We start from the raw sequence: 72089 nt of genomic DNA, 5'->3' as shown, positions 1-72089 counted from the left end.
TACTGTTCACCGATTGGAATGTGTGTGCCAAAAATTACCTCAAAGACATTTCAGCTTTGATGATATCTACTGAATAAAGTTATAAATATTGAATGAGTAGAATTCAACACCAACTATTTTCAGTTAATAAAGCTCCCATAATCCATAAGATGATGTTTTATGTTAATTCAACAATAGAATTTCTCAAAAATGTTATTGTTGGAATTGTGTTTTTGTTCATTCATTTATAATGAATGTAAGTTGCCTGTAGAATGTACATTTCCATTAAGATTTAATGAAATCTTTTGGAAATGGGGCTATTTATACTTTAAAGCTTTACATTACTAAATGTTTGTGGAATAAAGTACAATAGTAACAGAGATCTTACCTCAATAATAGGGTCAACTTCACCTTGCTAAATGGAAAGCACTAATTACTCTACAATGCAACCACTGCAGAGCAGTGAGGCATTGAAAATTGTCCTATCTTGATTCTGTGTGGTGTGCTTTCATAGCACAGACTGTATGGATGTTTCTGGGTTTATTTTGATCATTGCCTATAAGTTTGCAGCCACCCCAGGTTTTGTCAGTGCAGAAGTTCAATATATTGTTCTCTTTGCTACGTGTGTGCTTAAATCAAGACAGTTCATCAGTTGGGGTCATCTAAGATGCCAATTCTCTGCTTTTTATTATGTAAGATTGGATTAACTAAACAGAACTTAATCATAGATAAACATCTTCATCAGGTAACCTAATCACTGTTATTCTCACTCTGCTCAAGGACGAGGCCCTATTGTTTAAATTATGTGCAAACATTAGTGTAGTACTATTGGACTGCTACTTCCTCGGAAGTCAATGCCTCCTTCTGGGTGAGGTGTGGGCACACTTTCTGCTTGTTGATGGACACAAACAATCTTCTGGCACTATTCAAAGAAAACAAGGAACAAGATTTCCCAAAATCTTAGCCAACTCCTTAACCAAAACCACCAAAATGAAGTAAATCGCGGTTGGGATAACAAGGTGTTGAGCTGACTGAACACAGCAGGCCATGCAGCATCAGAGAAACAGGAAAGTTGACGTTTCGGGCCTAGATCCTTCTTCAGAAATGGGGGAGGGGAAGAGGATTCTGAAATAAATAGGGAGGGAGGGGAAGACGGATAGAAGATGGATAAAGGAGAAGATAGGCGGAGAGGAGACAGACAGGTCAAAGAGGCAAGGATGGAGCCAGTAAAGGTGAGTGTAGGTGGGAAGGTAGGGAGGTGATGGGTCAGTCCAGGGAGGATGGACATGCCAAGGGGGCAGGATGAGGCTAATAGGTAGGAGATGGAGGTGGGGCTTGAGGTGGGAGGAGGTGATAAGTGGGAGGAAGGACATGTTAGGGAGACGGGGACGAGCTGGGCTGGTTTTGGGATGCGGTAGGGGTAGGGGAGATTTTGAAGCTTGTGAAGTTCACATTGATACCATTGGGCTACAGGTTTCCCAAGGGAAATATGAGTTGCTGTTCCTGCAACTTTCAGGTGGCATTATTGTGGCACTGCGGGAGGCCCGGGATGGACATGTCGTCTAAGGAATGGGAGGGGGAGTTGAAATGGTTCGCGACTGGGAGGTGCAGCTGTTTGTTGCGAACCGAGTGTAGGTGTTCCCAAGCCTCCCTGCAGCCCAATGGTATCAATGTGGACTTCACAAGCTTCAAAATCTCCCCTCCCCCAACTGCATCCCAAAACCACACCCAGCTTGTCCCTGCCTCCCTAACCTGTCCTTCCTCCCAACTATCCCCTCCTCCCACCTCAAGCCCCGCTCCCATCTCATGCCTACTAGCTTCATCCTGCCCCCTTGACATTTCCCTGGACTGACCTATCCCCTCCCTAACTCCCCACCTTTACTGGCGCCACCTTCGCTTTCTTTGACCAGTCTGTCTCCTCTCCACATATCTTCTCCGTTATCCATCTTCTATCCGTCTTCCCCTCTCTCCCTGTTTATTTCCGAATCCCCTTCCCCGCCCCCGTTTCTGAAGAAGGGTCTAGGCCTGAAGCGTCAGCTTTCCTTCTCCTCTGATGCTGCTTGGCCTGCTGTGTTCATCCAGCTCTACACCTTGTTATCACAGATTCTCCAGCATCTGTAGTTTCTACTATCTCAGAATCAATCACCATTGGTTTCATGAGATGTTTGGTGGGATCTTGCTGCATTTACTTCCATCACTACAATGATTGTGCTTCAAGTACTGGCTGTGGATAGCCTGGGATCTCCTGGAGAAAGAATCAGACATTGTAAGTACCAATCATTTCTTCCTGTTAAATGAATACAAGTTATAACTGATCCCAGCAATACTGTGCTAACAATGACTCATGGGTTTCTGCTTCCTGCTGTTGAACTCTTTGTTTTTATAGAGTGTGATTTCTCCAATAGAGGGGAGCTGAATAGGACTATGCTTTAAACTCTTGAACAGACAGTACCCCTCTAAAGAGAAGCTCGTAAAATGTGGTTCTTTCTTTTATGGTTAAAACAATGTTTAAATAAAGTCTCCTATAAAAGTTTTAAAAAGACTCTCCAACAGCTCAATGGATGTAATTAATATTGAGGTTTACTAAAAAGTACTTTTGTCCTTTGCTTTTCTTGCATCTTAGTCACTTTGTTTTTACTTTAACTTGCGTACCTGATGGCCTGCTTCCAGTGCCTGGTTCTTATTCTGCCACTTTGGGAATATGGTCAGTTCACAGCAGATAACCCACAACCCTTCACTGACTGTTGTCACTACTGCTGCAACCCTGGTGTCCCTAGAGCTCATGCCAGATGCAGAACCTTGTGCAGATTGAGGAAGATTCCAAGGTTAAATTCTGACCAGTGCTGAGTTGGCTGCTAACACCAGGTAGTGGTTCAGGTGCCTGCATACGGAGCACAGTGCCACTATGCTAGAAATCACAAAAAATCATCTGACATCCCTCTCCCGGTGCTTATCCAGTGAACACAGCACGAGGGTGCTTGTGTGTGAAAATCTGATATGCGTAGGGGCATGCTTCCATAATCATATCAGCCTGGCTTTTGACAAATGCATGAAAGGATTGCTGGTGCCAGGGGAGCAAAGGCAGTTGTGTCACTGCATTTGGGCCAGAATGGAATTAAACTGGGTAAAAATTCAAAAAAAGGAATATATTCACAAAGTTTAAAAAAAATGAAAAAGGACCAAGCAAAAGTGAGAAAGTGCTTCATCATCATAAAGTGGCTTTCTTATACTTGAGAGCCTCTGTAAACTTGCACAAGGTTCTGCCTCCAGCCTCTTTATGATGCACCAGGGCACCACGATAGCATCATTAATGACAATAGCCAGTGAAGGGTTATAGGTTGTGATGTGATAATGGGAACTGCAGATGCTGGAGAATCCAAGATAATAAAATGTGAGGCTGGATGAACACAGCAGGCCCAGCAGCATCTCAGGAGCACAAAAGCTGACGTTTCGGGCCTAGACCCTTCATCAGAGAGGGGGAGGGGGTGAGGGTTCTGGAATAAATAGGGAGAGAGGGGGAGGCGGACCGAAGATGGAGAGAAAAGAAGATAGGTGGAGAGGAGAGTATAGGTGGGGAGGTAGGGAGGGGATAGGTCAGTCCAGGGAAGACGGACAGGTCAAGGAGGTGGGATGAGGTTAGTAGGTAGGAGATGGAGGTGCAGCTTGGGGTGGGAGGAAGGGATGGGTGAGCGGAAGAACAGGTTAGGGAGGAAGAGACAGGTTGGACTGGTTTTGGGATGCAGTGGGTAGAGGGGAAGAGCTGGGCTGGTTGTGTGGTGCAGTGGGGGGAGGGGATGAACTGGGCTGGTTTTGGGATGCGGTGGGGGAAGGGGAGATTTTGAAGCTGGTGAAGTCCACATTGATACCATTGGGCTGCAGGGTTCCCAAGCGGAATATGAGCTGCTGTTCTTGCAACCTTCGGGTGGCATCATTGTGGCACTGCAGGAGGTCCATGATGGACATGTCGTCTAAAGAATGGGAGGGGGAGTGGAAATGGTTTGCAACTGGGAGGTGCAGTTGTTTATTGTGAACTGCGCGGAGGTGTTCTGCAAAGCGGTCCCCAAGCCTCCGCTTGGTTTCCCCAATGTAGAGGAAGCCACACCGGGTACAGTGGATGCAGTGTACCACATTGGCAGATGTGCAGGTGAAACTCTGCTTAATATGGAAAGTCATCTTGGGGCCTGGGATAGGGGTGAGGGAGGAGGTGTGAGGGCAAGTGTAGCATTTCCTGCGGTTGCAGGGAAGGTGCCGCGTGTGGTGGGGTTGAAGGGCAGTGTGGAGCGAACAAGGGAGTCACGGAGAGAGTGATCTCTCCGGAAAGCAGACAAGGGTGGGGATGGAAAAATGTCTTGGCTGGTGGGGTCGGATTGTACATGGCGGAAGTGTCGGAGGATGATGCGTTGTATCCGGAGGTTGGTGGGGTGGTGTGTGAGAATGAGGGGGATCCTCTTTGGGCGGTTGTGGCGGGGGCGGGGTGTGAGGGATGTGTTGCGGGAGACGCGGTCAAGGGCGTTCTCGACCACTGTGGGGGGAAAGTTGCAGTCCTTGAAGAACTTGGACATCTGGGATGTGCGGGAGTGGAATGCCTCATCGTGGGAGCAGATGCGGCGGAGGCGGAGGAATCGGGAGTAGGGGATGGAATTTTTGCAGGAGGGTGGGTGGGAGGAGGTGTATTCTAGGTAGCTGTGGGAGTCAATGGGCTTGAAATGGACATCAGTTACAAGCTGGTTGCCTGAGTTGGAGACTGAGAGGTCCAGGAAGGTGAGGGATGTGCTGGAGATGGCCCAGGTGAACTGAAGGTTGGGGTGGAAGGTGTTGGTGAAGTGGATGAACTGTTCGAGCTCCTCTGGGGAGCAAGAGGCGGCGCTGATACAGTCATCAATGTACCGGAGGAAGAGGTGGGGTTTGGGGCCTGTGTAGGTGCGGAAGAGGGACTGTTCCACGTAACCTACAAAGAGGCAGGCATAGCTGGGGCCCATGCGGGTGCCCATGGCCACCCCCTTAGTCTGTAGGAAGTGGGAGGAATCGAAAGAGAAGTTGTTGAGGGTGAGGACGAGTTTGGCTAGGCTAGGGTTATAGGTTACCTGCTGTGAACTGACCATATTCCCAACATGGCAGAAGAAGCACCAGCCACCAGAAGCTGGGCATCAGGAACACAAGTTAAGGTTAAAAGAGTGACTAAGATGCAAAAGAAGAAAAGGACAAAACTACTTTGCTTAACAAATGAGTAATGGTCACTCCTCAGCACCAGTCCCAAAATAATGAGAGCAATTGGAGCACTGTTCAAGATGGCCCACTTGCATATGGGGCAGTGGCTCCATTTCAATGGAACTTATCAGCCCTTTGGGCAGTAGAGTGGCTCAGTGGTTAGCACTGGTGCTTCACAGAATCAGGGACCAAGGTGTGATTCCAGCCTCAGGTGACTGTCTGTGTGGAATTTGCACATTCTCTGGGTGCTCTGGTTTCCTCCCACAGTCCAAAGATGTGCAGGTTAGTTGGATTGGCCATGGGAAATGCAGGGTTACAAGAATAGAGTAGGGAGTTGGGCCTGTTTGGGATACTCTTCAGAAGGTTGGTGTGGACCTGATGGCCTGAATGGCATGCTTCCACATTGTAGGGATTCTATAAAGTCCAGCAATCCAGTTGTTTTATGCTAATTGCCCGCACAGGGTACAACTCAACACTGCAGCTTGAGCTTCCACTATCACTTTTTAATGAACTGCTTCAGTCACTGCATTATCAATGTGGAGAAATATAACGGGGAAAAGAGGAAGGGTAAAGACAAATATGAAAGATTTAAAATGGATATGATGCGGCTTCTCAAATTAAATAAGGAACAAAACTCGGATTTTGGTCTATGTTGAAAATACATTATGAAATGCTGATTGTGTAGTTCCACATTTTGCTCTAATTCACTTTCATAGCTCTCAACAATGAACTCCAAACAATCATAACAGACATTTGTAAAGACTGCTCATCATCATTGTGCTCCAGCAATATCCAGCTTTCTCTGGCCACCAGGGGGCACAGTAAAGAACAATGTCACCAACATTGTGAACTAAAGCAAGCAAACATTTATTTTTACAAACAGTTTGACAAAGTATCACTCTCAATGAAGTCTGTTTAGCCCTAGACGACTTCTAAGTGGCAATTGGCTGGAATTAGGTCGAACATCAAAGATCTAATTGCAGACATCCTTAACAGATATCCTAATGTTGATTTTCTAAATGTTTCCTCAGAATACGGCCAATAGTAGAATGGCCAGCTGTTTCTTGACAACCCTGAGAAGTTGATGGTGAGCCTCGTCTTTCAGTGTCTGCAATACTATTGCTGATGGTTCTCTCTGCAGTTGTAGGTTAGGGAATACCAAGTTAGTGACCCAGTGACAGTATAGAAATGGCAGTATATGCCCAAGTCAGGATGGTGCGCTACTTAGGTAGCTCCAGGGTGATGCAGTGAGTCAATGACAGATGTGCTGAATAAGTGAATTGCTTTTTCCTGGACAGTGTCCAGATTCCCAGTATTGTTGCAAAGAATGACCAAGCCACAAAGGTGTTACAATGTAGAAGGAGGCACTACAATGTAGTGAGTGCTCAGTATTCCAAACACTCCATTCCATTCCCTCAGGTAAACAGACAGGAGGCTGTGAAGAATTTGAAGGTGAGTCACTCTTTCCAGCGTATTCAGCCTTTGCTTTGCTGTTGTAGTCAATGTGTGCTGCGCTACTTTAGATAAACTTCTAGTTAGCAATTTCTACAAGTTGTCAGTGATGGGAAACTTAGCGATGGTGGTGTTGTTGACATTCAAAGGCTTGGTTCGGAATTAAGATGGATGCTGGTGAGAAGTGGCTGGGCTTGCACTTCCTTGATATAATCATTACTTGTCACAACATCATCTTCAACTTTATAAGCACAAGCTTAAGTGCTTTCCAGTTTTGTTCTGAGCATAACATTGTACAATCATCACCAAGCAGCACCACAACTATGTTTTTACAGGATGGAAGGTCATTGATGAATAAGGAGTGAGAAAGTTTTTTTAACGAACGTCTGTGAAGATATCCTTGACTGCAATAGCTGGGCTCTGACAGCATCCTTCCTATGTGTCAATTGCTGAAGGATTATTTTCCTGGGTTCTTTGATTCCACACTTAATCAGATTGTGCCTTGATGTTGACAGCAACAACACTAGACTCAACTCCTCAGGGTTTTAGCTTTTACATCCAGAATTTTATAATTCATTCTTCTGAGTACTGAGGGGGAGTAAGGGATAAAAACCCATGTGACTAATGAAGTTGAAAGCTGTTTTTCACGAATCAGGCTAACGCACCAGCAAAACATCAACAACATGGATTAGAAATCAGAGCCATTGAGGTTTATCCTAATTTCTCAAGGTTAATTAGGGATGAACTGAATCCCTAATCCTGGCTGTGCCAGTGACACTCATATCGCGAGGACAAATTTTTAAATTTTAATTTTAAACTTGGCTATTAGCTTTGCTCCAACAATCCGTGAGCACAAAGCAACATCATCTAACTAAAGTGTTCTATCAGAATTTGAAGTCATCTTAATGCACTGAAAGTTTTAAATAAGTCCAGGATAAGTTAGTTACCACTGATTTGCAATTTAATTTTGACCCTTATGAAATGTAATTAAAATCGGGAAAGGGAGCCTTTGTGTGTAACGCTTGAGTATGTGCCAGCACAGGGACAAGCCAGCTACACATTCTCAACTTCCATTATTCATTTCTTCCACTATCCAGTAGATAGCCCCAAGCACACCCCACTTAACCCACCTCCTTGACCTGTCTGTCTTCTCTTCAACCTATCCGCTCCTCCCACCTCACTGACCAATCCCCACCACTACCTACCTGCTATCACAATCCCAACTACCTTCCCCAGCCCAACCCCCACCTCTCTATTTATTTCAAAGCCCCCTTCCCCTCCCCCATTTCTGAAGAAGGGTCCCGACCCGAAACGTCAGAGTTCGTGCTCCTCTGATGCTGCTTGGCCTGCTGTGTTCCTCCAAATCCACACTGTGTTATCTCAGACTTCAGCATCGGCAGTTCTTGCTATCTCTGAGTGTCACACAATGCCTGTTGACTTACCTATCCTCCAATAATCCTTTAGTAGTTTACATCTGGATGAAAACTGAGAGTTTTGCGTAAAGGGTTGATATTGTTTTGCTTAGTTTTTGGGCACTGACAGCCCATTTCAATCTCTGGGCTACAGTGATGCATTAGCAATCATGACAATAACTTGCACTTAGGGTCTTTAGTGTGACAATCTCTCCAAATTACTTCACCAAGGCAGGAGAAAGATGGACAATGAGCCATTTAGGCATGGGTTAGTGTGAGTGACTAAAGGCCTGGACAATAGTTTGGCTTTAAAATGTCTTTTAGCCTGGAGGAGTGATGTTCCAGTAGTCTAGAACAATAGTTTTCAACCAGTGTGCTGTGGCAGTAGCAAGGGTTTCACTTCAGATGTTTCCACTGAACTTATCGTCTTATGGGATGAGATAAGGCGTTTGATTTTCAGAGTGAGCATTGCTTCTTAGATGTTTAAAAAATTGTTTCTTTTAAGAACTTTAAAACATTTATCTGTGGGCATTGCTGACACCTATTGCCTGTTCCTAACTGCCCTTAAGGCGAAGCAATAAGCATGTGGAATCCTGGAGTAGATTGGATTAGATTCCCTACAGTGTGGAAACAGGCCCTTCACCCCAACAAGTCCAACAAGTCCACACCGCCCCTTGGAGCATCCCACCCAGACCCATCCCCCTCTCACCCACACTCCCCTGAACACTACAGGCAATTTACCCTGGCCAAACCACCTAGTCTGCACATCTTTGGACTGTGGGAGGAAACCAGAGCACCCGGAGGAAACCTACACAGACACGGGGAGAATGTGCAAACTCCGCACAGACAGATACCTGAGGCTGGAATCAAACCCAGGTCCCTGGTGCTGTGAGGCTGCAGTTCTAACCATTAAGCCACCGTGCCGATTTCCAATCCATGTAGATATCAGCAATTGCAATAGCCAGACATATCAGATGGATGCATGGACCTTTCAGTCCCGCTTTCAGTTTATTGGTCTCATGGGGTTCTAACTATTGCTTCCTCCTATCATTCAAAAGAATGGTCTTTCTGTTATGATCCCAGCAGATGCTATTGCAGGACAAATGAGATACCAGATTAAAACCTGCTACCTAACTTTTTTTGAAACCGTGAAGGTCAGTTACTGAACACATTCATAAGAAGTTGCAGTGTACTTTTGCAAGAAGATTTTAAAACATTAATTTTTTTATGAAGAAGGAAAGTGATGAACCATATTACACTAAGAATAGGTTGTAAAGAGTTCATTATACTATTTCTTTCATCTCATCAATAACCTTACAATATCCAACCACTGCGAAGATTTGGCATTGTCTCCACATTTGAGTTTCTTGCTTAGGTTAGTATGACTGTAACTGGTTTCCTTCTGACAACTATCTAGGCATTCATTCACTAAATATTTTTTCTTCAGCTCATACACCTCCCCGAGACAGCTAGAACAAACCACAAACTAAACTTCAGAGCAAGTGCAAGTTCATTAAAATCGCAGTAGTCTTACAGATTTCCTGCTAGAGAGTTGAGCACTCCAGCCTGCACTCTGTGACACACATAAACTTTCTAATTTCCTTTGGATTTTTCTGGGTCTGTCTGTGTGCTTTGGACCCTTGCACCTGGGCAACATTGCAGACTGTTTTCCTACCTCGTTTTTTTTTAGTGCACTAAACTACTCACCCCTATCTCTTAACTTCAAAGGTTGCAAAGCCTCATTAAAAATGCAGATAAACAGACAGGCCCCCAGACATCTTGGTACCACTCTCAGAACATAACATACAGTCATAGAGCATAGAAATAGGTCCTTCAATCCTCCATGTCAATGCTAACCACAAACACCAAACCATATTAATCCATTTACCTGCACTAGGTTTATAGCTCTACAACGCCCTGGCATTTTAAAAGCTCATCCAGTTGCTTCTTAAATGTTGCGAGACTACCCGTCTCTGCCACCCTCTCTGGCGTACCATATATCTACCACCTTTGCGGTGAAAAAATATTTCCTCAGACCCCCTGTAAATCACTTCTCACCTTAAACTTATGACCTCTTGTCTTAGGAATGGCTAAGAAAACATCTTCTCAAATTACTCCACCTATGTCTCTCTTAATTTTGTATACCAAAATCACATTCCAACACCCCTTCAGTTGCTCTCTTAATGATAAATAAGATAAATTAATGTTACATGTTGTTCCTAACATATACTATTGAATGAATGAATCAGTGTAACTTTGAATTTTGTTTCCTACATTAAATTCATGAATTTAGTTAAATTTTCCACAAACTCCAGCTGGGTTGAATCACATTGATGTTTTATTTGCTCTGTCGATCCATTTGAATTGCATGTGGATACATCAAATTTTATATCAAAGGCTACTCTCACTATTATGTGCTAACATATCGATGCCACAATAGTAAGGGAGCTGAGAGGTTCATAGCTGATGTGAGATGGACTAAGAACAGACGGAGTATTACAACTGATCACAAATTTGTGTAATTTGTAACATGCAGCAGAGCACTAAAATTGGATAATGAGATGTAGAGCTGGATGAACACAGCAGGCCAAGCAGCATCAGAGGAGCAGGAAGGCTGACGTTTTAGACCTGGACACTTCTTCAGAAATGGGGGGGGTTCTGAAATAACAGGGAGAGAGGGGGAGGTGGATAGAAGATGGATAAAGGAGAAGATAGGTGCAGAGGAAACGACAGGTCAAGGAGGCGGGGATGGAACCAGTAAAGGTGAGTGTAGGTGGGGAGTTAGGGTGAGGGTTGGCCAGTCAATGGAAGACGGGCAGGTCAGGGAGGCAGGGACAAGCGGGGCTGGTTTTGGGATACGGTCAGGGAAGGGGAGATTTTGAAGCTTGTGAAGCCAGTGCCACAGCGACGCCACCCAAAAGCTGCAGGAACAGCACCTTATATTTCGCTTGGGAGCCCAATGGTATCAATGTGGGCTTCACAAGCTTGAAAATTTCCCCATCCCTGACTGCATCCCAAAACCAGCCCAGCTTGTCCCTGCTTCCCTGACCTGTCCATCTTTTTTCCCAACTATCTGCTCCTCCCACCTCAACCCCCACCCCCACCCCCTACCTACCAGCCTCATCCCCGCCTCCTTGACCTGTCCGTCTTCCCTTGACTGACCTACCCCCACCCTAACTCCCCACCTACACACACCTTTACTGGCTTCATCCCCACCTCCTTGACCTGCCCATCTCCTCTCCACCTACCTGCTCCTTTATCCATCTTCCAACCACCTCCCCCACTCTGTCTATTTATTTCAGAAACCCCTTCCCCACCCCCATTCCTGAAGAAGGGTCCAGGCCCAAAACATCAGCTTTCCTGCTCCTATGATGCTGCTTGGCCTGCTGTGTTCATCTACACCTTGTTATCTCAAATGTTTCTTTAATACTGGATTTTTTAAATGTTTTATACATTGCTTCATATGCAATTAGGAGATTAGAAAACCTAAACTGAACTTTGGAATTGATGATGTATGGAATTATTTGACAGATATAAATTTACTGGTTATTTTATCCAATGGTACTTGGGATATAAATAGACTGAATTAGAACGGAGTGTTTTCTGAAGCTTCATAATGCTCAAAAAGATTACATGAATTATGAAACTGCAGCAAAATCTCGATGAGTTGGATTCCAGGGGAACAGCCGCAAAATTTGTGTTAAAGAGAGCTTTGTATTAACTGAGGATGTGTTTCTTTGTAACCTGAGATCTCTACAAATATAGTCTATGAGGGATGAAAATACCGTAAAATTGTAAATGTGTGAAAAAGTTTTTATTTGATTTTCTCGCAGATTAAAATGACTTAACCTTGCAAAAGATCAGTGCTTTGCATCAAAAAAGACTGGGAGTTGGCGCAGAAGAATCTCTGCACTCTTTTTCAGACTTTTTTTCTGTTCTGCTTTTTGATGTGAGTGATATAGTCTGTTATGTCAGTGTTCCCAATGCTACAGGACAGGTATCTACCAACAATGTGGAAAATTGCTCAAGTATATTCGGTACACACAAAGTAGGACAAATCTAACACAGCCAATTATGAGATAACAAAGTGTGGAAGTGGATGAACACAGGAGGCCAAGCAGCATCTTAGGAGCACAAAAGCTGACGTTTCGGGCCTAAACCCTTCATCAGAAAAGTAAAGAAGTAAGCGTGGAGGCGGAGGCGGCGGAAATTACCACCCCATTAACTCCTCTAAATCATCAGCAATGTCATGGAAAGTGACATTAATGGTGATATCAGGAAGTACTTGCTCAGCAATAACCTGTTCACTGATGGTCAGTTTAGGTTTTACCAGGGCCACTCAGCTCCTGACCGCTCATTACAACCTTGGTTCAAACACAGATAAAAGAGCTGAATTCCAGAGGTGAGGTGAATATGATTCATCTTGATATCAAAGCGACATTCGTTCCCTCCATCATAGATACTGTGTACAAGATGCACTGCAGAAATTCACCAAGACTCCTTAGACAGCACTCCCAAAGAAGTCAATCTGGGCGTTCCCCAACTGGAAACTTTAGATGAACTGGGAAATCAACTCCCTCCTGAAGACCAAGCATGCAGCATTCAAGTTGGATGACCCAGACCTGTACAGAAACTCCAGATATGATCTTTGCAAAGCCGTCAAGATGCCAACAGGCAGTACCAGACCAAGTCAATGGCCCAAACCAATGATGTGGACTCCCACCACCTGTGGCAAAGCCTAAACAACACAATGGGATGCAAAATGAAGCACAGCAAGATTGCGGACAAAGACACAGCCCTCCCTGATGTGCTCAATGCTTTCTATGCTTGGTTGGAGCAGAATGCAAGCGGCAGAAGGACACCTGCACCAACACCCCTGGACACACCTGTTCCCTCCGTCACCGCTGCATATATCAGATCGTTCTTCCTGGGAGTCAACCCAAGGAAGGCAACAGATATAAATTTACTGGTTATTTTATCCAACGGTACTTGGGATATAAATAGACTGAATTAGAACGGAGTGTTTTCTGAAGCTTCATAATGCTCAAAAAGATTACATGAATTATGAAACTGCAGCAAAATCTCAATGAGTTGGATTCCAGGGGAACAGCCGCAAAATTTGTGGCCGTGCATATAGATCCTGTGTGGACCAGCTGGTGGAGACGTTGTTGACATCTTCAACCACTCCCTCTTACAAGCCAATGTCCCCATCTGCTTCAAGAAGACTACCATCAGCCCCATGCCAAAGGAAGCACATGCAATGTGCCTAGATGACTAACGCTCAGTCGCCCTGACCTCCGTAGTCATGAAGTACTTTGAGATGCTGGTCATGGCCCAGATCAACTCCAGTCTCCCAGCCTGCCTCAATCCCCTACAATTTGCCCAACGACATAGCAGGCCTACAGTGGATGCCTTTTCCCTAGCCTTGCACTTATCCCTGGAACATCCCAACAATTAGGACACCTTCATCAGACTCCTGCTTGTTGACTACAGCTCTGCCTTCAACACCATTATCCCCTCCAGACTGATCTCAAAACTCCAAGGCCTAGGTCTCGGCCCCATCCTCTGCAAATGGATCCTCAGCTTCTTGACTCAGAGATCACAATTAGTGAAGATAGACAACTGCAAGTTGCAAAGAAAGGCTGACTTTATAAAAAGAGGCATAGAATATAAAAGTGAGGAAGTATGCCAAACTCTGCAAATCATTGGTCAGACCACATCTGGTCTATTAAGTTCAGTTCTGGGCACCTTATTTAAGGAAGGATCATAGAATCTCTACAGTGTGGAAACATGCCCTCAGCCCAACAAGTGCACATCAACCCAGATCATTTTCACCAAAGCCCACCTCATCTACACATCCCTGAGCACTACAAGCCATCTAGTATGGCCATTCCACCTAGCCTGCACACCTTTGGACTGTGGGAGGAAACTGGAGCACTCAGAGGAAACCCACACAGACACAGAGAGAAGGTGCAAACTCCACACAGACAGTCACCCAAGTTTCGAATCAAACCTAGGACCCTGACACTGTGAGGCAGCAGTGCTAACCACTGAGCCACCATGCCACCCATGGTGACCTAAGGATGTTAAAGCCTTGGAGACAATGCAAAAAAAATTTACTAGAATGATACTAGGAACTAGAGATGTTAGTGACAAGGAAAGACCTGGGAAATTGGGCTTAGTGTCCTTGAAGCAGAGAAGGTTAAGATGTGACCCTTTTGAAGTATTCAAAATTATGAACAAATTTTACAGGGTAAATGGATATTCTGTTTCCATCCAGCATGACAGTAAGTAGGAGTCACAAATTCAAGATTGTCAGCAAGAGATCTAGAAATGAGATGAAAAGAAATTTCTTTCCTTAGAGAGTTGTTGGGATTTGGAATATGCTGCCTGGGAGAGTGTTTGAAGTGGATTTCATATGAGATTTAAAAAGAGAGCTGGATATGTATTTGATAGTGATGAATTTAGAGGGCTACAGAGATCGAGCTGGAAAATGGGATGAGCAGGGTAGTTCTTTTGGGGGTCAGTACAGACATTATGAGGAAATGGCCTCCTTCTGTACTATAAAATTCGATGATTCCATACTTGATCAGGTATTTAAAAGCTGTGCACTATATCATTGGTATGGAACCTGAAACCTATTTGAGATAAAGAACATATTGTTTACTTATCTGCGACAGATACAGTCAATGTAAACAACGCATCATTGGCTGAAGAAATGGAGAGAATAACATCATGGAATTCTTTAATTCTGGTGCCAATAGAAATATTATTTTGTGTTCTAGTGTGATTGCCCAACACTTGGCCTGATCACAATCTTCTTTTCTCTTCACTTGAAAATTTTCTTTCATCTGTTGCTGGGTGTGGTTCAGCAGTATAGGGAGCTCTCAAGCTTAAAGAGAGGTAATATCAGACTAGTTTTCTGCTGCTGATTACTAGCTATAAACTCCCATTGGAGAATAGACCTTGTTAATGTCAGGTAAGTTAAATCAGGTTGTGATCTACTTTCCAGTTGAATAGCCTGCCAGGGCCACTGTCTGGACTCATACTTGAAGAATACCAAAAGGAATAAGATACAAGAGGTCGGTAGCAATAGAAACTGCTTAATATGTTGTTCATGGGTGATTAAACTGTCCCCTTCTTTGAGAAGCTTAGCAATCTGCAATGAACCTTTTCTGTTTTCATTAGAAATGTTCAGAATTCCTGGCTTCTCCTAATCTTTATCTTCAGTGTATCACTTCTCAAGAAAGGAGAGAGGAGAAGGAATATCAACTGGAAAAAAAGTGGGTGGCAATACTTGACCAGAATTTGAAAGCTCTAAATACACAGCCAACCAAAAAAAATTCCTTCTTACTCCTTTTGCCGTTACATTCCTAAATACTCCACCTCTAAAATAATATGCATTTCCTTCCTTTTAGAATTTATATCAGATATAAACTCAAATTTTCTCACACAAACTAATTCACCCATCCCCCAAGCAAGTTAACCTTCTCTGAATTTTGGTTCACAGAACCCCTCGCTCTGGTTATGTGAATGTTTGCAGCCTGCATTTATTCTGCTGAAAAGCAGATCTGAGGCCACAACTTTTATTCTATATTGTTTTCACGTGTCTAATATTGAAGGCTTTCTAAAATGAGAATAACATATCTAGTGTTTCTCGGGCTGCAAAAATCGACAAGGGTTACCAGTCCTTTTTGATAATGGTGAGTGATTTCTTAATCTTGCAAAGGAACCTATTTTTAGGCAAAGCTGCAGAAGAGATACCCTGTGCATTCCACACTGACTGACATGCTTCTACTGAGGACACACTTTCATGTTCATATCCAAAAGCATTTGTGTTGCAATCCACCTCCTGGCAGCAACTTTAAATTTTGCAATCTTGACAGGATTTGTAGTCTATTTTTTCCCATCAGAAAAATCTAAATTTGAACCCTATCCCACTGAAGAAATGGAAGTACACAAGTCAATTAGATGTTAACTTAAGCAGAATTTTTAAAATGAAGGGAAGCTGATTAAGAGAACAAGTAAAGCTGGGCGAGTTGCAACCAGAAATCATTTTTGATGTCAAAATGTTCATCTGTGCCAAATAGTGAAAATTTCATGAAAGCTTCCTGTTTAGAAAGCTGATGTGGTCAGAACAGGGCGTAACTGGTAATTACTGTAGGCTGATACACTTGGAAAGAAATCGTGTACATTACAAAGTGGCACAGCAACTTGAATGGTGTACAGCATTCAACATTATTTCGACAAAATAAACTAAAGTGAACAGTTTTCATTCATGAAGGCACAGTTCTAATGTAAAAAGGTTCTAAAGCAAAATTATAATTACATGGCAGGAACTTTGATGTATTCACATGATTTGACTGAAGTGTAAATTAAATGGTCATTGTCTTTGCACTAACCAGTGTATTAATAATCACTGCTTTTTATCTCTTGTTGATAGTATACATTCAGGCTTCATAAATATCCATTTTTTTCCTTATCAAAGGAAACCTGGCCTCTGAATCTATTTATATGATTAAAAGAATTTATATCTAACAGACACCTTTACATTACATCAATTATCATTCCTCATGGGATCAAACTTAACTACAGCACATCCAATTAGCAACAAAAGGAACAATTATTTACAGTGAGTTGTATCTGCTAATATACAAAACAGCTGATTGACATTCTGTGAATGAATCGAAAGCTTTTGGATGCACCAATAAAGAAGGGATGAAGAGCTTCGAACTCAGGGCTATATCTCATGTTTCTTTGGCTAAGTCTGAGTTGGGTTGAGTTTTTAGGAGAGATGCCTGTTGCAAAGCCTTCATTAACTACACCCCACTCTCACAGCATCCCTCACGTCTATTTCTGACCTCACCTTACCCAATAATATTCTCAGATCAGCTTGCCATTCAGTTGATATGTGCCAAAAAACCATCGTACCTTCTGACATCTGCAAAAGTGCAGCAAGTCATGGTTGCCTCCATGGGCAGGATGGCACCTGCCATGGACAGTTGAGTCCAGCACCGTTAGGGGCTGCTAGAGACATGCACAAACCTGCACTCCATTGTCCCACCCACTGGTCTTCAGGATCAAAGGCATGGTGACAGTGGACAAGGGAACCTGGCGTGCACTCCAAGTGCTCTTTCCTCATAATGAGACAGGGCAATGCCAGGAGGCATCAAGCCAGAGGAGAAATAATTCACAGGCAATTCCCCTCTCCTTACAAAAGTCTCACTCAGGACACTCAAGGAGTGGTTGAGCCCCCATGCCCGCTCTGCTTGTCTCCCTCTAACCTTTGATAGTTCAAGTTGGCAATAAGACCCTTGGCATGGCTGGGCCAATTTTGCAGAAGGGCCATAGAGGCTGACCTAAGCTCCAGGGCTAACAGGCTCCACAAATGAATAGGCTCCTTCCAACCCAGGATACAGAATATACACTACAACATAACGGGAGGCAGAGGAAAAAGAAAACATATTGAAGGCACTTTGAAGACGTGGGTGACATGTACTGTATATTAATTTGCACTTTGTCACTGCATTCATTTTACAACCGGTTGTTTGTCTCTCTGTGTGGCCCTGAATGTCATTGTTACATCATCAGGTATACCTGCATGGCCACACGCAATGTTCAATGGATGGAGGTGTGTGTGAGACCTGCTGCAGCATCTGGAAGCATGAGGAACAAGGCATAAACAAGGCTTTGATACCTTTGTTCCTCCTCCTACAACATCGCAAATCTTTCCCAGCCTCTGTGCCCAAAAGTGACGGTGTGAATGAGTTGTTCAGCAATATTGGAGGCAAGGAGATGCAACATGTACGCAGGAGGGGAGGTTGCGGTTGGTGGTGGGGGCTGGGGGGGCGGTTAGTGCGTTAGGATGGCCAGGGATTAGGGACCCTGCAGGGGAGTGTCCTCTGAACTGAATGGGATACGTTCTTTCCTCTTAAAAGCCTGAACATCAGTGGATCCTGCAGTGCCCTCCTTCACAGGTAAAATCACTTACTCTGTCCTCTCCAGCTGTGGTCACAGCCATTTACCCATTGTGCACTTTTGAATATCCAGCATGATTGAAGGATATAGTGCGCATTCCTTGGTCACTAGCTTTCAGCCTGCCCCTCTTTGTCTCAGTGAGCCCCCAAACATCCAAATCCCCTTCCTGGTAGCCATTCCCATTCATCACCCTGAGCCTACACCTGCCCATCTTACCCACCCGACCCAGCCAGCCCATGGCATACATGGCAACCACGCCAGGTGTGATCATACACTTTTGGATAAAGCCAGGGTTCTCGTGACTGTGGACGATCCCATTCTTGCACGACCCCGTTCCCACCAATGCTTTACTGTATCCCCCCCACCATAATGGATACTGTTACCCCCCAGCTTCACATTTACATGTTAAAAAGAACCCCTTCCCCCAAGACTGCAGCCTTTAGTCCCAAAGACTAATTTGCCATCTCAACAGATACTGTCAGGCCTGCTGAGCTTATCCAGCAACTTCTGGTTTTGTTTCTGATTTACAGCATCTGTAGTTCTTTCGGTTTTTATAAACTTAGTTGTATTCAATTTTATGGCTTGAAATAGGACTTGACGTCATTACCTGTGAGTTAGTAGGTCAGTTTCACTATCGCTACACTACAGAACCGGTTAGTGTTTTATATTGAATATATATTAAGGACATGACATAATATGAGCTGACGAAAGCAGACATTATTTTCCGTTTTTAAATTCAGTTTAAAAATGCATTATCCTTTTTTTTTAAATTAGCCCGCTTAATTTTAGATCACTGATCTACTCAGGCATTAACCATCCAGTAATTTAACTTCTGCTAGTCTTTGAGTTCTTTTAACTCAATGTCTTACTGTGGCCTCAATTGACATTTGGCCAGGACACTTTGAATGGCTAATTGTGGATTTCCAAGGCATAGTCAATTGTCTTTTTACAGAATTCAATTAAGTTTCTGAAAATAAAATTCAGCTACTTTGATTTCAATGAAAACTTTCACTGTTTGAGTAATGGTGATGGAAACATTTGGTGGGAAAAGCACATGGATTATTTTTGTGCAGTTAATGTTTGCAGACAAGGCTATCAGTCAGACAGGGGAGGTGTGGGGTGTGGGTTGGTAATCGAGAGAGAGCGGTGGAAGGAAATGGATAAGAGAAAGAGGAAAGGGGTTACAGGGAAATAGAGTTCTGAGGAAGGGTCACTGGACCCAAAACATTAACTGCTTTTTCCTTCACAGATGCTGCCAGATGTCCTGCACTTTTCCAGAAACTTTGTCTTTGTTCCTGATTTACAGCATGCACAGTTGTTTCGGGTTTTTTTTACAGAGGAAGAGCGTGTTGGGATCGTGTGTAGGAGGAAAAGTGAGTAACAGTGAAAGAGGGAAGAAGAGTCAGAAGCGGTGTGGGAGAGAGTGAGAGTGAGTGTGAATAAGGATGGGAGGAACAGAAAGTAAGGGAGGGCCAGAATGTGTGAATGAAGGAGGGACAGAGACAGAACGCTGAGACTGAAAGTGAGCCAGTGAACCCTTCTCTTCTCCTGCCTGCCCAAAAACAACCTTTCTAAAAAGCAGTGTGGAAGAGTAGAAAAATTCAGGGTGAAGGGCAGACTGCTTCTGACCCTACTTGCCTGGAATTCCCCTGAGAGTGCGCCACCACATTTGGATAAGCTCAAACCCAATCCCATCGCCCTCCTTGATCACCACGTCTTGGTGCCGAGTTGGTCTCTCTCTCTCTCCAGTTGTGCTTTATAACCAAAAAGTCATTAAAAAGGCTTTATTAGTTTGCTTTACTGCGGGTACTTTTTCATTAACCAGTCATTCATTAAAAAATTAATTTATTGCCTTGGAATTGTATATTTTTTCCGTGAAATTCATGGTTACTGTGGTACCAAAATATATCTTGCTGAAATTTGCTCACTGGACCTCTGAACAAGACAAAAAAAAACGAAATGTAGCCCCTTCCAGGCAAAATGATTGGACAACCCTGGTTTTAGTCTACATGTTCCCACCAACCTATTAGCAAGTCTGTAATCAGTTTTTGGACAAAACAGGAAAACGTGGACCTGGTTATTAAAACTGATAGATACATGCATTGCACCCCTACTGCAGAATTTTCCTAATCAAGGACATAAATAGAGCCTTAGTAACCACCTCATCACCAGCAAACACAAAGGCCTATACAAACCAATTGAGAAGGTGCCTCCAGTTACAGTCATGACAACAGCAGGACCAATCATTTCATTTGCTGTTTTGTGAAAATATTCATGCCCTTGATAATATAACGCTGAAACAGTCTGCCTAATTGTATCGTGTAGTTATAAAGCAACTCACTTTCATTTGCCTACTGCACTACTTAAAATGTGATATTTGATTTTAAAAAGCAATTAAATGTATTTACCAATAGGTACGCCCAATCTCAGATACAGTAACTAATCCTGCTATTCATTAAGGCTCCTTAAATGGCACTTTCCAAACACAGAGCACTACCATTCAAAAGGACAAGAGAATACTGGCAAACTCCCTTCCAAACCGCTTGCCATCCTGACTTGGAAACATATCCCTATTCCTTCAACATCATTGGGTCAAACTTCTGGAAGACACTGCGTAACAACACCACAAGTACACCTACACTAAATGGGCTACAAAGGTTCAAGGCTTGCCACTACTTTCTCAAGGCCATCTAGAGATAGGCAATAAATGCTAGCCCAGGCAACAATGCCCAGATCCCAAGAATGAATGAAAACAATTTGGATAGGTCTGTCCAATAGATCAATCCATCCAGACAGCCTTTGATGTATATCCTATTTATCAGGAAATGTATATGAACATAAAACTTTTAAAGGTGCTAATATTATAATGTTTTTTTAAAAAGTAGCTCCAGGAAATGCAGCACTTGTCACTTTTAAATACAGTATGGGGTCAGAAAATAGAGATAACACAGCGTGGAGCTGCAGCAACACGGCAGGCCAGGCAACATCAGAGGAGCAGGCAATTTGACGTTTCAGGTTGGGACCTTTCTTCAGAAATGGGGCTAGGGCAGAGTAAAAGCATTGGTTGAGGTTGCAAAGAATGAAAAACAGGAGAGGTGCTTTGCAAGTCTGGGAGAGGGAGGCTCTGAGCTAGGGTAGGCTTGATAGTAGGGCCAGAAGATGCTGGCGCATTGCTAAGAGCGTGTGCTTCAGGAGCCACAGAGAAAACCCGTTTTTGGAGGGTCTGGATTTTGTGTATGTTGAGGTTGTCACGGTCAGGGCCAAATTGGGATGGCCCCAATGTAGACTGGAGTCCCCTGGGGCTGATCTGGTTCTGTAGGCAGGTACTGAGAAAGGCGATGTGGCTGCAGTATGTGGCCAAGCAATTTCAGAGATTACCAGAGGGTTGCAATGGGAGAGAGATTCACTGAAGTCTTTCAGGAGGGAGGAGGATAACCTCTTCAAGGTAGGCGTCCCTAGAAGAGGCTTCACAGTGGGGTTATAACTCACTCAGCGATAGTAAGAACTACCAATGCTGGGGTCACAGATAACACAATGTGAAGTTGGACAAGCACAGCAGGTCAGGCAGCATCAGAGGGGCAGGAAAGCTGACGTTTTGGGTCAGCACCCTTCTCCAGAAATGGGGCTCTCCAGTCAAAAAATATACATTTCCCCAAAACTAGAACTCCTGCTCCATCTAGTGTCCATTCTAAACAGCAATTTTCTTTTCTGCGTAGTCACATTGGGGCAAAAAAAGCCAGGCCGCGCTGACCGTTTACATTCTTACTAGACCTGGGCACTGAGCCAAGATAAATTAGGCCTTTAAGACTGTATGATTCTGCGTCTCTCAGTCTGGAAAAACTTTTAAAATAGGAGTGCCTCGTAATTTTGTTGTAAGATTAGATGATGTCGATCTTTTTAACAAAAGAAACATTGATACCTTTTTGTAACCTTTTATATCATATTTAAAGTAATATGTGTGAGAAATTTTGCATTTGGCATATTTTCCAATTTGAATTAGTTATCTCTGATTAGTTTCTTCTAATTAGTCATCATGAATTCTGAACAATGCTTCTTTAACACTTTGGAAGCAGCTAAATAGCTGCGTAAGACATTGAGTTAAAAGAACTCAAAGACTAGCACAAACTAAATTACTGGATGGTTTACCTGAACAGATCAATGATCTAAAATTAAGCAGGTTAGTTAAAAAAAGATAATGCATTTTTAAAATGTACAGTATTTTTTTAAAAAAGGAAAATAATGTCTGCTTTCCTCAGCTCATATCATGTCCACAACATATATTCAATATAAAACACTAACAGGTTCTGTAGTGTAGTGATAGTGAAACTGACCTACTAACTCACAGGTAGTGACTTCAAGTCCTATTTCAAACCATATAATTGAATTCAACTAAGTTTATAAAACCCAAAAGAACTACGGATGCTCTAAATCAGTTCCTGGAAAAGCTCAGCATGTCTGGCAGCATCAGTGGAGAGAAATCAAAATTAGCTTGGGTCCAGTGTTCTGAGGAAGGGTCACCGGACCCAAAACATTAACTCTGATTTCCCATCACAGATACTGCCAGACCTGCTGAGCTTTTCCAGCAGCTTCTGTTTTTGTATTAATTAAGTCAATGATTACTGGACTGACATCAGAAACTGATCAATAGAAAACCTCAACTGCTTCATTATGCTCTATGTACTAGTCTCTCGACCCTTCCATGGTAGAATTTCCACAGTGTTTTCCAAACTCTTGCTTTAATATTGACAGGACGTCTGATTGTCTCTTTTTGTGTCTTTCACCGAAGTTGGTCGCTACAGCAGAACCTCACAACTTCCCACCATCGCCATTACCATGTGAATTGGCAGAGCAAACATCCACGTGCCGAGAACAAATGTTAAAAAGTACAGATTTTACACGACATAGTGTTGAAAATTAAAGTCTGTCAGTGTGCAGTGTTAATATGACAACAATGGCTGACACTTGTGAGGACAGGAATGTTTATATCAGCATTTTTAAGCTAGAATATGACGTGGCCACAATGTTCATACATAGAGATATGAGAAATGAAATCATAACAATGTTTGACCTCTGCTGAAACTATCCCAACAAAGAAAATGTAATTGTGTATCATGTGCACAAGATTTTATATTTACAATACCTGGCATGTGCCATTTTTGTAGCTGGATGAGAGACGTAAGGTGCAATTCAGCGATTGGGTTAGACTATCCTCCCTAACCTTTATATGTAGAAGATGTACACAATGGGATCATTAAGCACAGAATCTACAGAGGTCTTCAAACATGAGATAGGGTCTATTAACAGACGCACATAAGGAAGGGGCAGGCTGAAGAAACTATTGCACATTGGATGGTCAATTTTACATGGCAATTGAAGGTTAAGCATTTGTTAAATTTAAACAAGATATTAGATAGATCAAGATATTAAACCGCCTAGCAGAAATTTGTTAACCACAAACTATTCAGGGGTATAGATTAAAATTGAGCATTTACAGTTAGTTCACAGATCAGCCATGATTTTATTAAATTACAGGACAGGACTAAATGGCCACTCCCACTCCTATACTGTGATTAATTACTACATTTTTCCTTTCCGCTAATGGCCACAGGCAGTTGTAAAAGAGCTGATGCCAGGTTTTCTGATCCTCAGCCGGTTGCACTAAAAGCTAACATTGCAGGGAAAGCCTGTCATCCATTGAAGTGTTTCAATTAAATGGATAACCTCCCAGTGAAAAATTGAGTCTGCAATGCAGGGAAAGACAAACTTGGAAACTGATAGCCTCAGTTTCATTTTTTTTCTGGTTTGTGGAACTTCCTGTTGATTTCCAATTTTCACTTGGCTAGTCCAATGTGTACCACATGTAATCAAACACACCTGAGAACTTCAGTAAAAATACCATGCTTAATATTGGATAAGACCCTAAGAAAAATGAGTAGGTCATTCAGTCAATTGAGTCCATTCCACCATTCAGTTAGATCATGGGATTAAAAATCTGGTTATCTCAGCCTTGATTAAATTAAACAATTCAGCCTTGACAGCCCTCTCTGGTAAGTTGAGAGAAAAATAATTCCTCATTTTCTCTGTCTTAAATGGGCACACCTTACGCTGAGATAATGCCTTTCTTGTCCTAGACATTCTCACAAGTGAACACAAACTGTCTGCAGCGACCCTATCTCATCCCCTAAGAATCTTAAACATTTCAGTAAAGTCTCCTTTCATTCTTCTAAATTCCAATGAACACAAGCCCAACCTACTCAACCTACCCTCACAAGAAAATTTTTTCATACCCAGGGTCAAGCTAGTAAACCTCCTCTGGACTGTCTCTGATGCCAACATATTTTTCCTTGGATAAAGGGACCAAAACTGTTCATTGTATTCCACAGGTCTGTGGTCTGGCTAGTCCCTTTTATAATTTTAGCAAACACTCCCTGTTTTTATATTTAATTCATCCTGAGTGGGGCAACATTCCATTTGAATGACAGAATCTTTACATCACAGAAAGAGACAGATCAGCCCATCAAGTTCACACTGACCTTCCAAACCACACAAACCCAGCCTCCCACCATATCCCTGTAACTCTGCATTTCCCATGGGTAATCCACCCAGCTTGCACACTCCTGGACAGCATGGGCCAAATTTAGCATGGCTAATCCACCTAACCTGCACATCTTTGGACTGTGACAGGAAGCTGGCAGAAACCCATGCAGATACAGGGAGAATGTGCAAACCTTGCACAGGCAATTGCTTCGGGCTAGAATCAAACCCAGGTCCCTGGCGCTGTGAGGCAGCAGTGCTAACCACTGAGCCACTGTGCTGCCCTATTGCCTTCCCTATTATCCACTGTACTTGGGTGCTAGCTTCTTCTTATTCATGCACTGGGACTCCCACATCCCTAAGTTGTTCAGCTATCTGCAGTCTATCTCCATTTAAATGATATTCACTTCTTCTATTTGTCCTGCCAATGTGCATAATCTCATTTCTTCCCAAATTATATTCCATCTAATAAGTTTTTGCTCATTCATTTACCTTGTCTAAATCCCTGCATATCTCACCACTTGCCTTCTCACCTACTTTTATGTCATCTGCAAACTTGGGTATAGTACAATCACTAGCATCATCCAAGTCATTAATATATTGTAAATAATTGTAGCCCCAGAACTGAACCCTGCCGCACTCTACTTCTTACAGGTTGCCATCCTGAAAATGTCCTCTCGATCACAACTGTCTTATCGGTTAGTTAACCAATCTACTATCCCTGCTAATACACTAGCCCCACCACCACGGGTTCTTACCTTATTAAGTGGCCCTATGTATGATACCTTAGTGAACGCTCTTTCAAAATCCAAAATGTAACAACTGGTTCCCCTTTATCTAGACTGCATGTTATTGTCTCAATGAACACAACCTATTGTTCCAGAAAACTATCACACATAGTTGCTATCATGGCTACTCCGCCAATTCAATTTTCCCAATCTACATGAAGATTGAGAGAAGATGAAGATTAAAGTCACCCATGATTAATGCCCTGCCTCTTTTTACATGGACTCATCATCTCCTGATTTATTCTTTGTGCTACAAAACAGCTAGTGTTCTGTTTTGTAATAACAAAGCTAGCCCACCACCCATACTTGTCTCTCTGTCTTTTCAAAAGGTCACAAGCCCCTGAATATTTAGACATCAGCATAAATCTCTTTGTAACCATGTGCCCATAATGGCTATAAAGTCATAACCATTAACCACTATTTGTGTCATTAATTCAATTATTTTGTGCTGCATACTTTGTATGTTTCAGACCCATTAATTTTGCCTTTTTACTGTGAATATCCTATCACACGAAGTAAATTACATTGAATGGCTGCATCAGTGAAGAGAGAAACAGAGTTAACATTTCATGTCCAGTATGAGTCTTCTTCCAACTCAACTTGTTAACTCTGATTGTTCCTTGATGGATGCTGCGAGACCTGGTGAGTTCCTTCAGCACTTTGTGTTTTATTTCAGATTTCCAGGATCTGCAATTTTTTGCATTTATTAAATCGACCACCAGTGGATTTACATATTATGATTTCATAAGAAGGGAGCTGTGAGCTCACTTATTTATCCTGTATATTAAAATGATAAAGATTTATGATTATTTATACTTAAATGGAATGCAGTTGATAGACATGATGTTAGAGTTGAATCAGAATCGAGTTAAACAGAACACTAGTGGAGTTATAAGCAATAATTTCGGTAGATGGAGTTGAGGGAACTTTCAACTTTTGAATAGATAAATATGGCTCATAATATTTATTTTTTATTGAAAAGAACAGACATAACAGAAGTAGATACACGAGTGTTGTTTACCTAATAGAAAAGAATATCAGTGGATAAATGATAATTTCAGCAAAGGGACCAAAATCATTTATCATTGCACATTCTAAAATAATAAATATGGTTAATTATTCTTTATTTGTGATTGAAAAGGGCAGAGATAATGGAGAGATTGGAGGGAGGTTGTGCTGACAGCAATGAGAATGGAATTATTGAGTATCAATAGATTTACAAGTAATGATTTCAGTAAATGGGGCTGAAGTCATTTATCATCCTACATATTGACATGATAAATATGGTTAGTTATTTATTATTTGTAATTAAAAGGGCACACCTAATCGAGAGATGTATAGAAAAAACTGTAACAACAGGAACAAGAATAGAATTATTGACTACCAGTGGATTTACAATTAATAATTAAGGTGGGGGGGGCAAAGTTATTTATCATCCCGTATATTAATATGGTGAATAAGATTAATAAATCATTATTTGTAATTAAAAGGGGCATAGATAACAGAGAAATGATAGGGATGCTGTAATAACAGCAACCAGTATAGAATTGTTGAGTACCAGTGGATTTACAAGTGCTAATTTTAGCAAAAGGAGATGGGGTTAGTTTTTTTTAAGGGGACATATGTATTTATGTTTGTGATTAAACTGGAGAAATATTCCAGAGGAGGGAGTTGTATTAAGTGGGGACTTTGATCTGGCTTTAAGGAGGGCCATGCTCTCAGCAGCTGCTGTTTGTAAACAGATGCCACTTCAAGATGGCGGCGGGAGGGAGCAACCTCAGCGCCTGTAACCGAGTCAACATCCCTAATGGCGGCGGCGGAGGTGGTGGCGGTGGATCGGGCAGCCCGAGCTTGGGCACCAGCTCCTCGCCGCCTTCCTCGCTGTCCGGCGGGGTCGGGCCGGGAGGAGGTGGAGGATCGGCGGCGGCGGCGGCAGCAGCAGCAGCGGCGGCCGCGGCTGTAGTCATTTGCCGGGAGCCCATGTACAACTGGCAGGCCACCAAGACGACGGTGAAGGAGCGCTTCGCCTTCCTGTTCAACAACGAGATCCTGAGCGACGTGCACTTCCTGGTGGGCAAGGGGATGGGGACGCAGCGGATCCCCGCTCACCGCTTCGTGTTGGCCGTCGGCAGCGCCGTCTTCGACGCCATGTTCAACGGCGGCATGGCCACCACCTCCACCGAGATCGAGCTGCCCGACGTCGAGCCCGCCGCCTTCCTTGCCCTCCTTAAGTGAGTGCGGCCTGAGGGGAGGGGAGGGGCGGTTATTCATCAAACTTACGCCGTGGTTTGAGGCCTATCTAGATCTTCTCCGCTCCAAGACGGATGCCGGCCCGTCCTTTAGTACTGGAGAAGTCTTATTTTATTTTCTTTTATTGCCCCCCCCCCCCCCGGCATATTTACGGCGTTTCCCTCCCCGCGTGTTTAAAGATGTTATCAAAGTATTATGTTTAAACTCGCAGTCGGGAAGGCGCAGTCTGAGTTTTTATAAGATGGTTCACGCCCTTTTTGTTGGTGTTTTGCGGTGGGGGAGGCTGGACTTTTGTAGCCTCGGGGCTTCATTCATAGTCAGCGGAAGGTTGCAGCTGCGCTGATCCAGTTGGTGGTGATGCCTTCTTGAGTAAATGGGGACTAGCTTAAGACAGACTTGTCCTTTGTAAGGTACTAAAATTGCATCGCATCGCATCGCTTTCGGGTTTTCGGGGAGACGAGGTTATGTTTTGCGCCTATGATGCAGCTGTACGTCTGGGTATTTCGTTTTTGGTTTGTGGACCTTGAAAGGGTCTCATTTTCAGTGCTCATTACGCCGACAGAATGAAGGCAAGATGGCTAATGCACCGCAGAGTATTGAAAGCTTTTGCACCTCTTCAGTCAGAAGACTAATCAAACTACATTCCTGTGAAAAGCTCAATATCTGCTTTACGCTTGGATTTTAGCAAGTGTCAGCAACATTTTTTTTATTTTAAAGGGGGCAGAGATTTCTGCTTATTGCCCCACCCAGTTGTTTTTCCACTGATGCATTAATATTTGGAATTAAAAATCTAATTGCTTCCAGATTTCTGTTAACCCCCCCCTCACCCTTTAAGTTGTAGCTCACAAATTTTAGGTGACAAGTCTGTTTAAGCTGCCTGTTTTTAACGCAGCTGATACAAAATGCACATCATAACTCTTGCCAAACATGTGAGTTTTACAGTCTTTTTTTTTCTCGCTGTTGGTGCGCATCATCAAGTGAGATATTGTGCAATGATGCACAACTTGACATTATAGAGCCCTTACTGTCTTTGAAAAGTGACATTTTGGACTATCAAATCTGTACAGCTTTCTTGCTTAAACCATTGGTTATTTGGTCCCAGGCTTTCAAAGTTATTTTTACAATATCTGTTGTCTGTGGTGCTGGAATGGTGGCATTAATCACATGAGGGCTTGTATGTAATACATGTAATTTTTTTTGTCTGAGCTGTGGCATTGTGTTGCTAGGTTGTTCTGCAGTTGAACCTGATCTTGCCTAATGTTGATGCACGCTTTCTAGTAGTGTACTATTAAATAGTCAGCTGGAACTGAAATGCCAGATAATGCATCCTAACCAGTGAAGGGAGAGGAGGGCAGCGGTTAACCTGAAAAAGAACCCCTGTGACTTTTTCATTTTCTAATCACTTAACAATACATGGGAGATGGTAGCATGGTGGTAACTAATGCTCTGGGGAACTTGTTTCAGTCTACAGCAACTGGTGGAAATTAAATTTCACTTGAGTTGAAATCCAGACTCGTTCAGGTGAGTGTGACACCATTGGAAAAGTCCTGAATGGGTCACTTCCTTCTACCGTTTTTACCTGCTCTGGCTTCCTTGCGGATTTTGTGGCATTATTCTTAAAATTGTAACCATATTTGTATAACTGATCCCTGTTAGGAGAAATAAAAGAATGCTTTGAAGTTACAAGTGAGTTCTTGGTCAACCACAATGTTCTGCCCTCTTGTTCGGAAAGCGGTGACGTACACCAGGATATAATTCATGTGAGCACTATCCTCGTCGGGGCACAGCATAAGCTCCTGTTTCCAGTTGTGAATTAGATTAGGCCTGATTGGGTGAAAATGTAAAAAACATTTTATTTTCACCCAGTGTCTATGCAGCTATTATTTGATGACTACTATTAATCTAGTCACTGTTCTGACAGAATTCAGCTCAGATCAGCAGTTGAGTTCCGAGGAAGGGTAACTGGACCCAAAACGTTAACTCTGATTTTTTTTTCACAGATGTTGCCAGACCTGCTGAGCTTTTCCGGCAACTTCCATTTTTATCCTAGCAATTAAGTAGTTTCTCTTCAGTGTAGCTCATCACTACATAGCACATTTACCCATCAAACCACTGTTTTAAGAGTTTGTTAGCTCAGACAGTTGGTTTGCGATGATGTGATATCAGTTGCACTGGCTCAACCCTTACACTTGCTGAGGTTACTTTGAAGGACTGTCCTTCTCAACTTCTCCCCTTACCTGAGGCATGGTGACCCTCTGGTTAAATCGCCTGCAGATGTGTATCTCTGATGAGAGATCAAACTGACAGCCCAATCAGACTATGGTGACACTTTTTTCTTTAATCCTTGTGGAATGCGTGGGAATTTTCTGCAAAGGCCTTGAAATTTTGTGTCTTTTTTTATTGTAAACTAAGTTGGCTTTGATTGTGGTACATATAGAACACCTCTGCCCAGCAAATTCATATCTTCGTTTATTGTTCCATGTGGTTGTTAGATTCAGCAAAAAACACACGTGGTACATCTTTTTTATGAAATGTAAAGATTCTTTGAAAGATGGTAGACTTTAAATTCAGTGGTCCTTTTTTCAAGTGGATGAGCCATTTTTGATTTATAACATGTAACTCCTTTATTCCAGCATTCTCAGATCAGGCAACTTCTAGTCTATCATCTGCAGTACGATTCCAGTTTTTGGCTTGGTCTTCTCGTTAAAAGAACCGTATTCATATTTAAAGCTACAAAGTGATGATCTTGGATGCAAGTCAAACAATATTTGTTCTGGTGCAAACTTATCAGTATACAAAACAAGCCTGTAAGTTGAGCAGCTATTGCTAATAGTAAAACTGTTTATACTAAACTTAGCTGCAGCAAATACTTAATTAATCATATTCAAAGTTTTCATCTCACCACCCTGTTCCTGTTTATATGGATTGTTTTCTCCAGCAGCTATCTCACTTGGCTCCGATCTCCCTCAACTAGGATTAAACAAAACCAAGACGATTGGATTTTGTTGGATCTTGTTTTGTTAGATTTGTTTTTTTTTTCTCCCAACATTGAATGAGGGCTACAGAAATAGAAGTAGCCCACTTGGCTCCTTGAGCCTGCTCCAACATTTAGTAAGATCATGTCTGTTCTAACATTCCTCATGTCCACTTTCCTGCCTATGCTCCTGATTCCACTAGTGATCAAGAATCTATCTATCTCATCCTGAAATATGTTCCAAGGATTCTGCTCCCACAACTCTTCGTGGCAAGGAGTTCCAAAGAGCCTAAACCCTCAGAAGAAATTCTTCCTCCAGTTAGTCTTCAACCAATGCCCCTTTATTCTGAGACTATGCTGTCTGGAAACATTCTCTTAGCATTTATCCTGTCCAGCTTCCTAAAAATATTTGGTACTATGTCTCGGGTACAAGTACCCCCAAGCCCCTTTGTATTGCAGCTTTCTACCATTTTTCTGCATTTAAATTGTTCTGTTCTTTTGTTTTTCCTTTCAAAATGAACACCTTCACAATTCCCCACATCATAGTGCATTTGCCAACTTTTTGTCCTCTTACATAACCTACCAATATTTCTGTAAAAACTGTTCATATCCTTCACAACCTGCCTTTCCACCGAGCTAGTAAAATGATTGCAACCTATGCAAGGCCTCTTGATTTTATAATTGAAATGGCTCTCCTTGCATATTTGTGCATTGTGATATACATAGTTGGTAAAGTTGTGACAAATTATGTTGTACATGAATTGTTAGTGATTTGTAAAAACACTTTGCTTGCATGATTTCTTTGCCATTAATTATAGAGGTACTGTAAATTCAGAGAGTGGAACTATTGACCACATCAATTGTGGGGAGCTTTGTTAGAATTATATGAAGTGACCATTCTTTCCGAGTTTTGTAAAGACTAATTAAGGCATTTTATGTGTCTGAATTATTGATATCACCATCAAGTAAGAGCATAATGCATTTACGTCACTTTCTTCCTGTACTGTGGCAGTTCTGTCACGGTTTCCAGCTTTTCAAACTCTGATCACTTGCATTGCTTTTGTGATGCTTTTCCATTCCTCTGACTTAAGTTGCTGAAAGGCATCTTGTGTGTGTAAATACTATTTGAAAATTCCACACCTTTTTGTTTTAAAACGTAGCAGGAATCAACCTAGAAACATGAATGGAAAATACATGTCTTTTGGTGTTTGGCAAGTGTCGCTGATACACAATATCCAAACGCATAAATTCAAAGCTGGCGTGTTCCTTTGACTGTTTTTCCAATCAACCTGTTCAGAGCTCAGACTTCTGGAGTAGGTAGACTCCCAGTTCAGGGCTTGGGACATTACTGTGATCTACATGAGGGCTCACCTTTGACCCTGCTCCTCTATTCAATAGAGAACTGATCGTAAACTCATGCATTCCTGCCTACCTCTGATAAACCCACTTCATCAAGAATCTATCTACGTCTGCCTTGAACATTCAAGAGCTTCTACCACTTTTCTGGAGGAAGAGTTCAAAGACTCTTGATACCCTTTAGAGATGAAATTTTACCTAATCTCTGTTTTAAATGGATGACCCCAGATTTTTAAACAGTAACCCCTTGTTCTAGAATCTAGCTATTCCCTTAAGAGGAAACATTTCTACATCTACCTGTCAAATCCCTTTGGGATTTTTGCTTCAAATAAGAAGCATCTGGATAAGTACAAAAAATGCCAGGGCATGCTTGGATCCCAACCAAGTGCAGTAAATGGAATCAGTGTAGTTTGGTGATTATTGGTCAGCTAGACATGGTGGGCTAAGGGGCTTATTTCTATGCTTTATGACCTTTTGCTCTTCAAAACTCCAGTCGATGCAAGCCTAGCCTCTCCAGCCGTTCCTCATAAGACAGCTCTCTCATTCCAGGTATCGGTTTGGTAAACCTTCTCCAAAGCATCTACATCCTTCCTTTAAATAAGCTGAACAGTACTGTTCACAGTTCTCCGGATGCGGTCTATTGGTGCCTTGTACATCAGAAGCATAACTTGCCTACTTTTGTATTCAATTGTCTTAGCAATAAATGATAATGCATTGTTAGCTTTTCTAATTCTTGCTATAGACCTTGCAAAAAGCTGCCTACAATCAGCTGTAAAATTTGTGGCATGAACTTGCCTGATGTAATTTGCTTGTAGTGCCAGTTGAAGGCATTCTGAGTGTCCAACAAGTCATTTCGCCAAGTAGGGTAGGCAGCCACTTTGCACTTTGTTTCTTACTTTTGAAGTTTGTAATTGGATATGCATAAATTGAAAAAGATGCTGAAATGCTGCACACATTTTTTTTACAAAAAATAAAGTGTGGGATTTCTTATAATAAAGACATTTGATATTCAACAAATGTAAAATCACTTTTTCAAGGTCATTAAACCGTTTTGCAGCAGCAATGAACTTATGACATTGTTAAAACCCAGTTATATCTCATTTAATAATCCATAACTTTTTCAACGTTTTTTTAAAGCAATAGAGAGAATGAGTGGAAATTCTTAGTGGTTTTCTATTTGATTGCAGAGTAGTAGGCCTCAACAGTGCACCTTCAGGAGAAGTGTGGATTTTTCCATTTAACTTCATAGCTGTGGACTTTTTAATTTGTTTGTGGGCTGTGGGTATTGCTGGTTCATCCAGCATTTATTGCCCATCCCTAATTGCTCTGGAGAAGTTGATGGTGAGCTGCCTTCTTGAACTGTTGTAGTCTTTTGGGTGTTGAGACGGCCACAGTGCTGTTAGGAATTCTGATTCAGTGGTATTGAAGAAACAATGATTTATAGCTCTGTTCTAAGATAGTGTGTAAATTGGAGGAGAACTTTGTAAGTGGTGATATTCCCATGCATCTGCTGCAATTATCACACTTTTCCCTCCTGGAACCACTGGCGTAACATTGCCACTGTCTGAGAGCTGAAAACATTGAAGTATAAACTTTAGTAGTTTTCGCAATGCCTTTAATAAGAATATAAGATGCTGTTTTGGCAGTGTTAATGTCATTGAATAGCAGTCTGGAGGCCTAGGCTAATTCCTCAGATATGGATTAAATTTCCCCACTGCAGGTGGTGGAGTTTAAATTCAATTCATAAAATTTGTTTCATGGTCACCATCGGTTGTTCTAAAAAATCTAGTTCACTGATGTCCTTAAGGCAAGGAAGTCTGCTGTCCTTGCCTGGTCTAGCTTGCGTATGATTCTAGATACACAGCAATATGATTCCTAACTGCCCTCTAAAGTGATCGAGCAAGCCACCCAAGGGGAATTAAGATTGGGCCACACATACTGGCCTTGCCAGTGACATCCATGTCCAGGGGAGGGGAAAACATTGTTTTGAAAAGGCTAGTGCATTTTTCTTCTCTAGAAGATTGAATCCTAGTAACAAAGGACAGAAGCTTAAATTACAAAGACCAGAGCTAGTCTTTGCGTATCAAAGGCTAAATCTTATACTTATTGTAACTGTGGTTCTTTCAACTCACCTAAGACTTTTTTGGTAGCCAGAGATGGAGCCATCACTGTTCATTGGGACTCTTGAACATGGTGATGAGCCTAAAGATATTTTACAAGTGGTCTGCTAGGAAATGTTTATCTATTCTGAATTATTTCTATTGATTGTGCATAAAATTTAGCAGAATGCACACTCTGCAATCCGACAGTGTTGTTACAATCTTATTAGAGAGCTGATTCCATTTGCTTTGTAGTGTCGAGTTTATTTCCTCTTCATTGGTGGGTGACTGGTATATTACAGTACAATCCTATCATGGCAGATGGTGAAATTTGAATTCAATAAAAATCTGTAATGACGATTGATTGTTGGAAAAACTCATCTGGCTCATTAATGTCCTTTAAGGAAGAAAAACTACTGCCGTTATCTGAACTGGCCTGCGCATGACTCCACACGCAGCAATAGTAAGAACTGCCAGTGCTGGAGCCTGAGATAATAGTTCGGAGCTGGAGGAACACAGCAGGCCAGGCACCGTCAGAGGAGCAGGAAAGCTGACATTTTGGGTTGTGTTCCTTCTTCAGAGATCAAATCGTTCAGAAATCATGCATGCTGTGTTCCTCCAGCTCAGGCAATAAATATTAGCCTAGACATTGATGCCCTCACTTTGTGAATGAATTTTATAAAAACACTTCAGGTGTACTGACTGGTTTCATACTTAAGGATATCCCAAAACGCATTAAGAACCAAAAGAACTGCAGATGCTGTAAATCAGGAACAAAAACAAAGTTGCTGGAAAAGCTCAGCAGGTCTGGCAGCATCTGTGGAGGGGAAAAAAAAAAGTTAACATTTCAGGTCCGGTGACCTGGTTCCGGGTCTGGGTTCTGAGGAACGGTCACTGGACCTGAAATGTTAACTCCCAAAACACAATGATTGATCCAGTATTGATAAGTAGGGAGCAAATGGAGAAATTCAAGGCAAGTTACCATATAACTTCAGCTTGCATCACCCCGTTTTATTTTGTCTGTTTAGAAACTGAAATTTGATGAACTTGTTGCAGGGATTTGAGTTGGACCTAGAAATTAAACAATAATGATGTACAGCAAACCTTTTATTAACAGGCACTTATGGGACCAGGAGTGTGTCGGTTGATCAAATATTCTGGATAATCAAGCAGTACGCATAACTATAGTAAATCCTGTCGAAGCAAAGTGTTGAGACATCAACATCACCCAAAGTAAACTATTAAAACATTACCACCACCTAAAATAATTTTAGCGAGTAATAGAGACATAATGCAGGAGGTGTGCACACCTCTGTTCTGTTTTATTTACATCATAAATACTTGCACAAAGACATTTGATGCATAATTTTTGCTAGTTTATCTAGAATGTCAGCAGATTCAGACTCCGGTTTAAATATTTTAAGTATATAGTTATCCAGTACTGCCTGCCCATGTCAATCTGCTATTTAATTTGAATTATTGAGTGAATCAAATAGCACAGCATATGTTTGAATACAGTTACATAATTGGAGTAATGGGAGGCAAGAGTTGCCTATTATGGTATTGATGACCACCTTGTTTTAATGGAAAGTCATCTTTTGGATGATACTAAACCCAGAAGATGGTTTGGTACTTTTTGAAACTTGCATACTCTTGATAGATGAACTATACTTGTTAATTCCTGAAGCATATAATGTAGAGAGTAGCTAAAAAATAAAAAATGGAAATCATACAAAAGCATGTCAACAAGCAGTGGATAACAGCTTTACCTGTAAATGGGAAAGCATTGAATAGTTGGCTGTTTGGGAACAGTCTTTGTTCATGAACACTGGCTATGAATAATGTTCTTTGGGAAACCACACATCCTTTCTGAATAAGGAATTATTGAAGAGGATGTTGTCAATAAGGGAAGTATTAGGGTATCTGGGTTGGCATTTCAATTGTTTTGAGAGTTAATGGTAACCAGGCTTGTGCATCCAATAATTCTAATGTTTCTTTGATAGGTAATCTGCAAATGTAGTTTGGGAAAAATGTGATAAAATGCCACTGATTATAGTATGCTGATGCATTGTATGCTGCATTGTACAGACCACAAGGTCTAGGTTCAGTTTCACATATGTGCTGAATTATTAGAGCTTGTGTGAGGCAACAGTGCAAATGCTACATTGTCTTTGATGATCCTAAATTAGGGAGGAGAAAATTTTTGAATGTTTCTGTGCCACACCATACTTAAAACTTTGTATGGATATGGGATATGGATATCATAGGCCTTGGCTGATGCTCCCACCTTCTCTTGCTATATGATAGTTGTGTGTGTTCTACTTAAGTGGCCTGGCTTTTCTTTGTATTTTGTCTTATCCTAGCCGGATGTTAGCATTACATTGTTCTCCAAATGTAATGAATGTTCTCAGCTTTGAAACTAAAGTCTGTGCATAAAGATCTTAAACTTGCGCTACAATCCAAGCAGTTTTTAATAAGTTGCCTTAGCAGAACCTTTACAGATTGGGCAAATTGAAAAATCTGAATTTTGATAAAGGAGGCAACCGTATAATATGTGAACCATCTTATGCCTGCTTATGAATTGAAAAATTACCAACATTGTTTTGTGCAATCAAAATAAATTCCATTTATTTCATGCATGTATATTAAACAATCCATTGTCTATTTTTAAGCGTTAAGTTAGTGTTGTGTACCTGACTGAACATTGTGTGTATTTGAAGCTCTAGAAAAGTAATTATGTATTTGTTTTTCTCCAGATTCCTTTATTCTGACGAAGTCCAGATTGGACCAGAAACTGTTATGACTACACTGTACACTGCTAAAAAGTATGCAGTACCTGCCCTTGAAGCACACTGTGTGGAGTTCTTGAAGAAGAACCTCCGAGCAGACAATGCATTTATGCTTCTTACACAGGTACGTTGGAACATTCATGTCGTGCATGATATCTGTCTGCAGAAGGAACTAAGAAGGATGGTAAGTGTTGATCCTATTACTCCTAAAGTATTTAAGCCTTCAGTTTTTGTCTTCCTCCTTCCTCCTTCCTCTTCCATACCAAGAAAATCAGAACATTTTAAAAACTTAAAATGTGCAGGTGTTAATTTCACTCTGAAGGTAGATTGCATAAATTACTATTTAATCTACCTAGCTGCGCTATTGAATTGTGGAAATTTTAAGGCAATTTCTGGTTCAAACACGACTGCTTTAATTTAAATAAATCACTGGATCCTGTAGTTTAACAAAGAAAAGTCTAGTTCATTATTCACTTTGTTATAAGGATGAACAAGCTTCTCGAAGCTGACCTACTTAAACCACCATGAAGATTTTTGATTGGGAGTGCATGAGACATTTTTATTATTTAGTGATTGAAGTCTGGCATTTGGAATGAGCAGAAGAGAATATGTATGATTTCTGCCATGTCCAGTTTCACCAAGATTCATGAATAGTTAACAGGAATGACAGTCCTATGTTTTATTTTCATTTTTGCTCCTTTTCTCTGTCATCCTACCTCCCCAGCTTGCGCGTGCAAACACACACTACCCCCTCCCTTGATGTGCACATGCACACCCCCGTTTCCCTTTTTTCCTGAAGGTGACCTCTTCAGTCATGGTACCCTTCATTCGAGTCTTAATAGTCTTCTTTTACCTCCTTCTCTGTGTACAAAGGCAGATGCTGCAAATACAAGATATGCTGAAGCCAAGGTTAGGCATCATTCCTAGAGACAAACTGGATTATATTCCATATTTGTTATATTATAGCTTTTTTTCTTGAAGCTGGAAAAATTTTAGACTATTTCCATAGCTAAGCTCAGAGAGCATCAGTACACTTTATCATCATCATCAGCTCCAAATATGTCAGTCTTTATGGCTCAGCAGCAAAGCTGGGTACGTCTTTTCAACCAGCTTTTTCTGGCCCTGCCTATTTGTTTTACCTGTAGAGACAAACATAGGTCGAAATATCCATCAAGGATCAGCTAGTCATTTTTAACTTTTGAATTTATTATTTAAAAAGCAGATTGTAAATTGCAGCAGTGTGCTGACTTGAATCTGAGATTGATGCTATCATAAGGAATCTGCCATCCTTACCTGGGCTGGCCTGCATTTGACTCCAGACCCACAGCAATGTGGTTGACTCTGAACTGCTCTCTTGGCAATCAGACATAGACAATAAATGCTGCCTAGCCAGTGACGCCCTCATCCCATCAATGAATAAAAGGGGCAGAACAGCTCATATGGACATTGTATGATAACTTCTGGAAGAATCGCTATTTGTTACTTTGAATTTTGTTGCATTTAAGTATTTCTGATAACAACTTGCAGCTAGTTGAGAGGATTCAGGTATTTCATGATGCAACAAAACTTGGAAAATGGATTTTTGTAGGTGCTTCGTAGCTTTGAATCGAAGTGGGTTTAGCATGTTGATTTAGTTAAGGTAGTGGAGTAAGAGATGAATAACTTAGCAGAAGGAGTTGTGAATATCTGGCATTCACCACACCTGAAGATGGTAGGGGCTCAGTTGGTGAGTATATTTCAAAGTTAACTGAATTTTGGAATTTCAAGGCATCTGGCAGTATGGGTAAGTGTGGGTTCAGAAGTAGAGGTAAAGCAGATGATTCAAGATCTATTAAATGGTGGGGCAGACTCAAGGGATCCTTGGTCTACTCTTGTATGTTTTTTTTGTTTTTAATTCTAAATATATAAGCTGACTGTTGACAGGTCCCAGAATCTTTGCTGTAGGGTGTGGTGAAGTTGTCCCCATGTGATTAAATAAATCTATCCCGCAGCCATGCTATAAATAAGCAGAACATTTGATACCATGAAGCATAACCTTCTGTTGGAATCGTTTAGTCTTGAGGGAATCGGAGGAATTGATGTCAAACACCAAAATAACATTTTTAAAACATTTAAATATTGGGATTCCCTAAACCTTTTCATGTTTTATATCCTGATACATTGACATTGCTCTTCATTTATTTCTTGTAAACCTGTTGGAAATTTATAGATTATAAATTGAGTTTTAGGTCCTAGTTTACTAGCGTTCAGGACTGATAGATGGCCTTCATTTTAATAGCATCAGGATTAGTGAAGGAAACACTTTGTAAAGGCAAAATTGAATAAATCTTGGGAGCTGGCACAAGTTGCAGCAAACAAACAGTGGGAAAATGGGTGTGAATTGACATCACCCCAGTGAAGATGAGGGACACTGATAGATCAGGTGAATTGTTTAGCAGTGTAATCTTGGCATAGTAAGTAGGCCACAAACCTCGGTGCCTAAAGTTTTAACTTTGGGAGGAAGGTTGGAAAACTCTAATATTTAATGTTGGAAAATTTGATGCACTAAAATTCTGCCTGGAATACATAATGCAACTATGGGCCATAACATTTGTTTTAAACCCGAGAGCTTAGTCGAGGGATATTTGGAAACCGGCAGTGAATTAATAGAAAGTAAACAGTACTATCAAGCACAATGATTAATCATAAGCATTGGCTTGCAGTATGGTTTATTGTGGTAAAATCACTGTTTCCAATTAATTGTCCTTTTTTATACCATACGTAGCTGTGGTATTGAATTTTAAAATTGCAGTTTTTACAACTGTTTTTAATAATATTGCAGAGGCACAGAGCTATGTGTGGTAATACCTCCGTAAGGTCAGGCGAAGCAGTCGTGGGACAGCCGTTTGGATGCCAGGGTTCAGTTTCTGTATGGCCACGGAACAGGGAGGATCAAGAGAAAGCACTTAACGGGGACGAGGAATTTAAGGAAGGAGACCAAGTTGGAGAGGGAGAGGTAGGGCAGGAGAGACTTGAAAAGCAATCCAGTAGAATAATGCTGGTGGGATTCATTTTCCAAAGGCATGATGGGGGCAAAGATTACTGAACTAAGGAAATGAAGTCCTGTGTTTTCTCTCTCCTCCACCTGTAATTTTATAACTGCTTTTGCATTCCATTGTGGGAAATTTTGGTGGCAAAATAGTAAATCTCTTAATACACTTGGAAAGAATTCACAATGTAATGTCAGGCATAAACTCAATTTTGCATTGTGTTAAGCTGTATTATGATGCATGAGGTCACACCATGAAAAGAGCATTCTGTTCTGATTACAGTCTGAACTGTCAGATTTGAAAATGGTCATTAGTTTGTGGATACCAGTCTCAGTAGTGATTTTTTTTTTTGTTTGGGAGTTTTAAAGGTAGACAGAGGTCTTGAGGAAGACAGCACTGCGAACAAGCAAGGCTGACATGGTTTTACATTCGTGTATACAAAACATGGTTTATTAAGCCATGTAGAACTTGAGGAATATGTTGAGATCAACTTTACTGCTGAACCAGTGACAATGATGACAATAGACCATTTAGCCTATTGTTCTTGTGTCCTAATAACTGCAACCCCATTGATAACATCCAGCTGCATATTGGAGACTTCTTAATATGCTAAATTGTATTATCTGTCAGATTACAGCAAAGTACTAACAATTACTACATTTAATAATCAATCCAAAATAGTTTCCAGAGAGGAAATGAGTTAGGATGTAAAACAATCTGTTTTGAGACTTTTTTTCTAGATGGGCAACAGAAAGCAAGGTTGAAGGCATTTGGGCAGAGCAAATCTGCAGTAAGTATATAATGGCTCAATGCTTTGTTTTGTACCAAGGATGTGTTCTGGAGGCTAATATCAAACTAAAGCAGATGTGTAGTCACCAGGAAGGATTTGTATAATTAATCTAAATATTTACCACTCTCTTAAGCATAAATTATTAGTATACTTTTTAAAAATTGCATTTCAATCATTTTGTCTGACATTAATGGTTTGATTTCTAGTACTATTCTGTAGTTTCATATTTGCAGAGCCACCGAGAAAGGGCAGGGAGTGTAACTTGTGGAGTTGCACTTGCAGAGAGCCTACGTGGACATGATGAGCTGAATAGCATGTGCTGTTTAGCCTTTTCTGTAATTCTTTGTCACCTATCATGGCATCCATGTCTATTAACTTGTTTCCTGCCATTAGATTTTGTTTTTCTAAACGATCACAGGACTGCTGTCTACGATATTGTCCTGTTTCTCTGTCAGTCCCTGTGCTTCACTGTTTCTGCTGTTAAGTCTAATACAGAACTAGCCATGAATTGTCTTCACTTTTTTTCCCATTTTTAAAAATTCTGTAGGCTTGAACCTGCACCTACTATTCTTTTCCTCGACTACCAATTAGATTTCACACTGAAGATTCTTCTAATTTTCCATGCTAGGTCTTTCTTAAGAGCCTCACTTAAATATATTCACAATATTCTTTTGATTATAAAATGAGCTCTTGATCAATTGCAAGAGTAAACCAAGTGTTCCCTCAAGCCAACCTGCAATTCGTTAAGATCGTGGCTGATCTGCCTCCCCTCCACTCCACTTCCTCACCCATTTCCAATATCCTCTGATTTCGTTATTACAAAAAAAAATCGGCCTACCCCAGCCTCGAATCGGGCATGCACAACCCTCTGGAGTTAAGAGTCGCATTGTGTATGTGAAAATCTTTCCTCTTCTCAAAATATTCTTTAGGCTGCTCTAAAGTAATCCCCCAACTTTTTTTGTATCTGTAGCAATTGACATGTCTCAAAAGTTCCTTCTACTTCAGTTTGTTACCTGGTGCTCAAACTCAACTACTGCCACTTCTTTCTGAAATTGAACAGCCTGTATCCTGATCGGTCTGCTTAATCAAAACCATCCTGCTCTAGTTGCTAATTAGGGCATGTTTTTCTTGTCCACTGTATCACTCATTAGAGTGAGCATCTATGGCATTCTTTATCTCCCTCCTGTTGTTATCCTTCAGGTGAGAGTTCAGATGAGTAGTGTTGAGGGGACAGTATTGTGGGTCTGTTGTTCTCTGGCCAGATATGATATTTTGTTTGATATATGACCAAGAGGAAGTTCAGTATTTTAAGCCTAACTAATACATTGCCCTGAATGATATCTACTAAATAAACACGAATCAGAAGTTCAATCAATTTTTTTGGCTTTGTCGGCAATATCGAATCAGTGATGTTCTCTGTCTTAATGCATTGAATGTACCAGTTTTATTTTTCAATCTCTGTTGAAATCAAAGGTTTTGAATGCTCCTTTTAAAGCATATTTTTGTGCCATGAATACTTTTTAAAAATCCATTCCTGACAGGTGAGTGTAACAGTCTTGTACATTTTTAACTAATTTTTAGTTATGTTTTGAAATCTACATAATGTTTTGATACAATAAATAAGAAAAATCAGCCTTCAGTTTTCCTCTTGTAAAACTGCCAATTAAGTGCAGTTATGGGTGATTGTTGAAAAATCAATGTTTTTGTTTCCTACATTTTGCTCTCTTTGCAGTTTATTTTGTAAGAAACCTGTAGACTGCCTCTTTATTTGCCAGTTTCTCAAATAATGTATGCTTTATAAACTAAAATTAAGTTTTTATTTGTTTTGTTGCATTTTATTTTTGACTGTGTATATTAAGTGTTAGCTCTCAGTTGATGTGATGATCTCTCTTATGTTGGAAGTGCCTAATGTGATTTGGCCAGATTCTGCTCTAAAAGCAAATAGTTGAGCAGGTTGCTACTTTACCCATGTGAATGTTGAAGCTTGAAAGAATGACCTAGGAATGATTTGTGCTATTACAGAATGCTGAAATTATTAATGGAAAGAATGTATGCATTTGTAGAGCAGTTGACTAGGCTACGGTTTGATTCAACTAACTTGTTTTAAAATAAAGTTTCACATTCACTTAACCAAGATTGTAATGCTTTTGGTTTGTTTACATATCTATCTCTCCTGTTAACCATCCGAAGTATTCCTGCCCAAGCTTTTACTTTGTTAACAAGTGCAAAGCCATGTTAACTTATAGAGTAAGCTGCTTTTGGAACTGACGTTGCTTTAATTTAGATTCCAGGTTGTTGACCTCTCCAATGTAAATGAACGTATACTTGAGCAATGTGATGAGCATTCTGAAAGCTTTATTGTTATTTATATCTCGCAGCATGATAACATTCAAAATTGTATCGGGTGGTTAAATCCACCTATTGGAGCATCAGAATCCCAACTCTGCACACTTGTAAAGGTTTACAGTGAACTTCATATAGTTAAATGATCATGCTGTGTGCCAGGCTTATTGTTGTCAACTGATATCATTCATGCTTGGCATCATCCTGGTGCTACTTAAGGTGCAGAAATATAGTTAATATAATAAGTCAGCAGGAGGCTTAGGTTGGCTGGCTGTAAGTTTAGTTGTATGTTTGCCATCAGTCCATGTGCAATAGTTTTTTTTACAATTTTGAGGAGGTAATACATGAATTTGTTCAAGTAAGCCATTAGGAAGTCTCTTCACTCTTTAAAAACCTAATATTTACCACTTTGATTGCCTTGCCTAAAACGAAAGATACACTTCACTGAAAAGACATTGGGCAATATCAGCAAGATAAAAAGAAAACTGGAATCCTGCTTCAAAGGAAAAATCTGCTTATTTTGACTTAGGACCAGTGGGAACTTTGCTGTTAGTTTTTGGTCACTTGTGATCATTTTCTGATGTTGGATACTAAGATTGGAAATGGACTTGAATATCATGTATATATGATTGAGTAGCTTGCCAGTGTATTGCCCATCAGAAAATAGCAAAACTGGGTGAGGCACTGGAGGGTTGTTTGTGACGTCAATGAAATAGTAATGTGATTCAACCTGTCATCTTGTGAGAAGAAAACGAAGACATTGAGTATGTTGGGAGTGATTTTATTCTATTCATTTGCTGGCTATCTTTCTTGTTCTTCTGCTCTTTCACAATAAAGAAGTACTTTAACTTTTGATGATACTGCACCAACAGCATATGCATTAAAACTCTTCCAAACTAAATGCAAAACAGAATTTGGAGTGTGCTTCCAAGAGCTGTAACTTATTCATGCTTTCGGATGAACTCTCAGTCATTCAACAAAAATATTTTCTTGTACTGATCAATAGACGTGCCATGGTGACAGAAAATGAACTAATGGTTGTGTACCATTTTAGTTAAACTTGAACTGGTGTTAACATCAATTTTGAAACTTTATTAACGCAGGTCTTTATTCTTTTACTAAAGATATACGAGCAAAATGTCCCACATGATTATAATACCTTAATTATCACATTATATACTCTCCATTCAAAACCACCCAGAGCATGACTGTGGGGGAAATTTTAAAAAAAACTGCATTAATAACAGTCAGTTTGTGGAGGAGCAATTCTAGGTCATTCCTCTGTGGATGACTGTAATAAACTACTTTACTTTAGCTCTGGAGAGGTGATGTCTGCCTCAACCAGAATATGGTTTTATTGAAGGAGTTTGGCAAATTGCCATCATATAAGATGCACCTAATTCCAGGAATTCATGATTCCTTGAGAAAAGAATAATTTCACCGTTTTGCCCAGTTCTAGCCTTGCGCAACCTAAGATTTTGTCCCTCAATTTATTTAATTTGCAGAGGGGAAAAAGCTTCTAATTGGAACACAGTACATTTCCTTTATAATCCAACATAACCCACAGCTTTGTTAAGACCACACCTGGAATACTTCATATAGTTTTGATTGCTGTAGCCGAGGAAGAAAATGCTTGGTGTGGGCCCATTGAAGATCCACTTAAATGATTTGTTTTTTGGAATCAGAATGTTGGCTGACCCTGTATTGTGTGGAGTTTGGAAGAATGAGGGGATTTCATCGCAATGCAAGATTTTAAGACTGTACTGGCTGGAGACCGAGAGGCAGGGTTTCATCCTCCTATCTATAGACTTCAAATCTAGAGGAATATAGGTGATGTGATCTTGTCCTGAGATGAGGGAAAAATGTTTTCACCTGTTGTTTTGCAACTTCTTGGATTTGTCTACCTCTGTGCTTTCTCAGCCATGAAGTATATTTAAGACTGGGATAGAATCCAAGAATACAGTCCAAAGAAAGTGAGGGACATTTGGGATTTTGGAAGAAAGTGGAGTTGAAGTTGAAGATCAGCAGTGATTTTACTGAATGGTGGAGCTGGTTCAAACTCCTGTTTTATTTTAAATCAACCTTGGTCATCTTTAAAATGCTGACTCCCAAATTCTTTGGTATATCTTTAACTTTTTAAAGGTGATTTATACTGAGAATTAGTTTATTGGCCCTCCTGTACACTCTTTAAAGCCAGATCGCCCACTATGAAGATACCAAAGTGTAACAGTGATCCAATTATGCAAGGATGAAGTAGTATTTCACAAAAACAGGAAATGCTGTAAATATTCAACGGGTCAGGCAGCATCTATGGAGAGAGAACAAAACTAATGTCTCAGGTCAGTGAGCTTTAGCAGAACTGAAGTCTATAGTTACTCTTGTCCATCTTGTCCCTTTTTAAAGATGTGGATTACATTAGCCTCCTTTCAATCTATAAACTGTCTGAGAATGCAAAAGCTAAGGAAATTATAGATACCTGTCCAGCCTTGTTGAGATATGTCTGAATGGATATTATGCATCAGAGTTGCTTTTTGCATTTCAATTCCTTGAGTCTATTCGTCACGTTTTAATTTCACTGGTTTTCTTATCAAAATAATTTAAATTCTAATCATGGACAATTTTCAAGAATACATTTATTCCTACCATACACAGTAAGCCCTCTGTAACCTGTCCTTGAGTGTCATTCAGATATTAGACAGAATTTGTTCTGAGTCATTGTATAGCAGGAAATGATTCTTTCATTGCTTACACAATTTTCTAGAATCCTCTTTTTTTGCTTTTTAGTTGACTAAATGGCTTTTGTTTTCCTTGGCGTGTCCTTAAATTTAAACTCTGGTTCAAGATTGCATGCCCTTTTTTGTTTTTATAGAAGTGTTCTGTTCACTTACTATGTTTTAAGCTGGATGGAGATACAGAAATGTAGCAAGCATAGGAAATTTTAAAGGAAAAACTCCTTAATGAAGGAAATCAGTTTATCAGCTTTCATAGTCTTAATTTAGTTCAGTTTGTTTTTACTTCATGACTATTTGCATTGCACTTGAAAACACACATGAAATTGAATAATTTAGTTGTTACAGTAAAAACTTTACTTGAATTGAGATTCTGTTTTAAACTATTGTCCTAAAAGTCTGGTTTAGTATGTATTCAGATGCTAGAAAATGAAATAGCAAATTTTGATGCCTGTCAGATAGTCTCTCTTTTTTTTGGTACCGTTTATTTGCAGGAGTTAAAATGTTTACTTGAGTACATGTTGTTCAAGTCTAATGCAGTTGTTTGTTCCTCAGGCAAGACTCTTTGATGAGCCGCAGCTTGCCAGCTTATGTCTGGAAAATATTGATAAAAACACTTCAGATGCAATCAATGCAGAAGGTTTTACAGATATTGATTTGGGTAAGTGTATAACTAACTTAATTTCAAAGGAAGTTGATAAGATTTTAGGTTTTTTTAAACAAAACTGCAGTTTTTTTTGGATGGAACAAGGAATGATATTTTTGTGGTAAGAGATGGGGAAGAATTGATTTTTGTTTTTGGGTTTTTTCATTTTTGTTAATTCAAATTCTAATTCAAAATGGATGGTGTGATTTTTATGCCACAGTTTTTAAATATGACTTTTGTGACTGAAAACGTTGGTTTCAAAATGAATTATTAGTTACCAGTAATAATTATTTCACAAATATTAATTGTTGTGTTTCAAATGTTCCGATTAAATTAGATTCCAAACTTAGAATTATGCAGCCTAAGGCAAAAATTTAAACATAAAATCAAACAGCTGAGGTTTTTTAAGCATTATTGCCCATCCTGAATTGTACAGAGGGCAGTTAAGAGTCAAACACACTCCTCTGGAGTCATATGTAAGCCAGGCCAGGTGAGGATGGCAGCTTCTTTGTCCTAAAGGACATTAGTGAACCAGATTTGGCAATAATTTCATGATCGTCACTTGACTGCTAATTCCAGATATTTATTGAGTTTAAATTCCACCATGGCAGAATTGGAACCAGAGTCCCTAGAACATTGCCAGGATCTCTGGATTAATAGTCTAGTGATAATACCACCAGGTCATCACCTTTACCCCCTAAATTACATGACACACTTTGAGAATGAGGGTTATGCAGATGTATGAGATGTCTTCTGAACCATAGGATGTGCTGCTGCTTTTATAGTTGGCTCCAGGTTTTTTTCCAAAACTTTTTGTTTTGACTAGAGAATTCTGATCTGGCAAACCAAATTTATTGGCAGTGATGGTGACATCTTCCAGGTTGTCTTGGCTGCTTTGCACGTTCTGCTATTGTGAACAAGTTCTTAAAAATTCTTTTTAACCTTTTGTAATTACTTCAGGTTTTTTTTAAAAGTTCTGTGTAATATTTCTGATTATGACAAAATGTATATGTAGCCTTAAGGCTTTTGACTGGATAGTAACCTAGACTTGAATTTCTGTACTATTTGGACCTGACACATTCCAATATTGCATCCCATATTTAGTCCCTCTATCTAGTTTTTTAAGCGTAATGGAAATGTTAGTACCAAACCATACAATAGCTGTATAGTGTAATATCTTGCTTACACTCAAACTTAGAATTAATTTTCAGCAATTGACCTGTATAACACCGAATGAAACCACATATTGATAATGAAAGTTACTGCCACTGCAGTCATTTGAGCATGTACTACTTTTTCTGAAGTATCTGGTACAATCCAAATGCTTTTCTCTCCCCTCACCAGTGTCTTCAATGGGTTTACAAATTCCTGAGTGTATCTTCCTCCAACAACCTTATATCATCTTATATACTGTGTCTATATCACTTCGCTTGCAAGTTTTTACAAGAATAAAACACCAGTCCAAAACTCCAGACCTTTGGTTGTCATTTAGAATAGAATTAGCTTTTATTGTCATATGTATTCACTGGCGTGAGTACAGTGAAAAGTTTACAAGTTGCCACTTATGGCCCCCTCTTGGGTACAGATATACCTAGGTACAGAATTTTAGTACAAAGCAGAAAAAAAACAACTTAATTTCTTAAGTGTCACAGTTCTTCTCACTAAAGCACAGAAAAATAAAGAAACAGAGTTGATAGATTCACATCGTAGTCTATAAGTGCCTGGCCATGCTGTACTAGCAGTCTCTCAAAGGCTTGACCTTATCCTCACTACCGCCTTGAGCTGCCTGCTCCTCCTCTCGCTGCCTCAGGCTGCTTGTTCCCACTCTCGCTGACTGCTCCTGCTCTCTCTGCTGGCAGCTCAAGGCGGCCTGCTATTTAATACAAAGTTTGAAAGCTAATTGCATATGAAAACATTAAATCCAGTTTATAATCTAAATTTACATAAAATTAGACTTTGAAAGAATAAAAATAAAGCTACAATCTGATTACCTGTGTATTGACTTACCATGTGCCCACATTTGTGTCAGTTTGCTACATTTGGTTCCCGAACTATTGAGTAGAATTTTTAAAATTTTGCATTGTTCTTGGTAAAACTTTATTAAACACCCAGTCATAGGAACTATATAAATTGCAGTATAATATCAAAAAGAGAATTCAACAGAGTGAGAAATTAAATTGTGTTACTGTACATGCATTATTTTGATTCTCCTCTAATTAAATCAGGATGAAAGAGACCTGTTTGAGACCTTGCCTTCTAACTTGATCTTTAAACAATTACTATAAGTAATGTTGATTTATTTCACTTGTGTTGTCATGTGAAAAGTATAGGGCTTCAGTGATTGGGTGATCCTACCTGAAAGATATCAAAGCATCCGGAAGCAGTGTTACCCATCGGCTGTAGAATTCTTTTTAAAAACTCTTTCATTTGATTCAACTGCAATGGAAATCTACACCATTGCTTGCAATCTAAAATTAATAATTCTTCAGCTATCAACTAAATCTTTGAAGAATATGCAGTATCCCAGTGTCTCGTGGTGTTGTGTCTGGACTTCATCTTCTTCATCTACAGCTTCCACCTATCTCTCAGTAACAAGTTGCTGTAGATTAGCTGTAGAGAGGTCTTCACAGTGGGACTTAAACAGCTCTTCAACATCCTCACTCTCCACTTTTTCAAATCCACTTGCTTTACAAGATCAACACTGTTTGTTGATTCTTGGAAGCTCATCTGATAGATCAAAGGTTTAAAAGCTAGGGAAGCTTCTGCCAAATTGCATGATTGATACTTCCTCAAGGCCACTTGTGAAGAACAGACAAATTTTAATACTTATTTCTTCATAATACTAATTCTCCTTTTTATAAATCATTTGCCCCACACTCTAACTTTACAAAAATGTACTGAGGTGAAGCATTGGTAACAGGATGCCTGTGTAAAACTTTAAAAGTTAGTGCACTTTAGATTCTTGTATACATTGCTTGTGAATTTTGCTAATGTTATACAATCTAATTGCCTCCTGCCATATTAACTTGGGGCTGGCTTACTTTGGATAGTTAGATGAGATGGAAATTGCCCAGATGGATTTTCAATATATCTCATAGTGCTGTAACTCTACAGTTGGCACTTAGAGAGCTCTTTAACATTTTAATGTTTGCCTCTTAAATTGAAATTCTGGGTTTTGACGTTGGTCTCTGGACTTATTACAATATTGTAACTTTATGTATTGGCAGACAGGATTGAGACTAAGGATTTTTCATTTTTTTTTAAATGGTGTATTTGTTACTAAGAAAAACATCTCATCTGGAAGCCTCCAAGTTGCTGACTTTAGCGCTTGTCTCTGTCACAGATACACTAATGGCGGTCTTAGAACGTGACACTCTTGGAATTCGGGAAATTCGGTTGTTTAATGCTGTGGTTCGCTGGGCAGAGGCAGAATGCCAACGACAACAGCTTCAACTTACTCCTGAAAACAAACGTAAAGTTTTAGGAAAAGCATTGTCACTCATTCGGTTTCCTCTAATGACAATTGAGGAGTTTGCAGCAGGTAACTGTGACTATGGCGTGATTTATCTCTTGAAAGTTTGAAATAAATTTGTAAGATTTGACATAGTGCGGTTCTCTTGTGTATGAAACAGTTCAACTTGTTTTAATTTAGTAATCAGTGCTTCGGATGTTCATGTTATGCGTGTCCAGACATTGAAGAAATATTTTTAAAAATTGGATATGTTTAGACAACATTATGTTACAGTTGGTTCTGCGATGGTTAAGTTTCTGTGCACATCGCGTAATAGAAAATCGTGCTGCTGAAATGGGGCTTATGGGAAAAGTGGGGTTAGGGGCAGACTACCAAAAAAGTTACTCAATCTCTCAAAAACCTAACACAAAAGATAGCACAGTTTGAATAAAGTGTAATTCATATCTAATAATGAAATTAAAGTAAATTTAGCACTTTTTATCTTGAAAAAGTGTCAAGATGACTTGATGGGGGAAGAGGTTTTGAGGTTGCTCTGTTGTTAATGCAGGGGCTGAGGGTCGTCAGCATCCCCTTCAGGTGCAGTTGTGGTTACAGTGTTAGGGTGAAAAATAGCCACCCACTTCTGGATTAACTATGGTTCATTGTCTTCCGACTCTTTCTTGGGGAATGGGTTAAAAAAAAATCCGGTTTTTGCTGCTTTGCCTTTTTTCTGCTTTCATAAAGAAGCTGTTCATTGGGTGCCAAATAAGATTTTATTCCACCAACTGCTACCCTACTGCGTTCTGCATTGCAGTTGTTTTCCTTTTAAGAACTGCAACTGCCTCTCAATTTCCCTCGGGATTAAAGACAAAACAGGAGTAGAAAGTTTTTCTCGTAGTGCTTTATCTTGGACTTCGTCTTCTTCATCTCCAGATTCCACTTCCTTCTCGTCAACAAGTTGTAGATCAGCTATAGAGAGGTCTTCACAATGGGACTCAAGCAGCTCTTCAACATCCTCACTCTCCTTCAAATCCAACTTGCTTTGCAAGATCAACACAACATTCTTTGACCCTTAGTTCCTCTGTTAGGTCAAGGGTTTTAAAATCTTGAAAAAAATGCCGGGAGAAGCTTCTGCCAAACTGCATGCAAGCAGTCCTTACTGACATCACCCCAGGCCTCCACGATTATGTCAATTGCATTCCTCATGTTAAGGCTCTTGCAAAATTAGAATATTATCCTTATCCCCATCAGTGGCTGCAATCTGTCTCTTAAATGTGTACCTTAAATAATAGGCCTTAAAACCTGCTATTGCACCCTGGGCCATGGGTTGAAGGAGATAGGTTGTGTTGGGGGTAGAAATATCACTTATGTTTTCAGAAAACTCACCAGTGGTGGAAGGTTGGCTTGGTGCATTATCCAGGCTGAGGAGAATCTTGAAGTCCATGTGATACTGGCACAGAGACTCTTTCGGAGCTAACATTGCATGTGCTCAGGAAACAGCCTGCAAAATGATCGTGATGTCGAACTGTATGCCTCCGTGCACCAGTCAAATTACACTATAGCTAAGACATGTTTGTGTTTTAGAAATAGTGTTTCCCAATTCATCAGTCATGTTATAGCCAATTCGCATTGCTAGAACGTGTTGTAGCAGAACCAACTGTATTGAATAATTGCAATTTTTCACTTTATTGGACCAAAGCAAATAGAGTTTGTAATGGTGATTTGAGCAGGTTTATCTGTTAGGAACCTCTTATGCGAGTTCTACTCTGTTTTTCTAAACAATCTGCTCTAATCTAGCCTTGGCTGTTTTTTTGTTCATAGCCTATGCAACACATGTATAACCACCCCATCCCCCCCATATAATAATAATCTCGAAGTATTAAGTCTGCAATTTTTGGAGAGTGAGGAAGATTATGCCAACTTTTTCAAAATGACGGGCAGAACCCTGATAAATTCCCACTGCTATTGCTAACACAGCCCATTTTGTTTAGTAATGTGGACAGGGGTGTCGGGGGTAGGGGTGCAGTGTACGATTTGCATAGGGAATCTGAACTGAGCAGAGCCACTTGGACTTGATGCTGAGTTCAAATAGATTGCAATTTTTGGTATTCCAAAAATCTTAACACACTGTCGTAGGAGCCTCAAATTAATGTTCTTTAAGGATGAATGGGGTTTGTTTGAATGCCATGATCCAGATTTTAAAGAAAATAAATCCATAATTGTTAAAGTTTTTTTTTAACTTTGGTTTGTCAGCGTTTGCACAAACCACCATGTGCTGGCACACTTCGATTTGCAGGCCATCTGGTCTGGATAAGAATGAAAATATTACTATCTGTCATTACATTTGCTAGTTAAATCCTTTGACATTTCACCATGGCTATTATTTTGTTGTTCTGAATCTTTGAGTTTCAAAACCCACAAATGCCTCAGCAAGGGATTCAGAGTTCACAGTTTGACAGTTTTAAAAAAAATTGCAAGTTTACTTGCTTTCGTGTTTTCTAAAATGTAAGTTTCTCTTTAAGAGATCTAACACTTGAGAGTTGAGTTGAGTTGAGTTTGGTTGGCTTGGTTTACTGTTCTGCAGACGTTTTGTTACTGTGCTTGGTTACATCCTCAGTGCAGCCTTTGAAGCGTCGGTATGTTTTCCTGCCTGGTTTTTAAGCTCTGGGGTCCGTTGCAATGGATTGCCTCACTTTTGGTTTTCCTCCGTAGCGGAACATATTTGGGATAGAGTTCAATGTGTTTATTGATAGCGTGCTTCGTGGAGTGCCATGCTTTCAGGAATTCTCGTGCTGGTCTCTGCCTAGCCTGTCCCAGGATCTTGGTGTTGTCCCAGTCAAAGTTGTGGTTCTCCTTGTCCATGGGGATTGAGATGAGTGAGTATTGGTCGTGTCTTTTTGGGGCGTGTAGAATCTTTCTGATGCTGTTCCTGTAGGCATCTCCTGACCCAATTCTTTGGATATCCGTCATCCTTGAACACTTGGAAGAGGTATTCCTCCTCCTCTTGGCATAGTTCCATGTTGCTGCAGTGTGTTGTTGCCCCTTTAAATCGTGTTCGCTTCGACACACTCATCACGCTATCCTACATCAGGAATACGTCAGAACTCTCCACAAGACTTCTACCACGGTAGGCATCAGAGCGGCACACAAGCCCACATCACCCCTACGACAAGTGCTCACCCAAACTAAAGACCGACTCCCCGCCAAGGATAGGACCAATGTCATCTACAAGATCCCCTGCAGAGACTGCGAGAAACACTACATCGGACAAACAGGAAGGAAACTAACAAGAGTACATGAACACCAACTGGCTACAAAAAGACACGACCAGTACTCGCTCATCTCAATCCACATGGACAAGGAGAACCACAACGTTGACTGGGACAACACCAAGATCCTGGGACAGGCTAGGCAGAGACCAGCACGAGAATTCCGAGAAGCATGGCACTCCAAGAAGCACGCTATTAATAAACACACTGAATTCGACCCCATATACGTTCCGCTATGGAGGAAACCCAGAAGTGAGGCAATCCATTGCAACGGACCCCACAGCTTAAAAACCAGGCGGGAAAACACACCGACGCTTCGTCAGAGGCTACACTGAGGATGTTACCAAGCATGGTAACGAAATGTCTGCGGAACAACAAACCAGCTCAGCAAGCCAATCAACCTCAACACCCACAACCTGAAGTACAGATCTACTCCAAAGCCTTAGTGAACACTTCAGAGTTAAAACCTTTCAATAGGTTTCGCAAATGGGAGACTTTTCACTAAAAGTATGTATATGTGAGAGCTTTATTAGGTTAGTGTTTTTCCATTTCCATGTATCCATTGAGGACTACCTATCGTGTTTGATACACAGTAGCCATGGAATTGGGACTGAAGAGCATGAGGAAGCACTGACTTCTTTTGAAGTAAAAGTAATGTGGATGATAGGAAATCTGTAGATGTGGTATACTTGGGTTTCCAAAAAGGCATTTGATAAGATGTGACACCAAAGGTTACTATATAAAAAAATTAGTAAAAAGCTATGGTGTAGGGGTAACATTTTAGTACAAAGGATTTAGCTAACAGGAATCAGAAAGTAAAGATAATGTTCACTTTCAGATAAGTGGTTATTAGTAGAATGGCATTGAATCAATGCTGGGGCCCTAACTATTTATTATCTCCGTCAGTGGCTTGGATGAAGGGATTAGGAAAGCAAATAGAATATTGTTGCTTATTGCAAGGAGAATGGAATTGTTTTTTTAATAGTCAGCCTATTCAGATATTATTTGCATGACTGTGAACTTAGGTCTCGTTGACTAGCGGTATGGTCAGTACTAATCTTCCACAAGAAATGGAATATAAAAATAATGAAGATCTAGTGCAGCTGTACAATTTTAATGATACCACATCTGAAATGCAACATACAATTTTGGATTCCTTATTAAAAATATAATTGTCCTAGAAGCACTGACTTCTCTTGCCATTTAAAGGGTTGTTATAAAGTCCATGGATAGTAAGCTCCTGATCAATTGAACTTAAGGTTGTAGCTTTTTTTTTAAAAAATGAACACCAGACACCACCAAAAGGTGACAAGATATAAATTCAGTGGCTACCTGGAGAGGAACCCTGGAATGTGGCACCTGAAGGTGAAATGCATGCCAAACTGAAGTTAATCTGGCTGTATTGGGAGAAAAACAGTCTGGACAAGAGACAGACTTGCATTTAGAATGCAAAAGGACAGCAGTTTAAAAATTATTTTCACCACTATTGTGTGTGTGCTGGTAGGCCCAAGCACTAGAATACTGTGAAAATCAGTCAAAAACCATTCACTCATCACCCACATGTTGCATGTAAAGGACACTCACTCGGAGTACTACAAACCAGTAAGCAAGCCAATTCAGAAGGAAATAGGAATTTCACCTAATCTTTATGAGATCTTTATTAGGTTAGTGTTTTTCCATTTCCATGTATCCATTGAGGACTACCTATGGTGTTTGATACACAGTAGCCATGGAATCGGGACTGAAGAGCATGAGGAAGCACTGACTTCTTTTGAAGTAAAAGTAATGTGGATGATAGAAAACCTGTAGATGTGGTATACTTGGGTTTCCAAAAAGGCATTATTCTAATCTTATTGAAACGTAATGCTACTTGTGATCTGACAGGGCATATTCTGAGAGGTTTTTTTCAATGGGAGAGAGTATGGCTAGGACACAGTTTAAAAATAAGTGGTTGGTAATTTAAGGTGGTGACGTGGGAAAATAATTTTTCTCTGAAAATTTTTGGTATGTGAAGTTCTCCTTCCCCAAAAAGCAGTGGTGGCAGAGTCATTGAACATTTTTTAAGACTGAGTTAGATTCTGTGACTGTAAGGATATAGGAGACAGGCAAAGAGATGAAGCCACAAATGAATGGAAGTGGTGGAAAAAGGTCATGGGGCTGAATGCCCCCTTTTAGTGTAATGAAAGGCTGCCTACAGTTGTTACCCAAAATTTGACAAGTTGTATTCCTAAAGTTGCCTGTCTCAGTTCTTGCCCTACTTCCTCCCTGCCTCAGTTTTCTCTCTCACTTCTGTGATACTGATCAAAGATGCTGATTCATGAGTGTGCACATCTGCAAAAGGCATATCCTTTGATATTGCGCTAAAATATCCTTTCCTTCTATGAATGTAGACTGAAAGTACGAACGAGCTATTTGACTGTGAAGAATACGGCAGTATGGCCTGATCCTAGTCTTTTATCTTCTATCAGAAATTTGCAGGAGTGTAAAGATTTTAGATTTATTTAATATTGTCACTTGTACAGAGGAACAGTGAAAAATGAATAAAATCACAACATTCTGGTGCCATCTTGGATTACTGAATAAATTGTATAAGTATCAAAATACTGAATAAATTGGTATTAGTAAAACTGAAACAGCTTCAAAAGTTCATCGCTCCCTGTCTGTAGACTTCACCCTCTGTTCTCCTCCAGTCACTGCTATCCAACATAGACCTCAGGGTCCTGGAAATATGCTGCTTTTCTGCCGCCACCGGTGCAGTCACTTAGCCGTCTGCCATTTCTGAGCTCAAGACCGTCATGCTGCATGGGTCTCGCACAACCTCCAACATTGGACATCATCTGATAAGGTCCTGGCTTTGAGTCGACCAGTAGGGTCCTGGCTCAACTTCTGATGCCATCACCTGACATGATTTGAGGCTAAAATTAATTCAGTCATCATTTCATCGAAAGGTAGAGCACCCTAGAAGGGCCAAGAACCCTACTCTCCTTCCTCGTTCCTGAGGTCCAGTCATCACTTGGCTTCCACTTGCATTCTTCATAGGGGCCCCACTGAATATCGAACATTTCTTTTTGGTTGTGGTTCCTCCCCTAAGCATAAGGATAGCAAAACCAATTGTCTGTTCCCTACCACCACCATGGCTTAGTTTCTTGATTTGTCTGAGTCAGTGCCAATTGGAAAATTTAGTTCTATTGGTAACTAATTTCTAAAATCTGAATAAAATCAAGTAATAAAATGTTTTCCCTCCCACAGGACCTGCGCAGTCAGGAATTCTAACAGACCGAGAGGTGGTTAGTCTTTTTCTACATTTCACAGTCAATCCGAAGCCGAGAGTAGAGTTTATAGACAGACCCCGCTGTTGTCTTAGAGGCAAAGAGTGTAGCATCAATCGTTTCCAACAAGTGGAAAGCCGTTGGGGCTACAGTGGTACAAGCGATCGAATAAGGTAAGATGTTTCTATACAGCTGCATCCTTCCAATGATTCATTGGTGACTGGAATTAGTGATTTTGATATTGAGAATAGTAAATTCTGGATGCCCCATGTGTTTGGTCATCCTTCATTTGTGAGAATTGGCTGCCTGAACAGAAGTAGTGTTTAGTGCACAAGAGTCCTTTTTTGTCTGCTGTAGATCTCTCAATCATCCAGGATTCCTGTTTCAGATGTCTACCCTATGATCCCTCAGTAGAAGGTTGATTGTAAGGTTCACCTTTTGTCATCACTCCCCCAAACCACAGCAAGTTTTACTAAACTTCTATTGGTGTCTGGACTTTAATGAATAACTGCGAGTGCAATAAATGGATATCTATCAGCACAATATGAACAACAAAGAAGGGAACAAAATGTGAGAGAACTTGTACAAAAATGCAGTCTTTTCGGAAACATTTAAAAGTCAAACCTTAATAATATAAAGTCTTTTTTTTAGACATCTTTACCTAAGCTTGGAACTTCAGTGTTCCTACTTAATCGATAATTAAGATCACTTGCTAGGGGATATGTACCACTGTGTTGCAATTGGGAATGTGCTACTTGGGCACTAGCAATGAACTGATGTAAGAACTTTTAAATGCCATATATACTTGAAAAGGGAAAATTTGCAGGTTTAGGGGTCAAAGATTAATTTATTAACTATTTTAAAGACATGAAGGGCAGATTTGGCCACCTTCTGAGCTGCGTGATTCTAATGCAGTTGTTTTCTTATTCTCTAAATTCTGTTTGCAAGTCACTGCCCCATTAAAACTAGGGTATATGAAGTTTTTGTTTGTCTTGGACCACACCTTAGTTGGAGGAACCTTGCAGAATGTGTGTAAACAATTTAAAAGAACTCAATTTAAGGACTATCTTGAGCCCAGTTCTTCTTTTTACTTAACCAAGCCAAAACAAAATTTTGATAAATGAGAACCTTTCTCATACTTCTGAAGTGTGGAAAAATCTGCTATTTCATTGGTGGTTTTAGGTCCCTGATCCACTAATTTGACAACCATGTTTTTTTTAATAAAAAGTCTAATAGATTTTCACCAATTGAAAAGAAACTCTGCAGCTGAAGAGTAGCTTAAGCTGAAGTATAGTTTAGAAAAGCAACATTAGGCCAAAGGCACAGTCGCCCAGATAGTCAGAATGGATCGAGTGTCTCAGTTAGGACGCTTTAGCATCAAAGTATGATTTAGCAATTCATATGAGGAACATAGTATCCTATTAACAGTTGAAGTATATTTCCAGTGAACAATATCGATCTGGCGTTTGGGAATTGACTGGTCAGTTTTTTTGCTCTGATTGAGAAATGATTGTATTTAAACTGTTCTAATATGATCTTGTATATTTTTAATCCTACAGGTTTACTGTGAATAGAAGGATATTTGTGGTTGGGTTTGGCTTGTATGGATCAATACATGGACCCACAGACTATCAAGTAAATATACAGGTAAAAGAAATATTTTGGATTTATATAGCATTGTTCAATAATAGATCTACGCCTGTTTGACAGCCACTTATGCACTTCTCTGAAGTGTAGTTATTGGTATGATACGTAAAATATTGACAGTTTGCTCGTTCATGATTTAGATTAGATTCCCTACAGTGTGGAAACAGGCCCTTCGGCCCAACAAGTCCACACCGCCCCTTGAAACATCCCACCCAGCCCCATCCCCCTATAACCCACCTAATCTACACCTCCCTGAACACTGCAGCCAATTTAGCATGGCCAATCCACCTAGCCTGCATATCTTTGGACTGCGGGAGGAAACCAGAGCACCCAGAGGAAACCCACGCAGACAAGGGGACAATGTGCAAACTCCACACCATCAGTTGCTCGAGGCTGGAATCGAACCCGGGTCCCTGGCGATGTGAGACTGCAGTGCTAACCACTGAGCCACCGTTCCACCCCTAAAGGGGGCTTGGACATGATTATAATGTTGAATGTGTAAGCTGTTCATGATGCTTGTTGAGGTCTAAATATTGGCCAGGATGTTATAAAGAACTCCTCCTGTTACTGTTCAGCATCAGTTATTGGAATCATTTGCTTATTTTAAAGGGCAGATGTGGCTTCTGTTTAACAGCTGATCCAAAGGATAGCCATGTAACAGTCTCCCAGTATTGCACTAAGGTGTTAAATTGGCCTTATTTGTTTTGGAGTTGGAATTGAGTCCACAGCTGTCTGATTCTGAGTTGAATGTATCACAAATTGAGCCACAGATAATATTGTAAAATTATACCATAATTATTACTAATGCTAACACAAGTCACTTCGTGCAAACATAAATTATGAAGGATCAGTAATTACATAGTCTATTACTAGATGAGTTTATACAAGAAATTTATATGAGAAACTTATGAAAGAAATGTGGCAAAATATGTTAGAAGTTAGAGTGAGAGTATAGCAGTAAGTGGAATTGACTGGGTAGGGACAACTAATTTACATTAATTTTAAACTTTGAGAAAACTCTTGCTCATAAGTTAAACTTCAAATTATATTCTAAAGTTCTAAAATTAATGAAATGTTAGAATAAAAGAATTCTGCTAGATCATCAGACTATCTTATAGGTCTTAAACAAACTTCAAAAGTTATACAAAAGCACCATGATTTTAAAATATAAATTGTCATGAAATGTGGACCTGGCAAAGCTACTGTTATCTCCTATCCTTTGGATGCCTTGAGTAGGTGGTGGTAGGCTCCCTTCTTAAACTTTGCAGTTCTCTTAGTGATGCTCATGTGGATTAGTTCGAGATTATGTCCGGTTCAGGATGGTTTTTTGATTGTTTATAAGCTTGTCTCAATCACCTTCCTATGATGGCATACCACTTGCTCTTCGTAGTACTGTTCATAGGCCTGGGGTATGCCAAGAGTAAGCTTGGCTAGAAACTGTTGTGTTATGTAGCAAATGTATCCTCTCTTTACTGAGACTGGTGAAAAGTTACTATCTGTATAAAGTACAGCTGACTGCATTTTCAAGCATACATTGTTTGGATGCTTTGGAATGATTTTGCTCCTTCTGTATTTTTGTCTTCAGAATAACTCCAGTTTTTGGAATTTCTAATATCTAATGCTTGTAAATTTCTTGATTGGCAACCTGCCATCTGTTACACATTTACAACTAGCATTCTATGGAGCTGCTGCTTTTAATTTAATTTGCATTTGGCTGTGAAGGATTTTAAATTGTGTATGTTTGTGTGTTCATACAGTGGCAGCTTTGCTCAAAATTGAGTTCTAAACTTACAGATCTTCTTTATTGATGGCATTTATATTTATTGTGGTTTATTATGTTTGATTCTTCTTAGATTATACATACAGATAGTAATACGATTTTGGGACAGAATGACACTGGTTTTAGCTGTGATGGGTCGTCCAACACTTTCAGGGTTATGTTCAAGGAACCAGTGGAGATTTTACCCAATGTTAATTATACTGCATGTGCTACATTGAAGGTATGTCATGAAACTTGTATGGTTTTAAAATTTTGCATTTACATTGTGTTTATTACTAGGAGTCAGTGGTACATCTCTTTCAAAATTGGCTGTCAAATTGTTGAAATTCAGTGTCAATATCTGTGGATGGCCATTGGTCTAATAACTGGCAATAACAAAGTTGAAATTCAGGCAAAAAGTGACCCGTGAACATAACAGTCTATCATTAAAATATAAAAAGACTTGTACTGTTACTTAATTTTGATGTAACATCACTTGTATGTCAAAAGCAAAGTATTTCACTTTCATCCAAACATTATTTAAGGTTTAAGATCTTTAAATTATTCCCACATGTCTTAAAATTTCCTTCCTTTCTGTCGCCTTTACCTTTATTTCTGTGTTCTTTTGTTTTAAAATGTGTAAACATTTCTCTTTAGTAGCAATACGGAATTTCTTGGGTAGATAATACTTGTCAGCTAGTGACTGCTGATGATGACATTTTTCTCTGTTTAGATTACTTGATTTGGTAGCTGTTCTGTACCTTTATTTTAATAGAAGTTGTGCTCTCTGAAGATGTAAGCAGTAAGAGAATCTTGTAGCCTCTCCCTTTTTATCCCATTCCTAAACAGGAACGTGCTGCATTTGTCTTCTCTTCCTATCCATTCCTCAAAATTGTCACACGATGAATGCATTAAACAGATGAGAATTCCTCTCTACTCTGCTTCAACCTGCGTGGTTATGTGACAGCACAGCTTTCTGTGACTTGAAGCTTGTTTGAACATCACTTTTACTGTTTTCAGAATTACTTTCCATTTAGTAATTTTCAGAACTTAAAATTTTTAAGTAGATGGATTACTTTTATTCATTATAGTTTAGTACAATTATTTTTTATTCCTGAAGATTTATTTGACTCTGATTCATTTGCACATTTATACACATACAGGGGCCAGATTCACACTATGGAACAAAAGGACTTCGTAAAGTCATCCATGAATCTCCAACAACGGGCACAAAAACAGTCTTCACCTTCTGTTATGCTGCTGGAAATAATAATGGAACATCAGTAGAAGATGGACAGGTTCCGGAGATTATCTTTTACACGTAGTTGAGCTCAGCAAGTCCTCAGAGACCTTGGCTAATCTGTCAAATACAAACTGGTTGTATGCTACTGTATATTTGAAATGAAGAGTAATGTGCCTACTGCTAGGCACAGGTTTTGAATATTGTGCTTTATTTTTAAATGTTATTGGCTGGCAGTATAAAGAAACAAGCTACCCCCCCCCCCCCGCCCCCTTGCTATCCCCCACCCCAGCTGTGTATTGTCACAGAATATGGGAGTATTGATATTGTGGTGCCAATTCTAAGCAAACATATTGCTTATTGATGTGTGAAAAGCACTTATGTAACCAGGGCTGTAGCAAAACTAAGTATTTAAGCCTTGAAGTTTCAGTTTAAACAACCAAAGTGTTATGACAATGAAGAAGGACCTTTTTGTGATGCTGGTCAAGGCCAAAGACATTATACTGAGGAAGGGGGAGCTTCAAATAAACATATATAACATGTTCTGTAAAAACTTTGGATTGGACCAGAAGCCTGTGATACAAGAAACAATATCAAGACTTTAAAAAGGGAGCGTGTTAACTTGTAATGTTTAATGAAGTGAATTAGTAAATAAAAACATGAGCATGTTCATCAGCATTGAATTGTAATTAGAAACCTGCACTATGTACTAACCCATCTTCAGCTCAATGCTGTTAACATTTGTAAACGGTGTACCAAACATTTCACTAGGAAATTAGTTCAGACTATTACCATAATGACATGAGTATGTCAGCTGTGTGGGTCCAATTTCCAGGAACATTACCTAATTTACTAGCATTGTCAAATTGTGATCGATGGTATATTCTGATGTTGATATATAATTAAAGCAAACGTACATATGTTTAGTAAGATTATGGCAAAATTTGCATGTTTTTTCCAAGTTAAAGATGATTTTGTATTCAGTTTAACAACCTGTCACTTAATAACTATAGTTCAAAATAAATACAGGTTGCCACTCACTCCGCATTCTATTTCTACCCTTTATACTGCCAACTGCAGCGTCATGCACTTTGAATTTCATTGAAGATGCCATTGGATTGTCAAACCTGCAATCTCCGTAGCTTTCATGATCAAATGGGATCAGAATCAGAACACTAGCAAATCTGTGAACGTGACATAATTGATGAGACAGTTTGAAGCAGATGATGTCCTCTGATTAGAAAGGAGTACAAAAGCAGATTAAACAATGTCAGAAGAATGTAGAGTGCTGTTTTACATCTATAGGACAGATTATTGTACCAACCTAAAGAATGTAAACAGTTGAAATGAAGAACCCATTCCCCACACAACTGATGCACCTAAGAGATGCTTATGCTAACTTCAAGCATTTCCCGGAAAACGTGTTATGCACAGAATATCTTGTGGACATTTATTCAATTATCTTCAGTTTTCTCCCTCTGCCCAACACACATTTTCTCTCTCTTCCCTGCAACCCCCTCCCCCAACCTGTTAAGCTCAGGATAATTGTGAAAGTCTGTTATTATAGGAGAATGTAACATTATTATGAACCGCTATATTGTGCAAATTTTCCATGAAAAGTTGTATTTGGATACCGCATTGGCTTCAAATTACCACTAGGGCAACATTTCATTTCAGAATTCATTTATAATCAAACACCATTGAAAAGAATAGTGTGTACCTTTTCAACACTGAAAACAGCTCATTGGTTCGTGTGTCTATACCAGTGCCGGTTCCACATTTGCACCCATTTTCTCTAATCCTATAATCCAGCTGTTTCCCCTTATACCTTTTAAACCAACTGTGGAATTGCACACCTGACCTGGCTCCATTTTAGCAATTAAACAAATATCTGTCAATGAATCTTGCGGAGAAGATAGAGTGTATGTTTATTTTTATGTCTTATCAACTGTGAACAATAATGCAGCAAATATTTTAATGCTTTCTAAAAGGTTAGCCACTCTTAGTGTGATTGAGCTAATGCATAAATAATCGCAAATTGTTATACTCAGAACAATTTGCATTGTTTTGTTCTTCAGTTGTCTTGGTGCTCTATTCAAGGGTGCAATTCTAATGTGCATGTTGCTCTGCAGGCACCATTTGATAATGAAACTAGGTGCAGAAAATGTTCATAACTAAAGGCATTGTAAAGCATTTATATTGTTAATATTTGGATGTGCAAGGCTGAACAGACAATGGTGCTAATTGGCCAACTATATTGGTGTAAAACTGGTAGTTCTGGCCATATTAAATTTAATCCTTGCTTTGTAAAATAAGATTTGGCGTTATTTTCTTTTGCCTAACAGATATCAGGAAGACTATTTTGGTGCCTAAGCCCGTGTATATTTTTTCTTTCCATTGGGATTAAGTCTGGTTTGTGACAGTGAGGAAATGAATTGCCTTCGTTCAAGATCTCTTATTCATTTTCACTGCCCCCCCCACAAAAAAAAGTCAATGGCTAAAATCCTTCTGATTTGCAATGCTCTCAACCATTTTATCATAACAATTCCAAAAATACCTTGGAGTAGAATTCAGGGACTTGCAATATGCAGATTCATTGCCAGTACTGTGAAATAGCTAAGATACCAGTTTGCTTCTTTTAAAAGTGTACATTTTTTTTGGTATATTCCTCGTGCTTAAACAATCAGTGCTTTTGATTTTTTTTTTCTTTGGGATTGCGTGATGGGGGCTTGGATCCGATTTCCTTTTAAATTGAAGTTAAGTTTATGATTTAGTATTGAACTGTAGTATGTTGTGATACACAGTTGTCTGCCAGAAAAGTACACTTTATTGCTGTGACTGCAAGTTTTTACGTTCAAAACCATTTTTTAAAATGAAACCTAAGAAAATGTTCATACCTTTGTGGTTTGTGTGAAGAAATTTACATTGCAGTACTAAATTAATAAGTACTTAAATATGTACAAAAAGATAAACAGCTAAATTAGAGAAAGGTAAGAATGTAAGTAAGTAAGTAATGAAAGTAAGAAATGAATGAAGCAATTCTTCTTTTGTTCCCCTACCTGGCATTGTTAAACTGTCTTCTCATCCTTTGATCACTTGAGATGATTTTAAAGATGGGAGACCAATCTAAAACTGAATTCAGCTGAATTCAAAATAGTTTATCAATTGTTTATCTCTCATGACAGTTTTTCTGTAGAATGTATTTTATGTAACAATTTCAGCCATATGGAAGTTAGTTTTTGTTCAGGAATGTTTATTTGAAGTGATTTAAGCTTTCAAAGGTTGCAGTAGGAGAGTGAAGATCTGAAGAAGGCAACTTTTGCAAGTAGGTAGGCTGATAGCCTGCTAGTGGAAACAAAGTTTCCGCCAGATTTGCAGATAGGAGGCACCTCCTTAGTTTCTGCTGATTTCTGAAGTGTCATTTCTGTGCAAAGTTTAATAAATTAATACACTCACTTAATCTACTGGAATCAGCTGCCAAGTTGAGCTATATATAATTGGAAAACTGGAATAAGAACAGCACACATCTGCAGTTAGCCACCATAGTGATGCACTGAAACTTAAAGGCTTGCTGAACAGCAACTTTGTTGTGGCCCTTTCATCAACCAGTACGCAAACCGTGGCATTACTTAACAAGATGATTTTTCCTTATTTTAGACTATGAATGTATCAGTAATTTTATTTTAGAAAACTGCCTATTAGCATTCACAAGCAAATAATACATGTAAATTAAAATGTAGTGCTTAATAATCTTAGATGCTATACGATGAATGTATAAAATGATCAAAAGTTTATCCTAAATGTATTCTGACTTCATAAGCTTCGAAAGCTCACTTTGTAAAGATGTCTACATACAGGAAGACAAGTGGAAGTGTACAGTGTCGTATTGTGTGATTGCATCGGTATGGAAATTCACCAATACAGTATGCAGACATTTTAAGGCTTTGTATTAGAAAATTTAAGAAGTAAACTAAAAATCATGCAGATAAGCTTTTGTTGTAAGCTGAAATACATAGAGTATCCGAATATTCCCAAAATGGATAAAGTGACAATATAATTCGGCTGCATCCTGAGTGTGAAGCCCTGTAACATTGATCCCAAAATGTGTTCCTCATAAATTTTGAAGAGAAAAGTCTCTAGCATAATTTAGTAAAGTCTACAGGATATAGTTGCAACAACCTCCTTGCCCACTTTCAATAGCCCAGTTTAAGAAAAAGCACTACAGTAGGGCTTTCTGTACTTGGCTTGACTGGTGATTTTCTGCTCTCGGAAACTTTAGGTGATGCCATAATATCAATTTAGTCCAGAAATTTTATGTATTTTCTGTTTTTCAGTGTGGTATTTTTGAGTTTAAAAGGACAAAACTTGAGTCAGTACGTGCAGTAGCTCCATTAGCTTTTATGGCCATTTAGCTTTTTTAAAACTGAATTTCATGATCATAAAATGTAGTTACTCTATATTAATATGCACTTTACAAACCACTGTAGAACCATACATTTATAGAAATCACTTTTTAGCAGCACCATTAGTTGACATAAGTGGTACTACAGTGCAGTCCTGGTATACAATGTAGAAAACTTAAAACCACAGTGTATTTTGTTTTTAATTCTATTTTGTGTGTCTATGACTTCGTTTGGTCTACAGGTGCCACAAAGTTCTTGGGATGTATAGTAATCTAATCGCCTCATCCAGGAGGCAGGTAAGGAAGCAAGCCAGTTGGTCAGTTAATGTTAGGATGTTTTGAGTAAGAAGTTGAAAGTTTGTTATGGTTCTCCTCACTTGGCACTGGAAATTCAGCCCCAAGTGTAACTGAGCAAGCATCGTTTTGAATATTTGTACATGGGTTGTGTTAATGGCATAAAGTGTATAAGAATGGCTCCTGGTAAAGGCCATATGTGATTCCTTGACTATAGTGGTGAGAGGTATAGAATAATGAATTGGTAGGAGGGAGTTAACCTAGCAGTTTTACCATCAGGGGTTCTGACTGAAGCTGGAATGCTACATGCATAGTCTTGACCCCAGAGACTGAATGCTGCTCCTCCACTCCTATCTGTTATTTTTTATATATAACACAGTTTGAATCTTATTCATTGACTTGTATGAATTGCTGAATTTAAAACTGCTTCAAATCCTCAAGAAATGTCAATGTGTGCATGTTACAAGTAGTATGACACCACTTAAAAAATAATCAGTGGCAAACATGTTTGATACATCCGAATGGTATGATAGTTGAGTACAAGCTCAAAGAGTTGTGTTTCACAAATCTACTTTGTTACAAATAAAGATTTTTAACGAATCAATCCTGTGTAATTCATCTTATTGTCCAATACGTCTTGCACGTCTGCAATCTAAATATTGCTGTGCCTTTTTAAAATAAAATTTGCAACCAAAATGGATTTGGATCGTTCTTTGCAGAAATGTCTTGGATTTCAAAAACATTTCCTTTTATTTACAAGCCAGAGCTGAACAAAATAACTCAAAAATAAAGCAAAACTATAAGATGTGGGATATCTGAGGTGAACAAAAAATGAAATTGCTGGAGAATCTAAGCAGGTTTGATGGCATCTTTTGGAGAGAAAATAGTGAACAATTTGAGTCCAGTGACTTGCTCAGAAGAAGACTTCTGAAGGTCACAGGACTATTGTGAATTTTTGCTCTTTTTAAAAAAGGCAATGTTCTGCAGTAAAGGGCAAACTTAGATTTAGCATGGGAAATTGTCTCCAGTTTGGAATGCTTCAGTAACATAGGAAAACATTTGGTAATTGGCTTGTACATAAAATGTAGGGGAGACTAGTGATAATGCCATTGGACTTGTATTCACTGACCCTTTTGTTTTCAAATAGTTTAGCCACAATCTCACTGTTGAATTTCATTTCCCATCTATCCCCAAATACTGTTGATTCTTTGCCTAACAATTAACTCCACCTTAATCATATTTAAGTCTACTAGTTCCATTGTCTTCTGAGGCAGAGTTGCAAAATTGCACAACCTTCAGAGGAAAAAAGGTCATTTCACCCCTTGATCTCAACAGGATCCTCTTGTGGATCAATGTGTTACAATGGGTTTATACACTACAAATCAATTTCTCCAATTCCTGTTTTGTATGCCTCCAGGTCGAGGAGAAAGCAGGAACAGGGTAGTGAGTTGGATAATTAGCTGTGATCATATTGAATGGCAGACGAGGTTTCAAAGGGCTTAATAGCCTACTTCTGTGCCTTTTTTCTGTTTTGGTCAAGTTGTCTATTTAAAAACAAGCCTGGACTGTCCAACCTAGCCTTGTTAGACCAGGCACTCATTCCAGTATTCAATCTAGAAGACCTCTGTTATGCTTCTAATGCATTTATATAGAGTCATAGAGATTTACAGCATGGAAATAGGCCCTTTGGTCCAACTCATCCATGCTAACCAGATATATAAACCTAGTCCCATTTGGCCCACATCCCTCTAAAGCCTTCCTATTCATATACCCATACAGGTGCCTTTTAAATGGTGTAATTGTACAAGAGTCCTCCACTTCCTTTGGCTGCTTGTTCCATACAGGCATCATCCTCTGTGTGGAAATGTTGGCCATTACATCCCTTTTATACCTTTCCCCTCTCCCCTTAAACCTATACCCTCCAGTTTTGGACTCCCCTACCCTGGGGAAAAATCTTGCCTATACCCCCCATGATTTTATAAACCTCTTTCAGGTCACCCGTAGGTCTCTCATGCTACAGGAAAAATAGCCCCAGTCATTTCAGCCTGACCCTATACCTCAAACCTTCCAACCCTGGCAACATCTTTATGAATCTTATGAACTCTTTCTAGATTCACAGTATCCTTCCTATAGCAGAGAGACCATACACGCACAAAATACGTCGCAAGTGGCTGAACTAATGGAACTGTTGGAAAACCTATGCAGCCGGAACATGACATCCCAACTCCTATACTCGGTGCACTGACCAATAAAGGCAAACGTACCAAATGCATTCTTCACTATTCTTTCTACCTGTGACTCCCTTTCGAGGAACTATGAACCTGCACACGAAGGTCTCTTTGTTCAGCAACACTCCCTAGGAACTTACCATTAGATGTATAAGTTCTGTACTGATTTGCCTTTCCAAAATGCAGCACCTCCCATTTATCTAAAATAAACTCCATCTGCCACTCCTTGGCCTTTTGGCCCACTGATCATGGCTCCCATTGTCCTCTGAGGTAACCTTCTTCACTGTTAACTATACCTCCGATCTTCGTATCATCTGCAAACTTATGAACCATACCTCCAATATTCCCATCCAAATCTTTTGTATAAATATTTGCTTAAATAAGAAAGCCAAAACAGTATCCAAGATGCAATTTTAATTTCCTGTGTAAATGAAATATGACATCTTTTTATGTCCAGTTACATAGGATTGCATCCCATTTGGCTTCTTGATGAGATGCTGTATCTATTTACTAACCTTTTGTGACCCATGCTCTAGAATGCCTAGATCCTTCTGCACATCAGAATTCCACTACTGTTTTCCATTTCAGAATTATCTGCTTTTACATTCTTCGTGTCAAATTAAACAATATCATATTTCCCACAGTATATGGCAGAATTCTGTCCACTTGCTCAGCCCATCATTGTCTTCACAACATACTTTCCTACCTATAATGAGCAAATGCAGTGGAAACTCAACAGTCTAGTAGTATCTATGAACAGAAAGAAACAAATTTAATTTTTCAAACCATTTCAGTTAATTATAAATCAGAGACAAAATTTTGTTAAGCAAAGATGTTAAGGGATATGGGCCAAAGTCAGATATGTGGAGTCACAGATCAGCCATGATCTCATTGAATGATGGAACAGACTTGAAGGGCTGAATGGATTACTCCTGTTCCTGTGTTCCTAAACCCAATATGACTTCGTTGGAACTGAAGGGAGTTGGAAAATGATGTTTTCTAATGCTGTTGACATAGTGTGTACTGCTATTGAGGGTGCCCACAGCAAAAGACAAAGGATAACGGTAGTAGAGGAGCGATATGGATTGAGAATAGATGTTAATAGCATTAAACAGGTCTGCTCTGCTGAGCAAACAAGAAAATGAGGGGAAGAAAGGGTTGTAATTTAAAGGAAGGACGATGTTCATGGACTGGTGCTGTTGGACACAACGTTGAGACCTGAAAGCTGTAAAGTGCCTGAGTGGAAAATGAGGTGCTGTTTCTTTGGGCTTGCATTGGGCTTCGCTGGATCACTGCTGCAAGCCTAGGTTAGCATGAGTACAAGATAGATTTTGAAGTGGCAAGTGACTAAAAGGTCAGCGTCATTCTTATGAACAAAGAAGAGGCTTTCAAGCAAGATGTTCCCTAATCTGCATTTAGTTTTACCAATTGGTGAGGTTGTAACAATTGCCCTTTTCTTTCCTCTGAGCTCATTGTCCAAGGCCATAAACACACCTTCCAGTTGAAGCAGCAATTTACTTGCACTTCTTCTAATCTGGTCTACTGCATTGGAATCCTTCTCTACATTGGTGAGATGAAGTGCAGATCTCCACAGCACTTTTGTTTTATACTTTCCTACTTACCTTGATTTCACTGTGAATCTAGCTACCATGCCATCACTTCCCTCATCTAAGTCATCGATATAAATTGTAAAATATTTAAGATCCAGCACAGACCCCTGTGAGACTCCATTTATCACATTCTCCCAATCAGACATGAACCCATTTGCACATTTTGGCAATATCCATTTTGACCCACTTTATTTTCTGTCAGCCAGAAAATGTTCCATTTATGCTACTTCTTAAAACTTGAGGTTATAATTTCTTCAATAACTTCAGAGGTGGCAATATCAAATGTTTCTGGCCTTTCAAACACAGTATGTGTTTCTGTGGATTGCCATCTTGCTGTGGTGGAGATGCTCGAGCGTTCCACTGATCCTGCCAATGCTGTCATGAGTTCTCAGCTCTTGACAGGGTCACCCGTGACAGTAAGGTCAGAGGGAAGGAACTAGACTAAGTTCAACCCAAAACAAGTCCTCAACTATGATCCCGATGGAAGTTAATTGTGTATGCTATCAATAGCTGCGATGGCTGGTGAAGGCTGCAGCAGTAAGGAGATCCCTGTTTGTCATGGTTTCCTTGCCAATGGAATTTGATGTAACTTCTATCAAAGGCGGAGTTTCTGTTGATGTGCAACAACATTCTCATGTTAAAAAACATCCTGCTCAAGGCGTCTACTTGAATTAAATCTACCTCCTGGAAAATCCTGTCAAAAGCATGGTTGAAGAAGTGGCTCTAGGATCAAACTCATCAGCCACGCACGACCCACAGAAACTATAACCAGTGACATGGAGTTTCTGGGTGGACAATCGTACTCGTTAGTGAGGGATTGCTGACGATGACAACTGGCTACTATTTATTTGAATAAATTGATTAAACACAACATACCTTTCATAAAATCATACTTACTCTCCACAAGTACCTTGAGTTTATCTAAGCATCCAGTTTTAATCTCTTTAATGATTGATTCTAACGGCCTATAGTGTCCTGTTTTAAGCCTCCCTCCCTTGGAAATGGTTCTGGAGACATGGGCTCAAAACCCAAGCAGCTGGTGGAATTTAAATCCAATTCATCCAAATGTAGAAAATGAAGCTAGTGAAACAAATCAGTTAACAGGTTGAGACAATACAGTGTAGAGCTGGAGGAACATAGCAGGCCAGGCAGCATCAGAGGAGCAGGAAAGTTGACGTTTCTGGTCGGGACCCCTCTTCAGAAATGGGGATGGGGAAGGGACCTCAGAAATAAATAGAGAGAGTAAGAGTGGGGCTGGGGAAGGAGGTGGGGTTGTGTTAGGTGAGTGTAGGTAGAGAGTGGTGGGGATTGATTAATGGGATGGGTGGGGAGGATAGATGAGAGAGAAGGTGGACAGGTTGTATCATGACAAGGAGGCCAGGATGAGAGAGCGGGTTGGACATGGAATGAGGCCAGTGGGTGGGGAGATTTTAAAAATTCATGTTTAGGCCAGCGGGCTGTAGACTCCTGAGGTAGAATATGTGGTGCTGTTCCTCCAGTTTGCAGCTGGTTTCATTGTGTCATTGGAGGAGGCCCAGGATGGACATGTCACCAAGGGAGTGGGAGGAGGAATTAAAGTGGTTGGCAACCAGAAGGTGTTGTTTGTCGTGGACTGAGCACCGGTGCTCTACAAAACGTTCTCCGAGTCTACACTTGGTCTAACCGACGTAGAGGAGATCACATTGAGATATACACTTTAGTACAGGTAGAATATAGTTTTCTGAAGTTTGATGACTCAGAGATTTTGATGTTACAGAGTTTGTGTCACTGAGGGGCCTAAAAATGGAATTCACCAGTTTTAAAATCTCTCCACCCATCGGCCTCATCCCATGTCTAACCCTCCCTCTCATCCCCGTCTCCCTGACCTGATACAACCTGTCCATCTTCTCTCCCACCTATCCGCCTCACACATCCCACTGACCAATCCCCACCACTCCCTACCTGCACTCAACTATCACCATCCCACCCAGCCCTACCCCTCCTCTCTCTCTCTCTTTTTATTTCTCAGCTCCCTTCCCCTCCCCATTTCTGAAGAAGGGTCCCAACCTGAAACATCTGCCCCTCTGATGTGGCCTGGCCTGTTGTGATCCCCCAACTCCACGTTGTATTGTCTTCAGCTCCAGCATCTGTAGTTCTTGCCATCTCTGAACTAACAGGTTGATCTGTTTTTGGCAGTGTCAATTAAAGGATGAATGGTGGTGAGCTCCCTGGTCTTCTGATTGTGTTATGGAACATTTTACACCTATCTCAAGAATGTAAACAATAGTACAGTTAGGTGTGAAATGTAGGGAGGAATAATGACATAAATATTCTGTGAATGACATTGGAGTAATTATGATTGAAGTTCAAAGAGATTCGGGGATGTTAGCAAATCCAATACTCAACTGTCAAATCACAGTGATAGAATGTTACTGTTGCAAACAGAATGTGGAATTATAATGCCAAATATCATTTTGTGGTGGTCCTATTTGAAGTGTGAAATTGCACTCTAGGGTTGTGCAAAAATATATGGGTCTGGCTTGCAAACTGATTTCATTAAGTTTGCAAAGATCTGGTTCCTTTGT

General features: G+C 40.0%; 1 protein-coding gene across 4 annotated transcripts; it reads left to right on the top strand.

The window, feature by feature from the left end:
• Positions 1–26908: 26908 nt before the first annotated feature.
• LOC125465982 (BTB/POZ domain-containing protein 2-like) lies at positions 26909–66287 on the top strand. 4 transcript variants are annotated; one of them, XM_048560042.2, is made up of 9 exons: positions 26909–27582; positions 36787–36943; positions 39641–39814; positions 46266–46371; positions 49700–49897; positions 56326–56518; positions 57905–57992; positions 59846–59992; positions 60915–66287. In XM_048560042.2, exons 1-9 carry the CDS (start codon positions 27107–27109, stop codon positions 61074–61076), a joined length of 1701 nt encoding a protein of 566 aa, XP_048415999.2. In that variant the 5' UTR covers positions 26909–27106; the 3' UTR covers positions 61077–66287. The 4 variants fall into 4 exon arrangements, with proteins under 4 accessions (XP_048415999.2, XP_048415998.2, XP_048416000.2 ...); XM_048560041.2 differs by having other exon boundaries at positions 36787–37003; XM_048560043.2 differs by lacking the exon at positions 39641–39814 and having other exon boundaries at positions 26913–27582; positions 36787–37003.
• The last annotated feature ends 5802 nt before the right edge of the window (positions 66288–72089 follow it).

The sequence above is a fragment of the Stegostoma tigrinum genome, chromosome 30 (assembly GCF_030684315.1).
Source record: "Stegostoma tigrinum isolate sSteTig4 chromosome 30, sSteTig4.hap1, whole genome shotgun sequence".
In the NCBI taxonomy this organism is placed as follows: Eukaryota; Metazoa; Chordata; class Chondrichthyes; order Orectolobiformes; family Stegostomatidae; genus Stegostoma; species Stegostoma tigrinum.
This window is presented reverse-complemented; position numbering and strand designations above follow the sequence as displayed.

Coding starts and splice junctions, on each gene's coding strand:
- LOC125465982 (XM_048560041.2), top strand. CDS start 27,107: ATGGCGGCGGGAGGGAGCAACCTCAGCGCCTGTAACCGAGTCAACATC. Junction 39,815..46,265: donor ACCAAGTTGGAGAGGGAGAG/GTAGGGCAGGAG, acceptor TTTGTTCCTCAG/GCAAGACTCTTTGATGAGCC. Junction 46,372..49,699: donor TTTTACAGATATTGATTTGG/GTAAGTGTATAA, acceptor TCTCTGTCACAG/ATACACTAATGGCGGTCTTA.